This window comes from Chiloscyllium punctatum, chromosome 36 (genome assembly GCF_047496795.1).
Source record: "Chiloscyllium punctatum isolate Juve2018m chromosome 36, sChiPun1.3, whole genome shotgun sequence".
Lineage (NCBI taxonomy): Eukaryota > Metazoa > Chordata > Chondrichthyes > Orectolobiformes > Hemiscylliidae > Chiloscyllium > Chiloscyllium punctatum.
Genome location: NC_092774.1, coordinates 22,366,774 through 22,438,862, shown reverse-complemented (window position 1 = coordinate 22,438,862; position 72,089 = coordinate 22,366,774). Strand labels below are relative to the sequence as shown.

The 72,089-nt window shown below is 44.7% G+C and overlaps 1 protein-coding gene across 2 annotated transcripts; it reads left to right on the top strand.

Moving 5' to 3' along the window:
- Positions 1-25,516: 25,516 nt before the first annotated feature.
- LOC140460237 (uncharacterized) lies at positions 25,517-45,471 on the top strand. Of its 2 annotated transcripts, XM_072554671.1 has the most exons (3): positions 25,547-25,595; positions 36,666-36,851; positions 38,255-45,471. In XM_072554671.1, exon 3 carries the CDS (start codon positions 38,578-38,580, stop codon positions 39,433-39,435), a length of 858 nt encoding a protein of 285 aa, XP_072410772.1. In that variant the 5' UTR covers positions 25,547-25,595; positions 36,666-36,851; positions 38,255-38,577; the 3' UTR covers positions 39,436-45,471. The 2 variants fall into 2 exon arrangements, with proteins under 2 accessions (XP_072410771.1, XP_072410772.1); XM_072554670.1 differs by lacking the exon at positions 36,666-36,851 and having other exon boundaries at positions 25,517-25,595.
- The last annotated feature ends 26,618 nt before the right edge of the window (positions 45,472-72,089 follow it).

Here is a 72,089-nt window from a genome sequence, read left to right as displayed (position 1 = left end):
CTGCAGTCCTCACTTTTTCCCTGTAACTGTTCTGCAAGTCATTTTCTTGCCTTCCCCCATAACTATCCACTTCATTGTTGTTCAAAAATCAGATGAATATATTCAAGGCTGAGTTCAATGACACCCTAACTGCAGGGAGACATCCCCATTTCTGAACTCAATTCCTCTTGCTAATAAGGTAAAAACAATAACTGCTGATGCTGCAAACCAAATTCTGGATTAGTGGTGCTGGAAGAGCACAGCTGTTCAGGCAGCATCCAACGAGCAGCGAAATCGACGTTTCGGGCAAAAGCCCTCCACCTTTTGCACCACTGATCCTCTTGCTAATATACCATTGATTTGCTGAACCTGTCTGACAACTGGCATTGACTGGTGTAGAAGGACGCTGAGGGCCCTTTGTACATCGACACATCATTCCAAATAAAGGGCTTGTACCCAAAACGTCGACTCTCCTCCTCGGATGCTGCCTGACCTGCTGTGCTTTTCGAGCACCACACTTACGGACTCTGATCGCCAACATCTGCAGTCCTCACTTTCTCCATATCTCAATGTATCACCATTTAAACTATGCACCTCCTTCCTGTGTTTTTTTTGTGGTACTGCATTTGCCATGTCTTTGCCAACTGAGACACAGAGACGAACTAACTTTTCCAGAGTCTGTGGCCTCCCTAGAGATTCATTCCCTTTCCCTTCAGTTGTTGCAAGTCAACAATTGAACTCCAGAATGAAAAAAAAGAGTGAGAAAGGGGTTTTAAAAAAGTGTTGTACTCACAGATGTTTGGACAGAGGAGGGAAGTAACAGTCTGGGGTGAAGCTCAATGTTTATTCAGAGAGAGATACACAGCAGCAACTTCTAACGCAACTTCCGCATTCAGACAATGGGGGCTCAGATTGATACGATGACCAGTCTCCTACCGGTCCTCCAGGGCTTCTCATTGGTTCATGAAAGGAAGGTCAGCGAGGAGCATGCGCAATGTTTGCTGACAATGCCACGTCGTGTCGTGCGTGCTGACACTGCGAAGCTTGATCTCTGGAGATGCTAATGTTACTGATATATTTGAAAAGTCCAAGAGAAAAAAAGGCTGGAGCCACAAGTTTTTTTCCCCCTCCGACTCGACATTTTATTCCTCTAGTGTTTTGTCTGGCTGCTCAACTTTTCTATGTCTTTTCCCCAGGTTAGAGGAAATCCAAAACTAAAGGGCAAACGTTTAGGGTGAGAGTGGAAAGATTAAAAGTGACCTGAGGGGTAACATTTTCAGGCAGAGAGTGCTCTGGTATAGAATGAGCTGCTAGAGGAAGTGATTGAGGTTGATACAATGACAACATTTAAAAAGCATCTAGATGGGTTTTTGAATAAGAAGGGTTGGGAGAGATACGGACAAATATGTCAACAGATTAATTTAGGATATCTGGTTAGCACGGATCAAAAGGTTTGTTTTCTTGCCCTACAACTCTATGAACTCAGTTCTAACTAGTCAGAACCAATTTCACAGGACTAGGAATAAGCCATTCACTCCTTATGGCCTGTTCTGAGATGTGGTCTAACAATGCATATTTCAATGCAAGTTTCAGAAACATGGCTGCAGCCTTTTTAAAAAAAAATTGAACAGGATTTCAAACATTAATGATGTTTCTGAATATATCATTTTAGCTATTCTCAATTTTAAACATCAGCCATTTCTCGCACACATCTGTCTCCCAGGTAGAGTCATTCTCTCTCTCTTCTAAGAAGGCTTTGATACAGCGATTAAAGAGGAATTGACGCACAAGAAAGACTGTGGAGAGGAGTGGGGTGAAGAAGGGAGACAGATTGGACAGTGGGCAGAGGGTGGATGGGAGGAGAGAAAATGCACAGGGGGACAGAGGGTGGGGAGGGGGACAGAGGGTGGGGAGGGGGGCGGGGAAAGAAGAGAAAGAGTTGTGGGACAGAGAGAGAATGGGCAGGGACAGTGGGTGGACAGAAAATGGATGGGGGGGGGGGGGCGCAAAGACAGCACAAATCCCACCTTTCCCAGGACTAAGTCAGGTGTTCGACGAACTGGAATCCACTCCTGCCATAATAGATTTGGGCAATCATTTTTCAATAGACACGTGGCTAAGGTATTGTAATCTATAATCCCCACAGGCTATTCAGCCCATTGTATCTGCTGAACAGCATCCCACCCAGACCCATCCACTTACCCTACTGCCCTGCAGTTCTCCATGGCTCATCCATCTGAACCTGCACATCCATGGACACTTTAGCACAGCCAATCCACCCTAACCTGCAGATCCTTGAGCTGTGGAAGAAACTGGATCATCCAGAATTAACCCACACAGACACAAGGGTGAGAACATGATAAAGTTCACACAGACAGTCGCCTCAGGGTGGAATTGAACCCAGGTCCCAGGCACTGAGGCAGCGGTGCTAACCACTGAGCCACTGTGCTGTCCAGAGCTTTGAGTTTCACCTTAATCTTTGTAGCTTCTAACTTCTCACGTGTCCTCAGCAGAGGCTGTCTCCTTCTGACATTGTTAGATGGCACCTGCTGAAACCTGCCCTTCTCACTTCTCCAGCTCTGAGCACATTGGTTCCTGAATACTGGCACTAGACAGGCACCGATACCATCTGGCCACCTGGTGTCAACTGCAGAGAACAGGCACAATCCCTGTCACTATTCTGTCCCCTCCCCAGCATTCTTCATAGTCCCATCAACAAGCCAGTTAACTCCTCTGCCTTGCAGCTCTCTCAGATCCAGTTTATCTACCTGACTTACGTTCACACCCTTCTGACCCTGTCCATTGACCCAATCAGAAAGCTCTGTCCACAGGGTAATGACCATCTCCCAGAATAAAGCATCCAGCTAACTTTTCCTCTTTCCCTCCCCCCCCCCTCCAACATGTCTGCAGCCTGGTTTCCAGCTCCATCTCTCTGAGCTGAAGGTCCTCCAGCACGTCCTTGCCCTGGATCACATTATCCCATTATGCACTGTTAACCCTATCCATACCCCTCAGGATTTTATAATCTGAGGTCACCTCTCAATCTCCTACACTCCAGGATAAATTCCAGCCCAGCTTGCCTCTCCATATAGCTCAAACCTTCCATAACCAGCAAATTCTTGGTAAATCTCTTTGGAACTCTCTCCAGCTTAATAATGTCCTTTCTATTACATTGGTGACCAGAACAGGCCTAAGCAATGTCCCATGTAACCTCAACTCCTATACTCAAAGGACTGAGCAATGAAGGCAAGTGTGCTGAACATCTTTGTAACCACCCTGTCTGTACAGGATGCAAACTTCAAACAATTATGTACCTAAATGCATAGGGCAAGAGGGTGAGCGTGGAAGAGAAGGAGAAAGAGAAAAAGATGAGTGAGGAAAGGTTTGGAGGGGGGGGGGGGGGGGAAAGGGGAGAAGAGAGACAGAAACAGACTGAAGTTAAGACATGGAGAGACTGAGGAAGAGATACCATTCCAGTGGGTCCTAGCTTTCCCTATGGTTTCACACACTCCCTCTCACCCATGAGGGACAGACCCTGCTCCTGGAGTCTGTTTCACTCTAGATGGTTCAGGGAGGGTGCAAAGGTGATGGAGAGTAGTTAATTGATCAAAACTGGCACTGAGATCCCAACAGTACCCACACTCATTCACACACACAAACCTGCCGATACTAGCCTCCTGCTCCATCCACCTGGCAGAAGGAACTATGGCTGTCAGGACCTAATTTAAATACCTTCAGGTCTATCACTTAAAGACCCCTCTGTGCCAAAACCTCAGCACATCCAGTCAGCTCCTTCTACCCTAGGGCATAGCTTCTCCAGGGATGGAGGCATCCTCATGAGCTGAGAGGAGGCAGGGAGGTAGTGAGAGAGAAAGCAGTAGCTCAATTGTTTAGCCCACACTCTCTGTGTTTCTGTCCTCCCTCACCCACCCACCTCTTCACCTCTCACACTAGCTTCAGACTTAAAATCCTTACAGGTACAAAGCTACAGTTTCAAACCAGCAGCAGCCACAACACATTCATTTAGACAACAGATCACAGGCTTCTGCATCCAATGCAGACATTATTTCACAAGGAAACAATATTTTCACATAGATCAACACAAGTGAATTGCACTGAAATGAACAAGTTAGCAAGTTTACTTTGATTCATTTGAGAATTCTGCAAACTCATTAAATCTAGTTTACAAGTGGTGATTACACAGACGTATTGTACAAAGTAATGTGTTTATTAAACAGAGAAACCCTGATCATATACAGAGTGACATTGTCTGTGTATATCTCTGTGGACATGTTTGTAAAAGTCAGTGATTCTCTCTCACTGTCTGTATTGTGCTGTCTGTGTTACTGTCTTTTTTCCTATGTTGGTATGAGCAGCTCTGTCTGTGTATGAATGACAAACTCTGGCTGCAATAGCACACAGTCCCAAAAGCATGTCTGAAGGTCTCTTATGGCTGTCTGTGAATCTGATTTTGTGCCTGTGTCCTTGTGTTTGTGTGTGCCCAGCTCTGCCCGCAATGGGACACACTTTGAAAGAATGAATTAAAACGTGATTAATCAAAATCAGATTTTCTCTCTCTGAAAAGTAACACGATGCCATCTTCTGCTGGCTGACCCACAAGTGCCACATTTCCCTGTTCCACTGAATTTGTTTCCTGGTCCTCCTTTGTGGTGGTGGTGGTAGGGTGGGGGTGGGGGGGGAGGTAAGATTGATCCATCAGAATTTCATTGAGAATAGCAGCAACATGCAGCTGCTTGCAGTCAAGTATGAACTTTCTGAAGTCTCAGAGGGTGTGATGACTGAGTAAATCCTTTCCTACAGAGGGAGCAGGTAACAGCTTCTCACCACTGTGTATTCGCTGGTGTTTCAGAAGGTTTTTTGAATGGACAAATCGTTTCCCACACAGAGAGCAGGAAAACGGCCTTTCCCCAGTGTGAACGTGTTCATGTGTCAGCATTTCACGTCTGCGTTTAAAGCTTTTCTCACAATGTGAGCATTTGAAAGGTCTCTTATCAGTGTGAACCAGTTGGTGTGCCCGGAGGTTGGCTAACTGAGCGAATGCCTTGTCACACTCGGAGCAGGGGAATGGCCTCTCCCCAGTGTGAACTCGCTGGTGTGTCAGCAGGTAGGATGAATCACTGAATCTCTTCCCACACTCAGGGCAGATGAATGGCCTCTCCCGAGTGTGAACTTGCTTGTGTCTCAGCAGGTGGGCTGACCGTTTGAATCCCTTTCCACACTCAGGACAGATGAATGGCCTCTCGCCAGTGTGAGCTTGCTGGTGTCTTGACAGGGTGGAGGAGTCACTGAATCCCTTCCCACACTTGGGGCAGATGTATGGCCTCTCGCCAGTGTGAGTGCGTTCATGTTTCTCAAGGTCAGGTGACTGAGTGAATCCCTTCTCACAAACAGAGCAGATGAAAGGCTTCTCCCCAGTGTGGCTGCGTCGATGAGTTTCCAGTATGGATGGGCATTTGAATCCTTTTCCACAGTCTGCACATTTCCATGGTTTCTCCGTGGTGCAGGTGCCCTCATGTCTCTCCATGTTGGAGGATTGGCTGACTCCTCACCCAGACAGGACAGGGATATGGTTTCTCCTCACTGAATGGTGGAATGTTTTTCAGGCTGTGGAACTGGCGCAGGACCTGTCCACGGTCAGTTCACTGGGCAGACTGATGGTTTGCAAACTTTTCCCACAGACAAACATTGACAATTCATTGGTTTTCAACTCCTGGTGAGTTGATTCTAAGATCTTGATAGGATTATTGTTTGGAATTCTTGCTGGTAAACGTGCTTCTGTGATTTACTGTAAAACAATTTAAAATCAGGAAAAAAAAGGAGTGTTTAAGATAATAAGATATGTTGAGAATCATAGAAACCCTATAGTGGGGAGGCAGGTCCTAAGTCTGAATAGCATCCCACACAGACCCACCGCCTAACCCTGCATTCCCCATGGCTAATCCATTTAGCCTGCACATCCCTGCACATAATGGGCAATTTAGCGCAGCCAATCCGCTTAACCTACATATCTTTGTATTGTGGAAGGAAACCGGTGCACATAGCAAGAACATGGAAACTCCCTGTAGACAGTCACCCAAGGCTGGAATCGAACATGTGTCCCTTGAGCTGAGAAGCAGCAATGCTAACCACTGAGCCACCATGGAATTCATTAAATATGGTAATTTGTGTGAAAGACACTCAAATAGCGACCATGAAAAGTTACTGGATTGCTATTAAAAAGTCAACTAATTCACAAATGTCCTTGAGGGAAGGCGACCCACTGCCTGTCCTGGGCCTCCACAAGACTCAGCTCTCAATGACAGCAGAGAGGGTGGGAGCAGAGGGATACTTTAGGACATAATTTCCTCCATCTCCATCACAAGACTAACTGTGACAGATCCACCCCACTGTTGGAACCGTGTGCGCAATTCTGGTCTCCTTCATATCAGAAAGATGTTGCGAAACTTTCAGAAAAGATTTACAAGGATGTTGCCAGGGTTGGAGGATCTGAGCTACAGGGAGAGGCTGAACAGACTGGGGCTGTTTTCCCTGGAGCGTCAGAGGCTGAGGGGTGACCTTATAGAGGTTTACAAAATTATGAGGGGCATAGATAGAGTAAATAAGCAAAATCTTTTTCCTGGGGTAGGGGAGTCCAGAACTAGAGGTTTAGGGTGAGAGGGGAAAGATATAAAAGAGACCTAAGGACCAACATTTTCACGCAGAGGGTGGTACGTGTACAGAATGAGCTGCCAGAGGTGGTGGAGGCTGGTACAATTGCAACATTTAAGAGGCATTTGGATGGGTATATGAATAGGAAGGGTTTGGAGGGATATGAGCCAGGTGCTGGCAGGTGGGACTAGATTGGGTTGGGATGTCTGGTCGGCATGGACGGGTTGGACTAAAGGGTCTGTTTCCGTGCCGAAGATGTATGAAGAACTATCACCTGTAAACTCCACTCCCAGAGACAGACAGACAGACACACACAGTCCTCTTGTATATACATGTCACTGTCTCTTTATTGCTGCCACCTGAGAATCCTGGAACCCCTCACTGAACATCACTGTTGGAGAAATGTCACATCCGCACAGCAGTGAATGTTGACCTCTTTAGCCTTGCTCATGTCCCAATAATAACATTAGATGTAAATTAAATTATAACTATTCTTCTCGAATACTTCTTCCAAAAACATATTCCCGAGCTTTGAACAGACACCTTCAGTTTAGCAACTAACCCTGGCAAGATTTGCCGCGACAGTCTCACATTGGAAGTTACTGGAGTCGATCAGTCTTAGCAAGTGCTGGGGGTTAAACCCAGCAGTTACTCCTCATTCCAACAGAGGAAAGTTGGCGCAACAGGGGGGAGATCTGCAAGAAAGTCAAAGTTCTGGAAACTATCAGCAGCTCAGGCGGTATCTCTTGAGTGAGAGTGAGAATTGCAGCTTACTAACCTTCGGTCTTCAAGAGCCAACCGTTCCAAAGCCTCTCCTTCTCGATGCAGGAGAGACAAACGTTTCTTTTGGTTTGAGTTGGCTGCAAGTAAATCCTTTGACTCCCACCCCGTGTAAAAGAAACTTCCCGGGGCTCAGTCCTAACTCTAGTACAGATTAACTTCCACCAGATTGTTCCTGAACCCATCCAATCCCTCCCTTCAATTCTGACTCGAGCTCCACCACCTACACTGCGCATACTCTGTAAACAGCATTCATTCACCCTGATCAGTTCGAGGACCAGCCAATCACAAAATGTCATCCAGCGCTGCCCCTCTTTCTATTGGCCAGAACATGCCGTCAATCACCCAGGAACCTCAGTATGAGCAGTGCAGGAATGACGTTCGGATCATAAGACGCATTTCCAATTGTACACATGTATTAAAAGGAAAGAAATGGAGTTCATTTCTATTTCTTCCCAGGGAGAAGGGAGAGTTAAAAAATATATATATCTGAGCTGGTGTGGGTTTATTGTCTGGAGGGCGATGAAGAGTCAACCACGATGTTGTAGGTTAGACCAGTGAAAGGTGAGCTCACTGGTATTTTACAATAACTGATAGAGTCCAGCTTTTTAATGACTTAACGGTTCACCCTTATGTGGCCTGGCAGGATTTGAACGTCTCTCCCAAGGCTCATGGATGACAAGCTGAAAATGTGTTGCTGGAAAAGCACAGCAGGTCAGGCAGCATCCAAGGAGCAGGAGAATCGACGTTTCGGTCATGAGCCTTTCTTCAGGAAAGATGACGAGACTAGTTATAGTGAGACAAAGCCACTGTCGCCTGGGAGAGGAATTTCCAGCTTTAGTCAACAAGAGTACACAGTGTCCCAGGAAACCAGAATTATCTGTTCAGAACTTCCATCCTGAACTGACAGGGATAACTTCTGTAAAACTTCTCTCACAGCATTTTAAAGGAGAAGATTTACAAATGAAAAGAATCATAATTCCTAAGTCTGTGTTGACTAATACTTACGTCATGTAGACTAAAACCCAACTGTTCATTAAACCAAACGCCCAGAAAAGCTCACCTTACCTCATAGTCTGTTAAAATGTGTGACACTATTCCACTATTTAAAGAAAAATAACTTTTTAAACTGTAACAGTGAACATTAAACAAAAACTATTCACATTCTAATAGCATTTATTAAACCTTACATTAACTCAAGGCTACACAGTCTCCTCTTCGATGTTTTTACTCACTCCGATATCAAACCATTTTAACAGATTACGAGGCAAGATGAGCTTTTCTACACAATTGGTTTAATTAACAAAGGGGTTTGATCTTCATGACATAAGAGTAAGTATTATTCATACTGAGACTTATGGATAATGATTCTTTTCAACTTCCATTGGCTTCTGGGGTCCTGGGCATGATTTTAACTAATTTAGTTAAATTCAAATTGTTATCAAAACATCAAACAGAACTCAGTTATCCATTTAACAACCAATTGAACCAACATTTGAACAGCCTGACGTTTTGCTGGCTGCCGTGGCTGTACTTTAAAATTCAGAAAAACACTCTCTCTCTTAAAGTGAACATGTTTTCGACTTCGTAACATTCGTCCTGGACAAACACGAGGACACCAACGAGGTCACATGTGATTAAACTATGGAAATGTGGGAAGAGATTGAGCTACCCTTTCCAGCTGGAAATTAATTGATGCAGTCACACTAGAAAGAGGTTTTTTACTGCTCAACCCGTGGGAAGGGATTCCGTGTTATCCAGCCTCCAGAAACACCTGCTTATTCACGCTGAGGAGATACTGTTCAGCTGTCCTTCCTGTGGAAAGCGTTTGGGTACCACCAAGCTCACTCAGGTACTGACTTGATTCTAGCCTTGGTTAAAACATGGACAAAAGAGCTGAATCCGAGAGGTGAAATGTGAGTGACAGCTCTTGACCTCAAGGCTGTATTTGACCCAGTGTGGCATCAAGGAGCTTTGATTAGATTCCAGTCTGTACTTACTACTGTGTATGTTTCTCTGTGTATAAATCATCCCGATCTCCTTGATTAGATTTCAGTCTGTAAAAATCACTCCTGATTAGATTATAACCTGTACTTCGACCCCAGTTTTCTGTTACAATGGATGTAATCAGGCCGATCCCCTCGATCAAATTTCCGTCTGTCACTCACTCCTGATTGTGATTTTCTGCCTGTTAACAACCCCATTCCTCGATTAGATTCCAGTCTATAAAACCCTCCCACGAGTCTAGCTACCCTTTGGCAACTTTGTTTGTATTCATTTTTAACTTTTAGTACTGATCAATCAAAAATCCCTCCGTCTGAAGTTATAACATGATCTGTCATGGCTTATGGCTTATGTCTTACCCAGCATGCCATGCGAATGTGACAGTGCCCCATTTTCAATGCAGGCGGCCTACGAGTAAACGCAATGCGCGTGGACAAGCGCATGGGGTGGAGTGGGGATCATGTGTACTGATGGTCCGGAGGCAGGAAGAGAGAATGATGTTAATTGCTGTCCTACATTGACCGTGATGGTTCCTGGAAACTCCTTTCACAGGGGGAAGAGAGGGAGCATTTCCAGACTTTTCCTCGAGTCATGTTTGACTGGAGTCGTGTGGTGAGTCTTTCTAATCTCTGTCTCACTCACTTGATAATTTTGGTGGTTTGTAGTTCACTGCGAATGTTAGGCTGCACTCCTCAATCTTCTGCTTTTATTTTACTCGTACATGGGACCTGAACGTCATTAGCATCAATTTGCCCTCCGATGTCAGCTTGAATGAGAATGTTGGGCATTTACTGAGCTCTTTGAATTAAGAGGCACAGAGAAGATGATAGAGAGAGCGAGGGACAAGACTATGAGCAAAGATTGGCATTTTATAATGGAACTTCTGCATTACCAGGAGCCTGTGTAGACCAGCAGGCACAGTAATCCGATTAAATGAGCTGGCTGTGAGGAAGGCGAGAACCAGCAGTGGAATGAAACTAGGTCACTGGACCGGAAACGTTGACTGTACTGACTGTACTGTCTGTCCATAGATGCTGCCAGACCGACTGAGGTTCTCCAGCAATTTTTGTTTCTGTTTCACACTTCCAACATCTGCAGTTATTTATTTCTTGTTTATTGATCTGGATGATCTGTTGTTTGGGGGGAATACAATGTTGCAGCCCTTGGAGTGTGACAGAAGAATCAAACTCAGAGGTGACAAATGCATAGATGTAATTTTCAGAAGCAGGTGAGCTGATATGGGCAGAGTCAAATATTATTCCTGAGGTTTAAAGAGGTGGTCATAATTCAAGTGTGGATATGTTGTTGGAAGTTCATCAGGGAGGAGAGTCATAGAGATATACAGCATGGAAACAGACCCTTCGGTCCAACTCATACATGCCGACCAGATATCCCAAACCAATCTAGTCCCACCTGCCAGCACCCAGCCCATATCCCTCCAAACCCTTCCTATTCAATTACCCATCCAAATGCCTCTTTTAATTGTTGGAATTGTAATAGCTTCCACCATTTCCTCTGGCAGCTCATTCCATACACATACCACCCTCTGTGTGAAAAAGTTGCTTCTTAGGTCTCTTTTATATCTTTCCCCTCTCACCCTAAACCTATGCTTTCTAGTTCTGGACTCCCTGACCCCAGGGAAAAGGCTTTGCCTATTTATCCTATCCATGCCCCTCATAATTTTGTAAACCCCTAAAAGGACACCCCTCAGCCTCCGATGCTCCAGGGAAAACAGCCCCAGCCTGTTCAGCCTCTCCCTGTAGCAAGATCCTCCAATCCTGGCAACACCCTTGTAAATCTTTTCTGAACCCTTTCAAGTTTCACAACATATTTCCAATAGGAAGGAGACCAGAATTGTGTGGAATATTCCAACAGTGGCCTAACTAATGTCCTGTACAGCTGCAACATGACCTCCCAACTCCTGTACTCAATACTCTGACCAATAAAGGAAAGCATACCAAACACCTTCTTCACTATCCTATCTACCTGCAACTCCACTTTCAAGGAGCTATGAACCTGCACTCCAAGGTCTCTTTGTTCAGCAACACTCCCTAGGACCTTACCATTAAGTGTACAAGTCCTGCTAAGATTTGCTTTTCCAAAAATGCAGCACCTCGCATTTATCTGAATCAAATCCATTTCTCAGCCCATTGGCCCATCTGGTCAAGATCCTGTTGTAATCTGAGGTAACCCTCTTCGCTGTCCAGTAAAGGCAGGAGGCCAGAGAGATTGGGGTTTTCTCACATCCCCCTACATGCAAGATTCTATCATCTCCTCCTGCGGTTATCTGACTTACAAACAGACCGCTTGTTTGTTCGAGCTGATCTTTCTCTGCAGGTGTAACGAAACATTCTGCATTCTTAGAATCCCTACAGGGTGGAAGCAGGCCCTTCAGCCCAACAACACCACACTGACCCTCTGAAGAGTAACCCACCCAGACCCATTCTATTACTCTACATTTCTCCTTGACTAATCCACCCTAACTTGCACATCCCTGAGCACTAGAAGACAATTTACCACAGCCAATCCACCCTAACCTGCACATCTTTGGGCACTATGGGACGATTTAGCATGGCCAATCCACCCGGACCTGCACGTTATTTTGGATTGTGGGAGGATATCGGAGCACCCAGAGGAATCCCATGCAGACACTAGGAGAATGTGCAAACTCCACACAGACAGTCGCCTGAGACTGGTATCGAACCCAGATCTCTGGTGCTGTGAGGCAGCGGCACTAACCACTGAGCCACCGTGCCAGCACCTGTTGAGTTCGATGACCCTGATGTCCTTATGTAAGGTATGTGTTGCCTGGATAGCATGAGACAATACTTGGCAGTGTCTCTCAACAATAATAAATCAAATGTCGCCCAGGTGCAAAGTAGATCCTCACTGCTCACTTCCCATTGCTTGCCAGACTAATGGATAGCATGTACAGTCATCCAGCACAGCAACAGACCCTATGGTCCAACCAGTCCAGCTGAACATAACCCCAAACTAAACTAGTCCCACCTGGCTCCAATTCATGTCCCCCTCCAAACATTTTTTTGGAACATTACAGGTGCCCACACCCATTACTTCATCAGGACATTCATTCCAGACATGACCCACCCGACATGTCAAACAATTTGCCCTTTGTCTTTTTTTTAAACCTCTCTTCTGTCACATTAAAAACATGCTTCTCCTCATTTTGAAACCCACTCGTGAAAAGACACCCACCGTGAACTCTTGTCCCGACCCCTCTTGATTTCAGGAAACCTCTGTCATCTCCAAAGTCCCAGCCTCTTTCCCCCGTAAACTCAAACCCTCTATTCTGGGCAACCTCCTGAGAAATCCCTTCGGAGCCCTCTCCAGCTTTATAAAAGTCCTTCCTGCCAGGAATGCTCTGCAAGAAGCCTGAACCCATGCACCGGCCAGTTTCAGAACCGTTTCTACCCTCCTGTTGTTAGAATACTGAATGGACTCACCAACTCTTAACATTTGCCTGTCCCTGTGTTTTTATTTTTGTTTCTGCCACTGCATACCTATTATTTACTATCTATGCTACTTAACTCTGTGATCTGCCTGTATTTCTCACAAGACAGAGCTTTTCACTGTGCCTTGGTACACGTGACAATAAATTCAAGTGCTGCCCAGGCACAAAATTGGAATGAAACACAGATGTTTCCTTTTGAATTTTGGTAAGCATGGACTGTGGCAGTGTGGTCTAGTGATGGGTAATAAATGCGGATTGAACCAAAGCACCCTGGAGTGACTGAAGGCTGGAATGCCACATCCTTGCTGTTTTATTTTGGGAAGCCCCTCCTGCCATCTCTCTGTGGGCACTGCTGGTGTTTCGCACCCATCTGCAAACAGTGCCTTGCAAAGGTTTCACCAGGCCAGTTTAGCCTCACACATTCGACATGAAGATGGAAGTGGTAGCTGGAGAGTGATATTTACAATGTGGTTTGGACACAATGGATTTGAACTTCTCATTCAATTGTGCAAGACTGACAAGTGTCTAGAATTGGGTGTTGGGCAGGTCAAGGCAATGCAAAATGTAGGGAGAAACTTGAGGACAATGATTTTCACATATATCTGCTTGTCTGGTTGAGATTTGGCAAGTTGTGTCAAATGTCTTATTGTATTACCTAAAATGTTCCCTATCTCTCCCACTTCTCACTCTCTGTCTCTGTCACTCTCACTGTCTTTCCACCTTCAGGGATTGGAGTCATGTGGAAGTTCAGACCAAGAAGTAGAGTTTCTTCACTGAAGAACATAGTTAAATCAGTGACGATCCATCAACATTATGATTACTATTTCCTAGATTTGACCTCACAAATGATCAAACCAATTCTGTGATTTTCTGATTTCTCAATCACTCCATGTTTCGGTTCAGATCACTTATAAAAAGTAGTGGACAGTAATTATTTACAGGTGAGGGAATAAAACCATACATCCCATCAGGGTTTGACTGAGAAATCCAATTTCTCACATCCTGAACACCTGTTTCTGTTGGATTAATTGAATCTTGCCCAGTCACAGATGCTGATATTTTGGATGAACATCAAATAAATTCACTCTGTTTTGAAGCAGATGAGCAATAAGTCTTTTTATTTAATTTCTCTAACACAAGGCCTCACTTTTTCAAGAGTTGGATCCCTCCTGTGTCTCCCCTGCCCCTCCCCACCCTATCCAACAGTGAACGAACTGACACCAACCATAGTACAGGGAGGGTAAAAACTGGGGATGGAGAAAAGAAATGTTAGCATTAAGTTTGGAAATTCAGCCCAGGGAGAAGTTATGGGTCAGGGATTTATAGCTCCGGCAGAACAAGAGATCGAAAAAAATGTTGTGTAGTAACTGGAGTTGCTTTTCCTGAAATTATTTTGTGTTCCTTTTCCAGGGTAAGAGGAGGATTCATCAAAAGCAAATTCAAGCTAAACTTCATGTCAAGGTCTGAATGATTCACTTGATTCAGTAAGATGTGAACATTATTAGCCTTTGAATCTATCAAGAGAAACTGTGTCTGTAGGGGACAATTTCAAATATCCATATGACTGGAAATGGACTGAGAACAACATCCACACATGCCCAAATGGGATGTCTCCTGACTTTTAAAAGAACTGTAACCAGTGATTCAGCCTGAAGAAAAGCCATACCATTGCCAGTGCAGGGAAACCACACACATGATCTGTGTGAGGTCCCAGCTTCAGTTGATCTTCCAACCTGGAGAAACATAAGGAATAGTAAGTTTTGAAAAGATTTGCAGCTAAGGTTGAGGTTCTGGATATAAGTTTGCTCACTGAGCTGGAAGGTTCATTTTCACACGTTTCGTCCCCATACTAAGGAACATCATCAGTGAGTCTCCGGTGAAACACTGTTATGTCCCACTTTCTATTTGTGTTTAGGTTTCTTTGGGTTGATGTCATTGTTTTTTTTTCTCAGAGGATGGTAGATGGGGTCCAAATTGATGTGTTTGTTGATAGAATGCCGGTTGGAATGCCATACTTCTCGGAATTCTTACACATGTCTCTGTTTGGCTTGTCCTAGGATGGATGTGTTGTCCCAGTCAAAATGGTGTCATTCCTCATCTGTATGTAAAAATATTAGTGATAGTGGGTCATGTCTTTTTGTGGCTAATTGATGTTCATGTGCTGGCTAGTTTTCTGCCTGTTTGTCTAATGTAGTGTTTGTTACAGTTCTTGAGGTATTTTGTAAATACTGTTCTGTGTAAGGTATTTGAAGTTCATTAGTTGCTGATCCACCAGCGGGTCCACACTGGGGAGAAGCCATTCACCTGCTCCATCTGCAGGAAGTGGTTCACTCAGGTGGGCGACCTGTGGCCCCACCAGAGGGTCCACACCGAAAGAGGCCATTCACCTGCTCCAAGTGTGAGAAGGGGATCACGTGCTCAGCTAAGCTGCTGACCCACCAACAGGTCCACACCGGGAAGAGGCTGTTCACCTGCTCTGTGTGGGAAGGGATTCACCTGCTCCTCTCACTTGCCATTGCAGGGGGATTAAAGGAGCGACAGCTGAGTGCCACTATCGACTGGACTATCAACCCAATTCTGGTAACTGCTGGGTTCAAATCCTGCCATGGCAGATGGCAGAATTGGAATTCGGCCAGAAATCTGGAGTTCAGAATCTAATGATGAACCCATTTTCAGGGGAAAAACTCCATCTGATTCACTCATGTCCTTTTTTAGGGAGGGAAACTGCAGTTGTGTGAAAGGATTCACTCCGTCAAACCCAGCTGTGTCCTTTACCTGGTCTGGCCTCCAGTGACTCCAGACCTACATCAGTGTGGTTGACTCTTTACACCTGACCACCCTCCTGGCAAATGAGTGAGGAGAAACTAACTTGGATACAGTGTATGATTGAAATTGCTGAGTGAGGCAATATTTTTGATGCGTTTAGCTGTTTTATTATGTTCAAAGGGACAAGTCAGCTGACCAATAGTAAAGGATGTGGGGTGGGTGGTAGGGTGAGTGCGTGTGCTTTGATCTTGAACTGTTGAAAAAGCAAATAAGTAACTTTTTGGACACCATTTTGCTGGCGGATCTGAAGCTGTAACAAAGTTGGGTCACAATAAAGTTACCTGAACTTACTGCTGGACTCAGACTCTCCTTGAAAGCTGTTTTAAAGTGGCTGAATTCTTTAGTTTACAATGTATCAGAAAGAGCAGTGAATGAATAGCTAGTATCGTTGGAAATTGTAAATTTTTCAGGAGTGCAGGTGCTGCATTGTTTCATCTGCATTGGAAAGTTTACTGTTAGCACTGCTAAGATTGGGCTGTGTTCACTAGAAATGATATGGTAGGGCCGGTGTTGGGCTGGGGTGGACGAAGTTAAAAATCAGACAACACTAGGTTATATTTCCAGACATTTATTTTGAAGCACTAGCTTTTTCAGCGCTGCTCCTTCACTGGGTGGCTGAGGAGTGACTTTATAAAGGGCATTGATATGGTGAATAGCTAAGATCTTTCCCCCAGGATAGTGGAGTACAAAACTAGAGGGCTTAGGGTGGAAGTGAGAGGGGAAAGACTTAAAAGGAACCTGAGGGACAACATTTTTCACTTGGTGTGTATAGAACAAGATGCCAAAGGAAGTGGTGGAGGCTGGTATAATTACAGCATTTAAAAAACAACATCTGGATGGATATATGAATAGGAAGGGTTCAGAAGGTTATGGGCCAAATTAATTTCCAATATCTGGTCAGCACGAATGAGTTGGACCAAAGGTGCTGTTTCTGTGCTGTATGACTCTCTAATAGTCATTGGTGAAAGCAGAAATGTCATTGTGAAGACTGGACTTTCAGAGCAACTTTCAAAGATGTTTTGCCCTTACTGGGAGCAGAACAACCTACAATGAAATCTTCCATTTGTGAGACAACAACTGAGTGAAGGAGTTCATCTGGTATTTTGGTTGAAAATGGGAATTCATTGCAGTGTGGGGATGAAGTGCTTTAAGGTTTACCAGCAGGAAGTAAAGTGTGCTGAACAGGGAGCCTAGTGAGGGGTTAGGTGGGTTTTTGTTTTAAACTGCTCACTTCTTTCAGCATCCAACATTGTGTTTGTAATGCTGCGCATCTGATGGAGCGGTGAATCAGTGACTGGTATTGTTAGAAGCCTTACAAATTTCAGCACTGCAGGTATTGCATTGTTTCATCAGCATTGTAAAGGTTACTGGTAACAGTGGGAGGTGTGGGCTGTATTCACTAGAAACGATTAAGCAGTTTGACACCAATAAGAGAGCAGGATGGAACTTGTCTTTTGATTTGCAGAAGATGGGAGCTTCTGAGTGCCCCGGGGCAAACACAACTGCAGGAAATTATAGAAGCCCTACAGTGTGGAAGCAAGCCTTAGGCCCATCAAATCCACACCGACCCCTCCAAAGAGCACGCCACCAGCCCACATCCCCCACCATACCAAGTCGGTTCTGCTTGTGGGTGAGACTAGGATAAGGGGATCTCCAGATTAGGGGGAATAGATTTAGGACAGATTTTTCTCAGAATAATGAATCTATGGAATTCTCTACCCTGTCCTCAAGGGTAGTAATATCTGGATTACTCCCAGTGCTATGAGCTAGTGAGGGCAGGAATAGGAGGATAGAGCAGATGAATGCATGGCTGGTGTATGGGAGAAGGATTCACGTTTTTAGATCATTGGAATCTCTTTTTGGGTAGAACTAACCTGTACAAGAAGGACGGATTGCACCTAAATTGGAAGGGGACTAATATACTGGCAGGGAAATTTGCTAGAACTGCTCAGGAGGATTTAAACTAGTAAGGTGGGGGGGAACCCAGGGAGATAGTGAGGAAAGAGATCAATCTGAGACTGGTACAGTTGAGAACAGAAGTGAATCAAACAGTCAGGGCAGGAAGGGACAAGTTAGGACTAATAAATTAAGCTGCATTTATTTCAATGCAAGGGGCCTAACAGGGAAGGCAGATGAAATTAGGGCGTGGTTAGGAACATGGGACTGGGATATCGTAGCAATTACAGAAACATGGCTCAGGGATCGGCAGGACTGGCAGCTTAATGTTCCAGGATACAAATGCTCCAGCAAGGATAGAAAGGGAGGAGGGGGAGTGGTATTTTTGATCAGGGATAGCATTACAGCTGTGTAGAAGGATATTCCCAGAAATACATCCAGGGAAGTTATTTGGGTGGAACTGAGAAATAAGAAAGTGATGATCACCTTGGGACTGCATTATAGATCCCCTAATAGTCAGAGGGAAATTGAGAAACAAACTTGTAAGGAGATCTCAGCTATCTGTAAGAATAATAGGGTGATAATGGTAGGGGATTTTAACTTTCCAAACATTAGACTGGGACTGCCATAGTGTTAAGCGTGTACAAGACAATTTTCTGATTCGGTATGTGGATGTACCTACTAGAGTGCAAAACTTGACCTACTCTTAGGAAATAAGGCAGGGCAGGTGACTGAGTGGGGGCGGACTTTGAGGCCAGCGACCATAATTGTATTCGTTTTAAAATAGTGATGGAAAAGGATAGACCAGATCTAAAAGTTGAAGTTCTAAATTGGAGAAAGGCCAATTTTGATGGTATTAGGCAAGAACATTTGAAAGCTGATTGGAGGCAGATGTTTGCAGGTAAAGGGACAGCTGGAAAATGGGAAACCTTCAGAAATTAGATAGCAAGAATCCAGAGAAAGTATATTTCTGTCAGGGTGAAGGGAAAGGCTGGTAGGTATAGGGAATGCTGGATGACTAAAGAAATTGAGGGTTTGGTTAAGAAAAAGAAGGAAGCATATGTAAGGTATAGAGCTGAAAATGTGTTGCTGGAAAAGCGCAGCAGGTCAGGCAGCATCCAGGAGCAGGGTGGGTTTTTGCCTGGTAGGGGAATTAAGGGTAGTTGGGATAATGCAGGTAGGAAGAGCTGAGATGATGGATAGATCAGCCATGATATTGATGAATGGCAGAACAGGCTCGATGGGCCAAATGGCCTTTTGCTTCAATTACGATTAATATATAACCCTGTATTTCCCATTGGCTAACCCACCTAACCTGCACATCCCTGGACACTCTGGGCAATTTAGCATATCTGATCCAAATCCGGGCTGGTGAGCACTGTAGTGATGTGGAAAATGAATGTCAGAGAGTGGGATAAGGAGAAGCAATCAATGCTGGATTTAAAAGATCACAAAAATTGAAACTAAAACCTGTGACTGAATGTGTGTGGCATTGTAACAAAATTGAATGAATTGACTGCACATGTTGAACAGAATAATTATGATCTGACACTCCTTACAGAGGCATGGCTTCAGGCTGACAAGAATTCGATCCTGAATATCGAGGGGGTATGTGGCATTCAAGTCGAATGGGAAGCTAGGTAAAGGTAGAAGGTTGGCACTGCTAATCAAAGCACTGATAACATGGTAGTCTGGTGTCAGCTCAGATTTCAGGTCCTGATTTCTCTGTCCTCTGATCTCCCTGTTCCCACAGGGTAAGATGTTTTCTTTCCTCAGCTCTGCAGGATTTCTGCTGAAGCTTTGACCCACCTTTTACACCTTCCAGAACAATAAAACATTCAGTCAATGAAGGCCCAACCCACAATTTCCCAACCTGTCAACCATACAAATACAGATTGTCATTGTAGCAGGGAATAAAACAAGAAAAATGAAACACAATTTGAAATAAATACATAGTTGGTGGTTGTGCTCAATATTTTTTCATTAGGAAGTAAACTCAAAATAGGGGTCTCCCAGGATTCTTATACTGCCCTTCTTGAGGAATTTTCTCTCCTTTTTATATCTAACTATGAGTACTCAGCTATGTTGATTTATAACAATATTTACATCAACAGAAATAAAGCATCTGTTATCGAATGGACTTATAGATATCTAGGAAGGAAATAGACTTTTCGATCCAACACATCCAAGCTGACAAGAAATCCTGTATAAATCTAGTTCTATTTGCCAGCATTTTGGCCCATATCCCTCCAAACCCTTCCCATTCCTGTACCCATCCAGATGTTTTTCAAATGTAACTGTACCAGCCACTTTCTCTAGCAGCTCATTCCACAGCACCCCCCCCCCCCCCGCCCCCACAATTCCACTCTGTGTGGAATTGTTGCCCTTGAGATCCCATTTAAATCTTTCCCCTTACCTGTGCCCTCTGGCTTTTGGACACCTCATCCTGGAGAAAAGACATTTCCTATTTACTCTATTCATGCCCCTCATGAATTTATAAACTTCCATTAAAGTCACCCATCAGCCTCCGATGCTCCGGGGAAGACATCCACGTTCTATTCAACCTCTTCTTATACCTGAAACCCCAGATGCCCGGCCACATCCTTATCAATCTTTTCTGCATCCTCTCAAGTTTCACAACATCCGATCTATCCCATAGCAGGGAGGCCAAAATCGAATACAATACTCCAAAAGTGACCTATCTAATGTCCTGTGAATTTTACCAAACATGTTCACTGTCCTGTCTATCTGTGACCCCACTTTCAAGGAACTATGAACCTGCCATAGAGTTATACAGAATGGAAACAGACCTTCAGTCCAACCAGTCTGTGCTAACCATAGACCCAAATTAAAGCGGTCTCTCCTACCTGCTCCTGATCTGTATCCTTCCAAATCTTTCTAATTCATGTACTTATCCAAATCTCTCTTAATTGTACTTGCATCCACCACTTCCTTGGGAAGTTCATTCCAACTATGAATCACCCTCTGTGTAAAATTAGTATTTGAATAGCAAGGATGAGGTTGAATTGAAATGGTTCATAAAGTAAACAGTTTCTACCCAGCCCTCTGCAGCAGGTATGGTAGCAACTCCAACTCTGGAGTCTCTTAAATCGCTATTTCAATGGAGTGGAGGGGGGAGTAAAGTGTTGGATTCACAGAAGAGGAAGTTTTCTGTGTGTGAAGCTAAAATGAAACCCCCATGCCTTGCTTGAACTCAAACTGCATAAACTTGGTGAGTGAAGGGAGTTTGCAAAGTATCCTTCAGTGCAAGCTCACTGTCTGCCCAGCCCCCTCGACCCTTTGTGGACATCACAACGTGGAAGTCCTGCCAGTTTCAGAGTGAAACTCGCTCCCTCTGGGCAAAATCTGGGAGCAAAGAAATGTTTCCCTCTTTCCATTCCTCATCCTGGGAGGGAGAGAGAAAGTTGGCAGAGGGAGGAACACTGTTCACTTGTAGCAATTGGAGTGAATATGGGGAGGGAGCAGATTCTGCAAAGGTGCTCAGATCTCCTCCTATCCCTTGTGTATTCTCTCAGTTTGGTATATTGCATCTTTGAAAAGGATTGTTTCTTTCCTCATGTTCACAATTAAAAGGGTATTTTCTCATGGAACTGAGCAGTATTTAAGGGATTGGCAGATTGATATAAAATTATTCTTCACCTTCTAATGTAGTATCGGAGATATGTCCTGTATTTCTTGTCATCTTTTTTTATTTAATAAGACAGCAGGAAGTCAGTCATTAACTTTTTTACTGGTTTTGTTTTCTCAAGTAGCCTTGACATTTCATTTTCATATTCTCAGTTCAGCTCCATTTCCAGTGCCTTTGTCGGCAGCTTGTTCCAGGTTATTGTCACCGAAATGAAGATTCCCTCCATACACACTTAAGGCTATCTGGCTGCATGAGGGTTTTCAGGTTTCTGTGTCTTGGATAATATGTGATCAGCAGGCATCTAGCAATCTTTAGGAATTGCCACCAGTTATTTTTATTTAATTGTACTGACAGTGAACACTTTTGTGAATTCTTGGAGGGAAAAAAAATTTGAAAGCAATTGATACATCAATTTCTGATGGAGCCACTTGATTCATTGGAACTTGAATATCAGTAGCCAATAAAATCAAAAAGAAATGTTTTGCTTTTGTCTGCTTGAGAGATTTTGGGCATTGATGTGGCAAGAAGAATACTGAGACACCTGAATGAGGGAGATTCGATGCGCTGACTGTGAAAAGTGCTTCAAACCATTTGCTCAGCTTGGGGATCAAAATCTTGCCCCGTGCGGTGGGAAGAGACTGTGTGTATCCATTCTGTTTGTAATTTCAAACCCAGAGTGACACAAGGAAAGCTCTCCCCACGGAGAAGCCGAGGAAATGTGGGAAAGGATTCCCTTCCCCATTGGCTCTGAAAAACCATGGATACGGGTGTAGGTTTGCTCTCTGATATCCAGGTTTGATATCCAGACGTTTCATTACCTGTCTAGGTAACATCATCAGTAGCGACCTTCAAATGAGGTGAAGCTGTTGTCTCCTGCTTTCTATTTGTATGTTTGTCCTGGATGGGTTTCTGGGGTTTGTGGTGATGGCATTTCCTGTTTGTTTTCTGAGGGGTTGATTAGACGGTATCTAGATCTATGTGTTTGTTTATGGTGTTGTGGTTGGAGTGCCAGGCCTCGAGGAATTCTCTGGCATGTCTTTTGCTTAGCCTGTCCCAGAATAGATATGTTGTCCCAGTTGAATTGGTGGTTTCTTTCATCTGTGTGTAGGGCTACGAGGAGACTAACTTTGGAAAACAGGAGTACCACCTATACAACGTATTCAAGAAGAACAGATACTCAAAAAAATACAGTCCGCAGATTCCTCAAGAACAAACCACGACAAGCAGACCAAACACAGCCAGAAACCCTAACCACCTTACCATACATCAAAGAAGTTTCAGAAATGACAGCCAGCCTAAGACCCCTCGGAATCCTAGTAGCACACAAACCTACCAACACTCTCAAACAAAAACTAACAAACTTAAAAGACCCAGTACCACCCATGGACAAAACCAACGTCATCTACAAAATTCCATGCAAGGACTGCCACAAACATGTCGTAGGACAAACAGGAAGAAAGTTAGCCACCAGGATACACAAATACCAGCGAGCCACAAAAAGACATGACCCTCTCTCCCTCGTAGCCCTACACACTGATGAAAGAAACCACCAATTTGACTGGGACAACACATCTATCTTTGGACAGGCTAAGTAAAGACATGCCAGATAATTCCTCGAGGCCTGGCACTCCAACCACAATGCCATAAACAAACACATAGATCTAAATACCATCTATCAACCCCTCAGAAAATGAACAGGAAAGGACATCACCACAAACCCCAGGAACCCCATCCAGGACAAACATAGAAAGCAGGAGACAACAGCTTACCTTCGCTTCTCTTGGAGGTTGCCACTTATGACGTTACCTAGCCAGGTAATGAAACGTCTGGATATCAAACCTACATCCTAAACCTCAACCTGAGCTACAAACCTTGCAACAACCATGGATACGTTCACAAAGGGGAGAGGCCATTCACCTGCTCTGTGGGCAGAGATTCACTGAAGCATCCCACCTCGTGAGACAGCAGTGCTCCATGTGCAGGAAGGGATTCAGTCAGATAGGCAACATGCAGATGTACCCGTGGTTCCAAACAGAAGAGAAGCCATTCACGTGCCCAGTGTGTGGGAAGGGGTTTACTCAGTCACTTAGACTGTCAATCTATAAGCGGGTACACACTGGGCCATAGGCTTGCTCTCAATGTGGGAAGGGATTCACCTGCTCCTCCCACCTGTGGAGGTCCATTGCAGGGGAATTCCAGGAGCAACAGCCGAATGCCATTATTGACTGGATTATCAACCTAGCTCTTGGACTCCCAAGTTTGAATTCTGCCATCTGCCATGGCAGGATTGCAATTCGGTCAGAAATCTGGAGTTCAGAATCTAATGAGACAGTTTTCAGGGATTCGCTCATGTCCTTTTTTTAAGGAAGGAATCTGCCATTACAAGAAAGGATTCACTCAGTCATCCCAACTGAGTGGGTTAGTCATGGGGACTTGCAGGGCTGTAGGGTAAGCGAGTGGGTCTGGGTAGGATGCTGTTTGGAAGGTCATTGTGAATTTGATGAGCCAAATGGCCTGTAGGGATTATATGGTTCTATTGCCTTAGCCATGTGTATATTGAGAAACGATTGCCCCAAGCCTGCTGTGGGAGGAGCAGGTTCCAGTTCGTGGGACACTGAGGAAGGTGGGTTTTATGCTGTCTTTCCCCCATTCTTTCCTCATCCACTGCCCCCCATTATTCTCGTCTGTCTGTCTGTCTGTCTCTCTCTCTCTCTCTCTCTGTCTCTGACTCTCTCCCCTCACACTCTACATCCCTCCATTCTCTCTCCTCACTCTGTCCACCCAGTCTTTCTGTACTCTACACCCCTTGTCCATCTTCTCTCCCTTCTCCACCTCCCCTGACTCCTATCTTGTCCCTCGAGCCCTCTTTTGATCACTGTATCAAGCCCTTCTCAGAAGAGAGATGGTGATGTCACTACCTGGGAGATGGGAGTGCATAAAGAAATGGCTGAGTTTTAAAACTGAAAATAGGTAGAATATACTCAGAAACATCATTAAAGTCTGAAAGCATGTTAATCTTTTCTAAAAAAGAAGCTGCCAAAATCTTTCTGAAACTTGCATGGAAGTATGGGCGATAGCTGTACTGGGTGAATGGCCTTTTCCTAGTCTTGTGAAATTGGTTCTGATCATGTATAAATAGTCATATAGTTTCAGAGCATGGAAAGTCCGTGTGACCAGATATCCTAAATTAATGTAGTGATACAGTTGATTAGATTAGATTCCCTATAGTGCGGGAACAGACCCAACAAGTCTACACCAACCCGCCAAACAGTAACACACCCTTTTCCTCTGACTAATGCACCTAACACTATTTAGCATGGCCAATTCACCTGGCCTGCACATCTTTGGATTGTAGGAGGAAATCCACACAGACATGGGGAAAATGCACAAAATCCACACAGTCACCTAAGGCTGGAATCAAACCTGGGTCCCTGGCCCTGTGAGACAGCAGTCCTAACCACTGAGCCACTATTTTTCGCCAGCACTTGGCCCATATCCCTCTCAACACATACAGATGCCTGTTAAATGTTGTAATTGTACCAGCCTTCACAACATCCTTTGGTAGATTAGATTACATTACAGTGTGGGAACAGGCTAACAAGTCTACACCAACCTACTGAAACGCAACCCCCCCCCCATACCCCTAACCTAATACTACGGGCAATTTAGCATGGCCAATTCACCTGACCTGCACATCTTTGGACTGTGGGAGGAAACCGGAGCACCCGGAGGAAACCCACGCAGACACGGGGAGAACATGCAAACTCCACACAGTCAGTCGCCTGTGCAGGAATTGAACCCAGGTCTCTGGCGCTGTGAGGCAGCAGTGCTAACCACTGTGCCACCGTGCCGCCCATGTAGTTAGTTCAATACACGCGCCACCCTCTGCACGAAAAAGTGGCCCCTTTTAAATCTTTCCCCTCTTACAGTAAACCTATGCCCCTCTAGTTTGGAACTCCTTGGGAAAAGACATATAAAGGTTGAGCAGCCAAACAACGTGCAAAAGGAGTAAAATGTTGGGGTGGTGGGAATTGTGGCTTCGGCATTTTTTCTCTCCAAGTGGCATCTGGACGCTTAAAATTGGTCAATAAAACCAGCATCTTAACAGAGCATACTCCTCGGTGTCAGCAAAGCATTGCGAAAGCTCCTTGGTGTCCGCGGAACCGGCGTGTGACTGACTTCCCCGGACCAATGGGGAGCTGTGGAGGACCGGAAGCAGCCTTGTCCTCCTGCGAATCAGAGGCTCCTATTGTCTAAATGCGGAAGTGGGACCTTGATCTTGTGAAGTTGCTGCCAACTTTCTTCCTCCGTCCAACCTCAGTGAGTACAATACTCCTTTTTTTTCTCTCTCCCTTCTCATTTTCCATTTCACTTTGTTTTCATTCTGGGGTTCAATTGTTGACTTGCAGCAACTGAAAGGAAAAGGAGTGAATCCAGGGAAGGGACAGATTCTGGAAAAGTTGGTTCGTGTCTGTGTATCAATTGGCACAGATGCAGTAAATGTTCGGGAGGGTTGAAACTAATTTGGCAAGGGGGTGGGAACCAGAGCTATGTATCTGAGAAGGGGGTAAGTTGTAGATGGGACAGTGACAGGATGTAGTGAATCTATCGGGAAGGTTTTTCACATGATGAAACAAAGGGGTCGGTTAAAGTGTGTTTGCTTTAACACAAGGAGTGTCAGAAATAAGAGTGACGAACTTAGAGCATGGATCAGTTCTTGGGACTATGATGTTGTGGCCATAATGGAGACGTGGGTTTCACAGGGGCAGGAATGGTTGCTAGATGTTCCAGGGTTTAGAATGTTTAAAAAGAACAGGGAGGGTGGAAAAAGAGGGCGTATAGCATTGCTAATCAGAGAGTGCATCACAGCTACAGAAACGAAGGTTATCAAGGAAGGTTTGTCAACTGAGTCAGTATGGGTGGAAGTTAGGAACAGCCACCGCATTGGGGGTTTTCCACAGACACTCTAATAGCAGTAGGGAGATTAAAGAGCTCGTAGGCTGGCAGATTTTGAAAAAATGTAGATGTAGCAGGGTTGTTGTTATGTGTGACTTCAACTTCCCAATATTGACTGGAACCTCCTTTAGTGCAGATGGTTTGGATGGAGTTGTTTTTGTCAGGTGTGTTCAGGAGGGTTTCCTTACTCCGTATGTAGGCAGGCTGATGAAGGGAGAGGCCATTTCGGGTTTGGTGCTCGGCAATGAGCCAGGACAGGTGTCAGATCTCGTGGTGGGAGAACACTTTTTTTGACAGTGACCACAACTGCCTCACATTTACCATAGCCTTGGAGAGGGAACGGAGCAGTTACTAAGGGAAGATGTTTAATTGGAGAAAAGGGAATTATGATGGTAACAGACAGGAGTTGGGAAGTACAGATTGGGAGCAATTGTTCCACAGAAAGGGCACAATGGACATGTGGAGACTGTTTACGGAGAACTTGTTGCGAGTGATGCAGAAATTTGTTTCTCTGAGACAGGCAAAAAGGGGTAAGATGAGGGAGCCTTGGATGACAAGAACAGAGGAGCTTCATGTCAAAAGGAAGAAGGCATCTTAAGTAAGGTGGAGGAAGCAAGGATCTGGCACTGCTTTAGAGATTACAGGCTTACTAGAAAGGAGCTCAGAAATTGACATAAGGAGAGCCAGGACGTGGCACAAAAAAGACTTGGCTGGAAGGATTAAGGAGAACCCAAAGGCATTTTACTTGTATGTGAGGAATAAGAGAATGATCAGGGAGAAGATAGGGCTGGTCAGGGATAGCATAGGGAACTTGTGCATGGAGTCTCAGCAGATAGGGGAAGCCCTAAATGAGATTTTTGCTTCAGCTTTCACTAAGGAAAAGGACTTTGTTGTGAATGAGAACTTTGAGGAGCTGGGAAACAGGCTTGAACAGATCAAGATTAATGAAGTTGATGTGCTGGAAATTTTGGCAAACATTAAGATTGATAAGCCCCCAGGGCCAGACCGGATTTATCCTAGGCCGCTCCGGGAAGTGAGAAAGAAGATTGCTAAGCTGCTGGTGAAGGTCTTTGCTTCCTCACTCCCCACCGGAGTCGTACCAGAGGATTGGAGGGAGGCGAATGTTGTTCCCCTTTTCAAGAAGGGGAATAGGGAAATCCCTGGCAATTACAGACCAGTCAGTCTTATGTCTGTAGTCAGAAAGGTTTTGGAAAGAATTCTGAGGGATAGGATTTAAGACTATTTGGAAAAGCATAGCATGATTAAAGGCAGTCAGCATGGCTTTATGAGGGGCAGGTCATGCCTAACAAATCTTATTGAGTTCTTTGAGGTGGTGACGAGATAGGTCAACCAAGGTCGAGCAGTGAATGTGGTATATATATTCTTCAGCAAGGCATTAGATAAGATTCCCCATGGCTCATTCATAAAATCAGGAGGTATGGGATACAGGGAGATTTAGCTGTCTGGATTCAGAATTGGTTGGTTGACAGAAGGCAGAGAGTGGTTGTAAATGGAAAGTATTCTGCCTGGAGGTCAGTGGTGAGTGGTGTACCGCAGGGCTGTGTTCTTGGGCCTCTGCTCTTTGTAGTTTTTATAAATGCCTTGGATGAGGAAGTTGAGGGGTGGGTTAGTAAATTTGCCAATGATGCAAAGATTGGAAGTACTGTTGATAGTATGGAGGGCTATTGCAGGCTGCAGCGCAGTATAGACGGGATGCAGAGCTGGGTGGAGAAATGGCAGATGGAGTTTAACCTGGATAAATGTGAAGTGATGCATTTTGGAAGGTCAAACTTGAATGCTGAATATAAGATTCTTGGCAGTGTAGAGGAACAGAGGGATCTGGGTGTGCAAGCGCATAGATCCCTCAAAGTTGCCACCCAAGTGGATAGGTTAATTAAGAAAGCATATGATATTTTGGCTTTCATTTACAGGGGGATTGAGTTTCAGAGCTGCAAGGTTTTGCTGCAGCTCTACAAGACCCTGATGAGACCACACTTGGAATATTGTGTCCAGTTCTGGTCGCCCTATTATATGGAAGCTTTGGAGAGGGTGCAAAGATGGTTTACCAGGCTGCTGCCTGGACTGGAGGGCTTGTCTTACGAAGAAAGGTTGAATAAGCTCGGACTTTCTTCTGCAGAGAAGGAGAAAAAGAGGTGACATGATCAAGGTATACGTGGTAATGAGAGGCATGGATAGAGTCAATAGTCAGAGACTTTTCCCCAGGCAGGATTGACTGGCATGAGGGATCATGGTTTTAAGATATTAGGAGAAAGGTATAGAGGAGATGTCAGAGGTAGGTTCTTTACGCAGAGAGTTGTGAATGGGTTGCCAGCGGTGGTGGTGGAAGCAAAGTCATTAGGGACATTAAAGTGACTGCTGGAGGTGCACATGGACAGCAGTGAATTGAGGGGTGTGTAGGTTTGTTTATCTTAGATAGGGAATAATCCTTGGCACAACATTGTGGGCCAAAGGGCCTGTTCTGCGTTGTACTTGGGATGTGTGTGTGGGATGGAGCTTTTCAGCTTTTAGGGAATGAGAGAGGAAAGACACTGATATAAATTAGAATTGATCAGATGGGCTGAATGGCCAAGGAGTGGCAGATGCAGTTTAATTTAGATAAATGCAAGGTGTTGCAGTTTGGAAAGGCAAATCAGGGCAGGGCATATACACAATGGGAAGGTCCTGGGGAGTGTTCCTGAACAAAGAGACCTTGGAGTGCAGGTTCATAATTCCTGGAAAGTGGTGTTGGAAGTAGATAGGAGAATAAAGACGACATTTGGTCTGCTTTCCTTTATGGGTCAGAACATTGAGTACAGGAATTGGGAAGTCCTGTTGCAGCTGTGCAGGACATTGAATAGGCCACTTTTGGAATATTGCACTCTGTTCTGGTCTCCCTGCTATAGGAAAGATTTTGTGAAACTTAAAAGGGTTTGGAAATGATTTACGAGGCTGATACCAGAGTTGGAAGAGTTGAGCTACAGGGAGACGCTCTCTCTGGAGTGTCAGAGGCTGAGCGGTAACCTTGTAGAAGTTCATAAGGAGCACGGACAGGGTGAATAGCCAAGATCTTTTCCCAGGATATGGGAGCCCCAAAGTAGAGGGCATAACTTTGAGGTGAGAGGACAAGATTTAAAATGGACCTGAGGGGCAACTTTTTCAGGCAGAGGGTGGTGTGTGTATGGAACGAGCTGCCAGAGGAAATGGTGGAGCCTGGAACAATTACAACGGTTAAGGGGCATCTGGATGGGTATATGAAGGGTTTAGAGAGAGATGGGCCAAATGCTGGCAAATGGGACTAAATTAGTTTCTGATATCTGGTCAGCACGGATGAGTCTGTTTCGGTGCTGTATGTGTTTGGTGAAAGCTGAAATGTCGTTGTGAAGACTGGACTTTCAGAGCAGCTTACCCTTACTGGGAGCAGAAGTTACAGTGAAATCTTTCATTTGTGAGACAGCAACTGAATGAGTGAGGGAGCACATCTGGGATTTTGGTGGAAAGTCGGAATTCATTGCACTGTGGGGGTGAAGTGCTTCAAGGTTTACTAGCAGTAAGTAAAGTGTACTGAGTGGGGAGTCCAGTGAAGGGTTAGGTGGATTTTGTTTAAAGCTGTTTATTTCTTTCAGCCTCCAACATTGATGCACAGCATTGGAAATACTGGAGTGGGGGATTAGTAACTGGTATTGTTAGAAGCCTTAAAATTTTCACGACTGCAGATATTGCATTGTTTTTTGAGCATGTAACTTTGAAGATGGACGAGGGAGATGCAGTAGATGTAGTGTACCTGGACTTTCCGAAAGCTTTTGATAAAGTCCCACATAGGAGGTTAGTGAGTAAAATTAGGGCGCACGGTATTGGGTGCAAAGTACTAACTTGGATTGAAAGTTGGTTGGCTGACAGGAAACAAAGAGTAGTGATAAACGGCTCCATTTTGGAATGGCAGGCAGTGACCAGTGGGGTATCGTAAGGATCAGTGCTGGGGCCGCAGCTTTTTACAATATATATTAATGATAAAGAAGATGGTATTAGTAATAATATTAGCAAATTTGCTGATAATACTAAGCTGGGTGGCAGGGTGAAATGTGAGGAGGATGTTAGGAGATTACAGGGTGACCTGGACAGGTAAGGTGAGTGGTCAGATGCATGGCAGATGCAGTTTAATGTGGATAAATGTATGGTTATCCACTTTGGTGGCAAGAACAGGAAGGCAGATTACTACCTAAATGGAGTCAGTTTAAGTAAAAGGGCAGTACAAAGAGATCTGGGTGTTCTTGTACACCAGTGAATGAAGGTAAGCATGCAGGTACAGCAGGTAGTGAAGAAAGCAAATAGCATGCTGGCCTTCATAACAAGAGGGATTGAGTATAGAAGCAAAGAGGTGCTTCTGCAGCTGTACAGGGCCCTGGTGAGACCACACCTGGAGAATTGTGTGCAGTTCTGGTCTCCAACTTTGAGAAAAGACATTCTGGCTATTGAGGGAGTACAGCGTTGGTTCACTAGGTCAATTCCTGGAATGGCGGGACTACCTTGCGCTGATAGACTGGAGCGACTGGGCTTGTGTACCCTTGAGTTTAGAAGACTGAGAGGGGATCTGATTGAGACATATAAGATTATTAAAGGATTGGACACTCTGGAGGCAGGAAACATGTTTCCGCTGATGGTGAGTGCTGAACCAGAGGACACAGCTTAAAAATACGGGGTAGACCATTTAGGACAGAGATGAGGCGAAACTTCTTCACCCAGAGAGTGGTGGCTGTGTGGATTGCTCTGCCCCAGAGGGCAGTGGAGGCCCAGTCTCTGGATTCATTTAAGAAAGAGTTGGATAGAGCTCTCAAGGATAGTGGAATCAAGGGTTATGGAGATAAGGCAGGAACAGGATACTGATTAAGGATGATCAACCATGATCATATTGAATGGTGGTGCAGGCTCGAAGGGCAGAATGGCCTACTCCTGCACCTATTGTCTGTTGTTTCATCAGCATTGTAAAGGTTACTGGCAGGTGTGGGCTGTATTCACTGGAAATGATTAAGCAGTTAGATAACTCATAAGAGAGGGCAGGGTGGGATTTGTCTTTCGATTTGCAGAAGGTAGAAGGTTCTGTGTGCTGTGATCCAGGGCAAACACAACTGTGGGAAGTCAAAGAAGCCCTACAGTGTGACGCAGGCCATTCAGCCCATCAAGTCCACATCGACCCCTCTGAAGATCATGCCATCCAGACCCACCTCACCCCACTGCCCCCTGCAATGAGGTTGTTTCTGCTGATGGGTGAGACTAGACCTCAAGATTAGGGGGAGTAGACTTAGGGCTGAAAATGTGTTGCTGGAAAAGCGCAGCAGGTCAGGCAGCATCCAAGGAACAGGAGAATCGACGTTTTGGGCATAAGCCCTTCTTCCCTTGCTTTTCCAGCAACACGTTTTCAGCTCTGATACTCCAGCATCTGCAGTCCTCACTTTCTCCTCGGAGTAGATTTAGGGCAGAGATAAGGAGGAACTGCTTTTTTGGAGAGTAGTGAACCTATGGAATTTTCTGTCCAGTGAAGCTGGAGTATCAGAGCTTCGTTAAGTATATTCAAGACACAGTTGGACGGGTTTTTGCACGACAGGGGAATTAAGGGTAGCTGGGATAATGCAGGTCGGAGGAGCTGAGATGATGGATAGATCAGCAATCGTCTTAAAGAATGGCAGAGCAGGCTCAATGGACCAAATGGCCGCCTCCTGCTTCTATTACTATTGTTAGAAACAAAATCAATAAAATTTAGACGAGACCACAAAAACTGGAAACATGAAAATTTATTATGAACTTGCAAGCACGGGCCTCAATTGCATAAGCAAATTAGAACTTAGGTTAGTGTCCAGTTATACCCTTTGAGCTGAGTGAGATCATCTCTCCAGACCCCTAATTACCCAATCTCTCTCACTATTTCCCCTCTACCCATCTATGATCCACGCCCATAGCCCCTTTCTTTCCAAGTTGGCAATTTCCCCCTTGCATGTGCTGTCAAAAGGCTAAACATGGATAGAAGAGGGACAGGAATGGCTGTTGGAGGTTCCTGGTTACAGATGTTTCAGTAAGATTAGGGAGGGTGGTAAAAAAGGAGGGGGGGTGGCATTGCTAATTAGAAATGGTATAACGGCTGCAGAAAGGAAGTTTGAGGGGGATCTGCCTCTGGAGGTAGTATGGGCTGAAGTCAGAAATAGGAAAGGTGCAGTCACCTTGTTGGGTGTTTATTATAGGCCCCCTAATAGCAGCAGAGATGTGGAGAAACAGATTGGGAAACAGATTTTGGAAAGGTGCAGAAGCCACAGGGTCGTAGTCATGGGCGACTTCAACTTCCCAAATATTGATTGGAAGCTCTTTAGATCAAGTAGATTGGATGGGGCGGTGTTTGTGCAGTGTGTCCAGGAAGCTTTTCTAACGCAGTATGTAGATTGTCCAACCAGAGGGGAGGCCATATTGGATCTGGGACTCAGTAATGAACCGGGACAAGTGGTGGGCTTGTTAGTGGGTGAACATTTTGGTGATGGCGACCACAATTCTGTGACTTTCACCTTGGTTATGGAGAGGGATAGGTGCGCACAACAAGGAAGTTTTTACAATTGGGGGAAGGGAAATTATGATGCTGTAAGACAGGATTTGAGGAGCATACGTTGGGAGCATAGGATGTCGTGGAAATGTGGAACTTTTTCAAGGAGCAGATACGACGTGTCCTTGATATGTATGTACCGGTCAGGCAGGAAAGAAATGGTCGTGTGAGGGAGCCTTGGTTGACGAGGGAGGTTGAATGTCTAGTAAAGAGGAAGAAGGAGGCTTACATAAGGTTGAGGAAACAAGGTTCAGACAGAGCAGTGGAGGGATACAGGATAGCCAGAAGGGACCTGAAGAAAGGGATTAGGAGAGCTAAGAGAGGGCATGAAAAATCCCTGGCGGATAGGATCAAGGATAACCCCAAGGCATTCTATGCGTATGTGAGAAACCTGAGAATGACGAGAACGAGGGTAGGTCCGATCAAGGACAGTGGTGGGAGACTGTGTATTGAGTCGGAAGAGATAGGAGAGGTCTTGAACAAGTACTTCTCTTCAGTATTTACGAACGAGAGGGACCGTATTGTTGAAGAGGAGAGTGTGAAACGGACTGGTAAGCTAGAAGAGATACCTGTTAGGAAGGAAGATGTGTTGGACATTTTGAACAACTTAGGGATAGACAAGTCCCCCGGGCCTGACGGGATATATCCTAGGATTATGTGGGAAGCAAGAGAGGAAATTGCAGTACCGTTGGCAATGATCTTCTCGTCTTCACTGGCAACTGGGGTGGTACCAGGGGACTGGAGAGTAGCGAATGTTGTGCCCCTGTTCAAAAAAGGGAATAGGGATAACCCCGGGAATTACAGGCCAGTTAGTCTTACTTCTGTGGTAGGCAAAGTAATGGAAAGGGTACTGAGGGATAGGATTTACGAGTATCTGGAAAGACACTGCTTGATTAGGGACAGCCAGCACGGATTTGTGAAGGGTAGGTCTTGCCTTACAAGTCTTATTGAATTCTTCGAGGAGGTGACCAAGCATGTGGATGAGGGTAGAGCAGTGGATGTAGTGTACATGGATTTTAGTAAGTCAGGAGGCATGGGATAGAGGGAAATTTGGCCAATTGGATAGAAAACTGGCTAACCGGTCGAAGTCAGAGAGTGGTGGTAGATGGTAAATATTCAGCATGGAGTCCAGTTACAAGTGGAGTTCCGCAGGGATCAGTTCTGGGTCCTCTGCTGTTTGTAATTTTTATTAATGACTTAGATGAGGGAGTCGAAGGGTGAGTCAGTAAATTTGCAGATGATACAAAGATAGGTGGAGTTGTGGACAGTGAGGAGGGCTGTTGTCGGCTGCAGAGGGACTTAGATATGATGCAGAGCTGGGCTGAGGAGTGGCAGATGGAGTTCAACCCTGTCAAGTGTGAGGTTGTCCATTTTGGAAGAACAAATAAGAATGCGGAATACAGGGTTAATGGTAGGGTTCTTGGTCAGGTGGAGGAACAGAGGGATCTTGGGGTCTATGTACATAGATCTTTGAAGGTTGCCACTCAGGTGGATAGAGTTTGTAAGAAGGCCTATGGAGTATTATCGTTCATTAGCAGAGGGATTGAATTCAAGAGTCGTGAGGTGATGTTGCAGCTGTACAGGACTTTGGTTAGGCCACATTTGGAGTACTGTGTGCAGTTCTGGTCGCCTCACTTTAGGAAAGATGTGGAAGCTTTGGAGAGGGTGCAGAGAAGATTTACCAGGATGTTGCCTGGAATGGAGAGTAGGTCGTACGAGGATAGGTTGAGAGTTCTCGGCCTTTTCTCGTTGGAACGGCGAAGGATGAGGGGTGACTTGATAGAGGTTTATAAGATGATCAGAGGAATAGATAGAGTAGACAGTCAGAAACTTTTTCCCCGGGTACAACAGAGTGTTACAAGGGGACATAAATTTAAGGTGAAGGGTGGAAGGTATAGGGGAGATGTCAGGGGTGGGTTCTTTACCCAGAGAGTGGTGGGGGCATGGAATGCGCTGCCCGTGGGAGTGGTAGAGTCAGAATCATTGGCGACCTTTAAGCGGCATTTGGATAGGTACATGGATGGGTGCTTAATCTAGGATAGAAGTTCGGCACAACATCGTGGGCCGAAGGGCCTGTTCTGTGCTGTATTGTTCTATGTTCTATGTTCTATGTTCTATAAACTCTTATCTCGATGTTCCCCTTTGTAACTTCTTTCATTGTCCATAGGTACATTCAATTCTTGTACATACCTCTTAACAATGTATCTTTTTCGTGCTTCGCTTATATGTTTCAGTAATCTTAGCTTTTTCCTGAAAATGTTGTTTTAAACATTATGGTAAAAGGAATTATTTTCTTTAATTAAGTATTAACTTTAATGTAGATTTATTATCCATAATTATACACTGAAAAGTAGAGATACTCTTCCCTAAATACCTGCAGGGTTAATAGTTCTCTTGCTTGTACCCCTTTTCTGTATGCTTTTTCTATATCTGCAAAAACAACACTTTTACCCCATTTCTAACAATATGAAACTATAACCCTGCATTTCCCATGGCTAATGCACCTAAACTGCACCTCCCTGAACACTGGGCAATTTATCATGGCCAAACCACATCAAGACCAGTCAGCAATGTAGTGATGTGGAAAATAAACATCAACGAACGATACAAAGGGACAAGGAAGTAAATGTACCAGCAATCAAATCTGGATTCTGTAGATGACAATAATTGAAACTAAAGGCTGTGTCTGAATGTGTGCTGCATTGTAACAAAAGTGAATGAATTGCTGCACACATTGAAGAGAATAATTATGAGCTGAGATTCCTTCCAAAGACACTACTTCAGGATGATAAGGATTGCATCCCGAATATAAGGGGGTATTTTGCATTCAAGTTGAATAGGAAGCTAGGTAAAGGTAGAGGGTTGGCACTTCCAATCAAAGCACTGATCACAGGGTAGCCTGGTGTCAGCTCGGATTTCAGGTCCTGATTTCCCTGTCCTCTGTTGATCTCCCTATTCCTACAGAGTGACATGTCATCTGTTCTCAGCTCTGCTGGAATTCTGATGAAACTTTGACCCCCCCCCCCCTTTTACACCTTCAATAAAACATTCAGTCAGTCAAGACCCAGCCCACAATCTCCAAGTCTATCAACCATTCAACAGAGAGAGTCATCATAGCGGTGAATAAAACAAGAAGAGGGAACCAAATGAGAAATAAATACATAGTTGGTGCTCGTGGTTAATGTTTGTTCATTAGCAAGTTAATCAGAAATATGATTCTCTCAGGATTCTTATCATGCCCCTGCTTTAGGAATTCTCTGCCCCTTACATCTATTAGTACTCAGCTATGATTTATAACAATATTTTCATCAACAGAAATAAAGCATTTGTTATCAAATAGACATAGAGGTACACACCATGGAAATACACTTCTTTCTTTTATGCGCGCACACAAACGTATTTGCAAATTCATTCTATTTTGCTCAAAAAATGCACAATCTTCAGGCAATCAATGCATGTAATATTTTGTAAATTCCACTTCAGAAATAGAACCAGTCTGCCTCTAAATTGGGATACAGACCAACTTTGAACTCTCACCTTTAATGCATTGTCTGAGCTGACAAGTTACCTTTTGTTATAAAATCTTGTTATCTCAGAAAGGAGACTTGTATGAAGTTCTGGGATTTACCTATTTAATGATACCTGCAACCCAGTCTAAAAGACTTTACAATTCGAGGATGTTCAATATACCATTTCAGTGGCATGATACTGTAATGCTTTGCTATAAATGCTGTCTTATGATCTTATAATCCACAACCACCTGATGAAGGAGCAGCGCTCCAAAAGCTAGTGCTTCCAAATAAATTTGTTGGCTATAAACTGATGTTGTGATTTTTTTTTTAAACTTTGCCCAGATTAGGGTGGATTGGCCATGCTAAATTACCCATAGTGCCCAGGGCTGTGCAGGTTAGGTGCATTATTCCAAGTGAAATACCCTCCTTCTGGGCAACTCTTCATCTTGGGAGGGAGAGAGAGGAGAGATCTGTTCACTTGTAGCAACTGGAGTGAATCCAGGGAGGGAGCAGACTCTACAAACTCAGGTATGTGTCTTAATTACCCGGGTGAGGAGGGACGGAAGGATTGAGATTGGGAAGGGGGGGGGGGGTTTCTGTTTTTATTTTTTAAATGCACCTGATTCTCACAAATAAATGCAACAGATACAAGTACAGCCCATTAATATTCTTCATTTGGAGTTTGAAAGTGGCTGCAACGGTTTTGCATCCTCTGTTCTTCCTCAGCCTTGGCTCCAGCACATTTGGCTTCCATCCCCCATCCCCACTCCCGCCCCGAAGTTGATACTTCCAAGCTGACCCTCGAATGTTCTGTTTGTCCCTCCACTCTTTCCCGCTTGTCTGTTGTGGGTTTCGAAAATTTTCCCAATTCTCTGATTAAGTATAGGATTTTGAAATTTATGTTGTGGCTGTACAGCACATTGGTTTACGCCTCTTTTGGAAGATTGTGTGCAATTCTGGCCTCTAACCTATCAGAAGGATGTTGTGAAACTTGAAAGGGTTCAGAAAAGATTGACAAGGATGTTTCCAGGGTTTGAGATGAATAAGCTGGGACTCTTTTCCCAAACGTGCTGGAGGCGGAGGGCTGACCTGAGAGATGTTTATAAACTCATGGAAGTCATGGATAGGGTAAATAGCCAAGGTCTTTTCCCTGGGATGGGGGAGTCCAGAGCTAAAGGGCAATAAGTTTAGGGTGAAGGGCAAAGAGATTTAAAAGGGACTGAAAGGGCAACCTTTTCATTCAGAGGGTGGTGTGTGTAAGGAATGAGCTGCCAGAGGAAGTGGTGGACGCTGGTACAATTATGACATTTAAAAGACATCTATACGAGTAGGAAGGGTTCAGAGAGATATAGGCCAAGTGCTGGCAAATGGGAATAGATTAGGGTAGGATGTCTGGTCGGCATTGGACCGAAGGGTCTGTTTCTGCGCTGGATATCTCTATGATCCTGGTTTGCCACTAGCTTTTGCTACGGCTGTATGTTCGGTTTCTCTCTGGTGTCAATGTCAATGCCTTGATGTCTTATATCCTCCCTGAGGTCACATTTACCATTTTGTGATTTCTCAAGAAACTGCACTGCAGGTTCATCTTGAATTAACTCACTTTGTTTTTTTGCTTCCCAAAATCAGACCTGCTCACTCTCCGCAGTATCCCAATGTCATGAAAGATATTAATTTTCAAGTGGAGTTATTCAAAATTCAGAGATGTCAGTCTTGACGTTTTTGTTTTTTGCCCCTATAATATCCTGAAGCAGCACCTTCAGGAGAATTAGTTTGAGCGGAGTGAGAACAGAAGGGGAGAGAGTGGGATGGTGCTTTCAATTTTATGGAATAACAAGAAAAGAATGATCTGCAGAAAGTAGAATTTGTTCTGAAGCTTGTTCTGAATTTCTACCCTGGACCAACAGTGATGATTATTGTAATCTTTTTTCCAGAGTTATTGAAGATCTGAAGACGGAAGTTTCAAAATCAACAGGTGAAGGGCTTATGCCTAAAACATCGACTCTCCTGCTCCTCGGATGCTGCCTGACCTATGTTTTTCCAGTGCTGCAGTTTTCAATTCTGACTCTCCATCCTCTGCAGTCCTCAATTTCACATCAATGAAAGCAGCAAAGCTTCTTGATTCCTATTTCAATACGTTTTCAGCATCAGTGGACTGGGTGAGAAACCCGACTGTTGCAGTGTGTGGAGTCTGAAACAGTTACGCGGCCTGGAAAGAGGAATTCACGCCAGGCAGTGCCTGTATACACATTAGTGTATGGCTGAAGCTTTAGCCATGGAGAAACCCGAGGAATCTAATCCCGTGGAGAAACCGTGGAAGTGTGGCGACTGCGGGAAAGGCTTCCGTGTCCCGTCTGCCCTGGAGACACATCGGCGCAGTCACACCGGGGAGAGGCCGTTCTCCTGCCCCGAGTGCGGGAAGGCCTTCAGCGATTTCTCTGCCTTGCTGATGCACCGATGGGTCCACGCGGGGGAGAGGCCCTTCAGCTGCCCAGAGTGCGGGAAGGCCTTCGGCAAATCCTACTCCCTGCTGAGGCACCAGTGGGTCCACACCGGGGAGAGGCCCTTCAGCTGTCCCACGTGTGGGAAGGCCTTCAGTGATTCCTCTGCCCTGCTGAACCACCGGAGAGTCCACACGGGGGAGAGGCCCTTCAGCTGCCTCGAGTGCAGGAAGGGTTTCACTCGCTACTCCCACCTTGTATCCCACCAGCGGGTGCATAGTGGCGAGAAGCCCTTCCACTGCCCCGAGTGCGGGAAGGCTTTCAGTAATTCCTCCAACCTGCTGACCCACCGGCGGGTCCACACTGGCGAGAGACCCTTCGGATGCCCTGAGTGTGGGAAAGGCTTTACGTGCTCCTCTGACCTGTTGAAGCACCGGCGGGTCCACACGGGGGAGAGGCCCTTCAGCTGCCCTGAGTGTGGGAAGGGCTTTACCCAGTCCTCTGACCTTATGGCCCACCTGCGAGTCCACACCGGGGAGAGGCCATTTGCCTGCTCCGAGTGCGGGCGGAGGTTCACGTTGTCCAGCAACTTGCGGAAGCACCAGCGCAGGCACCAGCGTTCTCAACAATCTGATTCCCCCGGTGACACTGCTGTGGGTCACCCCCAGGACTGAACCTCCTGCCCGTTCTGACAGTGTGCGCGGTGGGAGAGTTGGTGGGCTCTTTTTGTTTTCTGCTGGAAATCCCCCACTGCAAACCCCAACCCTATGGTGGTACCAGGACCTGGGTTCGATTCCACCCTCAGCCACTCTCTGTGTGGAGTTTGCATGTTCTTCATCCATGCCTGTGTGAGTTTCCTCCAGGTGCTCCGGTTTCCTCCAGGTGCTCCGGTTTCCTCTCATGATCCAAAGCTGTGCAGGTTAGGGTTGGTGGGCCAAGCTGAATTGTCCCACAGTGTTGACGAATGTGTAGGTGTGGTGAATTAGTCAGGGGTAAATGTAGGGTAGATGAATGGGTCTGGGTGGGTTACTCTTCAGAAGTTCGGTATGGACTTGTTGGACTGAAGGGCCTGTTTCCACATTATAGGGATTATACAAACTTTGCTGCTGCTTATTAAGCCTGGAACTTTACGTTGTGGGCAGCACGGTGGCACAGTGGTTAGCACTGTTGCCTCACAGCGCCAGAGACCCGGGTTCAATTCCCGCCTCAGGTGACTGACTGTGGAGTTTGCATGTTTGTGGAGTGTCTGCGTGGGTTTCCTCTGGGTGCTCCGTTTTCCTCCCACTGTCCAAAAATGTGCAGGTTAGGTGAATTGGCCATGCTAAATTGCCCGTAGTGTTACGTTAAGGGGAATGGGTCTGGGTGGGTTGCGCTTCGGCGGGTCGGTGTGGACTTGTTGGGCCAAAGGGCCTGTTTCCACACTGTAAGTAATCTAATCTAATCTAATCATGTTCCCACTGAAACAATCCACATTAACCTAAGACCGCAAGACTATCAGAGCAGAAGTTAGGCCATTCGGCCCATCAAGTCTGCTCTGCCATTCGTTAGAAACAAAAAAAACTGCGGATGCTGGGAGAACACAGTAAGCCAGGCAGCACCAGCCGGGGGAGAAGTCAGCGATTTGGGAATTGCCTGAAACGTTGACTTCTCCATCAGAAACTATTACCAGGATGTTGCCAGAACAAGAGGGCATAGGTTTAGGGTGAAAGGGGAAGGATTTAAAAGGGACCTAAGAGGCAACTTGTTCACAGAGGGCGGTGCATGTATGGAATGAGCTGCCAGAGGAAGTGGTGGAGGCTGGTATAATTATAACATTTAAAAGACATCTGGATGGGGACAGGAATGGGAAGGGTTCAGAGGGATCTCGGCCAAGTGCTGGCAAATGGGTCTCGATTAATTTAGGATGGTCAGCATGGATGAGTTGGACCGAAGGGTCTGTTTCCGTGCTGTACATCTCTGACTACTGATCCTGATGTCAGTTTAAAATTGAGTCCACGTAACTTTAAATAGTTCAACCTTGTTGAGCTCACTTCCTGAAAGGTTTCAAATTAATCCCTCTGAGCAATACTGTTTAAATTTGCTATGTTGGACATTCTATCCCATCAAGTTTGACACAAACCCAAAGGTGACGAAGTCCGAAGTCACACGACCCCAGGTTACAGTCCAACAGGTTTATTTGAAATTCCAAGCTTTAGGAACATTGCTCCTTCATCACTTCATCTGACAAAGGACCAGTGCTCCGAAAGCTCGTGAGTTCAAGTAAACCTGCTGGACTCTATCCTAGTGCCATGTGACTTCTGACCTTGTCTACCCTGATCCAACACCGGCACCTCTGTATCAGAGTAGACAAATGAGATTGGTTTTATTCAGCGTGATTTAGTGAGATGCTCTGAAGGAAACTCCAAACTGTCAGAGTGACAAAAAGACGTGAGTCATAGAGTCCTACAGCATGGAGAACAGGCCCTTTGGCCCAAACTAATCCATGTCTACCAAAACGTTCATCAAAACTAACCCCATTTCTCTGCACTTGACCCATATCCTTCTAAACCTTTCCCATCCATGTATTTGTCCAAATGCCTTTTTAAATGTTGTTCATGTACTTGCCTCAACCACTTCCACTGGCAGCTCATTCCATATGAATACCAGCCTCTGTGCAAACGAAGTTATCCCTCAGGTTCCCTTTTAATCTTTCCCCTTTAGCCTTAAGCCCTCTAGTCCTCGATTCCCCAACCGGAGAAAAAGACTGAGTGCATTCACCCAATCCATGACTATCATGATCTTATAAACTTCCATATGCTCTGCCCTCCTTCTCCCCCCCCCCCCCCACCACCTCCCAGTCTCCTGTGCTCTGAAGAAATGTATCTGAGCTTGTTCAGCCTCTCCTTATAACTCACTCTTGAGTCATAGAGTTAGCCAAAATTCAGAGATGTCAGTCTTGATGTTTGGACTAGAAGCCTCTTCCTTTCTCGAGTCAACTCTCCTGGAGAGAACTTGCTGACTGTCTGATCTACTGACCCTCACAGTGCCCCACTGCCCTCAGTTATCTGGAGGGGGTCCACACACACGTGCCTAAGGTGATGCTTGAAACCTTTTATCATCTCTTTGGGATGGATCCCCATTCATTCCTTGCTACGGAGTTATACAGCCCGGAAACAGACCCTTCAGTCCAACCAGTCTATGATCCCCCAACTACACTAGTGCCACTTGCCTGCCACAGGTGGCATCTGATAGTCACAGCATGGAAACAGAAACTTCGGTCCAACTAGTCCGTGCCGACTAGTTTTCCTAATTTAATCTAGTGCCATTTGCCAGCACTTTGCCCACATCCCTCTAAACTCTTCCTATTTCTACACCCGTCCAGATGTCGTTTACATGTTGTCATTGTACCAGTCTCCACTGCTTCCTCTGGCAGCTCATTCCATACACACATCATTCTCTCTGTGAAAAAGGTCCCTTTTAAATCTTTCCCCACCTACTTTAAACATATTCCCTCTAGTTGTAGACTCCCTCTCTCCATAGATCCCAAGGAATGCTAACCTTGCTAACCGGTCTCATAGAACATAGAACAATACAGCACAGAACAGGACCTTCGGCCCACGATGTTGTGCCGAACATTTGTCCTAGCTTAAGCACCTATCCATGTACCTATCCAATTCCCGCTTAAAGGTCACCAATGATTCTGACTCTGCCACTCCCACAGGCAGCGCATTCCATGCCCCCACCACTCTCTGGGTAAAGAACCTACCCCTGACATCTCCCCTATACCTTCCACCCTTCACCTTAAATTTATGTCCTCTTGTAACACTCTGTTGTACCCGGGGAAAAAGTCTCTGACTGTCTACTCTATCTATTCCCCTGATCATCTTATAAACCTCTATCAAGTCACCCCTCATCCTTCGCCGTTCCAATGAGAAAAGGCCTAGCACTCTCAACCTATCCTCGTACGACCTACTTTCCATTCCAGGCAACATCCTGGTAAATCTTCTCTGCACCCTCTCCAAAGCTTCCACATCTTTCCTAAAGTGAGGCGACCAGAACTGCACACAGTACTCCAACTGTGGCCTAACCAAAGTCCTGTACAGCTGCAACATCACTTCACGACTCTTGAATTCGATCCCTCTGCTAATGAACGATAATACTCCATAGGCCTTCTTACAAACTCTATCCACATGAGTGGCAACTTTCAAAGATCTATGAACATAGACCCCAAGATCCCTCTGCTCCTCCACCTTACTAAGAACCCTACCGTTAACCCTGTATTCCGCATTCTTATTTGTTCTTCCAAAATGAACAACCTCACACTTGACAGGGTTGAACTCTATCTGCCACTCCTCAGCCCAGCTCTGCATCATATCTAAGTCCCTTTGCAGCCGACAACAGCCCTCCTCACTGTCCACAACTCCACCTATCTTCGTATCGTCTGCAAATTTACTGACCCACCCTTCGACTCCCTCTTCCAAGTCATTAATAAAAATTACAAACAGCAGAGGACCCAGAACTGATCCCTGCGGAACTCCACTTGTAACTGGGCTCCAGGCTGAATATTTACCATCTCCCACCACTCTCTGACTTCGACCGGTTAGCCAGTTTTCTATCCAACTGGCCAAACTTCCCACTATCGCATGTCTCCTGACTTTCCGCATAAACCTACCATGGGGAACCTTATCAAATGCCTTACTAAAATCCATGTACACTACATCCCCTGCTCTATCCTCATCCACATGCTTGGTCACCTCCTCAAAGAATTCAATAAGACTTGTAAGGCAAGTACTACCCTTCACAAATCCGTGCTGGCTGTCCCTAATCAAGCAGTGTCTTTCCAGATACTCGTAAATCCTATCCCTCAGTACCCTTTCCATTACTTTGCCTTCCACCGAAGAAAGACTAACTGGCCTGAAATTCCCAGGGTTATCCCTATTCCCTTTTTTGTACGGGGCACAACATTCGCCACTCTCCAGTCCCCTGGCACCAGCCCCATTGACAGTGAAGACGAAAAGATCATTGCCAACGGTACTGCAATTTCCTCTCTTGCTTCCCACATAATCCTAGGATATATCCCATCAGGCCTGGGGGACTTGACTATCCTCAAGTTTTTCAAAATGCCCAACACATCTTCCATCCTAACAAGTATCTCCTCTAGCTTACCAGTCCGTTTCATACTCTCCTCTTCAACAATACGGTCCCTCTCATTTGTAAATACTGAAGAAAAGTACTCATTCAAGACCTCTCCTATCTCTTCCGACTCAATACACAGTCTCCCACTACTGTCCTTGATCGGACCTACCCTCGTTCTCGTCATTCTCATGTTTCTCACATACACATAAAAGGCCTTGGGGTTATCCTTGATCCTACCCACCAAAGATTTTTCATGCCTTCTCTTAGCTCTCCTAATCCCTTTCTTCAGCTCCCTCCTGGCTATCCTGTATCCCTCCAACGCTCTGTTGAGGGAACCCTGTTTCCTCAACCTTATGTAGGCCTCCTTCTTTCTCCTTACAAGACATTCAACCTCCCTCGTCAGCCAAGGTTCCCTCACACGACCATCTCTTTCCTGCCTGACAGGTACGTACATATCAAGGACACGTCGTATCTGTTCCTTAAAAAAGTTCCACATTTCAACATCATCCTTCCCTGACAGCCTATGCTCCCAATTTATGCTCCTCAGATACTGTCTTGCAGCATTGTATTTATCCTTCCCCCAATTGTAAAACCTGCCCTGTTGCACACACCTATCTCTCTCCATAACCAAGGTGAAAGTCACAGAATTATGATCACCATCACCAAAATGTTCACCCACTAACAAGCCCATCACTTGTCCCGGTTCGTTACCAAGTACCAAATCCAATATGGCCTCCCCTCTGGCCAGACAATCTACATACTGCGTTAGAAAAGCTTCCTGGACACACTGCACAAACACCGCCCCGTCCAATCTACTTGATCTAAAGAGCTTCCAGTCAATATTTGGGAAGTTGAAATCGCCCATGACTACTACCCTGTGGCTTCTGCACCTTTCCAAAATCTGTTTCCCAATCTGTTTCTCCACATCTCTACTGCTATTGGGCCTATAGTAAACACCCAACAAGGTGACTGCACCTTTCCTATTTCTGACTTCAGCCTCGGACCCTGCTGGCACCCAGGAGGCAACAAACCATCCGAGAGTCTCGCCCATGTCCACAGAACCACCTGTCTGTCCCTCTAACTATAGAGTCTCCTATAACTCTCACTCTCCTCCTCTTCCCCCTTTCCCTTCTGGGCCTCAGAGCCGGACCTCATACCAGAGACCCAGTCACTGCAGCTTACCCCTGCTAGGCCGTTCCCCCCCCAACAGTATCCAAAGCGGTATACTTATTGAGGGGAACAACCACAGGGGATCCCTGCACTGCCTGCTTCCTCCCCTTCCCACCTCTAACAGTTATCCAGCTACCTCTGTTCTCTGGCGTAACTATGTCCCTGTAGCTTCTATCTATCACCCTCTCAGCCTCTCGAATAATCCTCAGTTCATCCAACTCCACAAAAGTCCTTGACTATTTTCCCTAAACATACCACTCATGGTTTTATAAACCTCCATAAGGGCAACCCCTCAGCCTCTGATGCTCCAGGGAAAACAACCACAGACTATTCAGCCTTTCCCTTTCCCGCCAAACCTTTCCTATTCACGTACTTATTCAAATCTCTTAAGTATTGTGGAGGGGGGCAGGAGGAGGAGGAGGCAGAGGCAGTGGGAGGGAGGGTGGGGAGGCAGGTGGGAATCTGCCCCACATTTCTTTTCAATCTCTCCTCTCTCTGTAAATTGTGCCCCCTGGTCTTGAAGTCCCCCATGTTAGAAAGAGACAACTACCATTAACCCTATCTATACCCCTCATGGTTTTATAAATTTCACCTCTGAGCGTCCTCTGTTCCAGAGGAAAAACATCCCAGCCTATCCAGCCTTAATTCCAATTTGCAGTAATGATTTCAGCCGTTTCTGTGTGTCAATACAGTGCCTCTTAAGTTCACCGGTTTTTAAAACAAACGGCACCCCATTCATTTAAAATGTCTATTTTCCGCACAACGTCAGCCCTGGTTGGGAAATAACCCAGTGGCATCTTCTGTTCCCATAGGCTGATTGTGACTAGGTTCGTAAGATCTGTTTTAAGATGTATGAGCAAAACTTCACAATAAAGGATTAATGCAGCCTTTACTCGTGACTCATTATTAAACACACTTGCACATTTACAGATTTAACTGTGAGGCTTCTCTAAATGAATAATTTGACTGATAACTGAGTTTGTCAGGATTTTGAAAGTCACTGGTTCTGTCACAGCAAAGGGGAGGGCTCTTTCAGACACAACACATCGTGCAGAAAATTCTCTCATGTCAGATGAGCAAAGTTGACGTGTTTGTAACAAGTTGTGAAACTTGAAAGGGCTCAGAAAAGGTTTACAAGGATTTTTCCAGGGTTGGAGCTTTTAGGAACTATTTTCCCTGGAGTTTCAGAGGCTGAGGGGTGACCTTATGGGGGTTTATAAAATCATGAGCAGCATGGATAGGGTAAATAGAAAAGTTTTTTTCACCGGGGAGGGGAGTCCAGAACTAGTCGGCATAGATTTAAGGTAAGAGGGGAAAAGTTTAAAAGGGACAACTTTTTCAAACAGAAGTTGGTGTGTGTATGGAATGAGCTGGAGGAAGTGATGGAGGCTGGTACAATTACAGCATTTAAAAGGCACCTAGATGCGTATATGAGCCAATAGACAATAGATGCAGGAGTAGGCCATTCAGCCCTTCGAGCCTGCACCGCCATTCAATATGATCATGGCTGATCATTCCCAATCAGTATCCTGTTCCAGCCTTATCTCCATAACCCTTGACTCCACTATCTTTCAGAGCTCTATCCAATTCTTTCTTAAATGAATCCAGAGACTGGGCCTCCACTGCCCTCTGGGGCAGAGCATTCCACACAGCCACCACTCTCTGGGTGAAGTAGTTTCTCCTCATCTCTGTCCTAAATGGTCTACCCCGTATTTTTAAGTTGTGTCCTCTGGTTCGGCACTCCCCCATCAGCGGAAATATGTTTCCTCCTGCCAGAGTGTCCAATCCTTTCATAATCCTATAAATTTCAATCAGATCCCCTCTCAGGCTTCTAAACTCAAGGGTATACAAGCCCAGTCGCTTCAGTCTTTCCGTGTAAGGCAATCCTGCCATTCCAGGAATTGACCTCATGAACCTACGCTGCACTCCCTCAATAGCCAGAATGTCTTTCCTCAAATTTGGAGACCAGAACTGTACACAGTACTCCAGGTGTGGTCTCACCAGGGCCCTGTACAGCTGCAGAAGCACCTCTTTGCTTCTATACTCAATCCCTCTTGTTATGAAGGTCAGCATGCTATTAGCCTTCTCCACGACCTGCTGTACCTGCATGCTTGCCTTCATTGACTGGTGGACAAGAACACCCAGATCTCTCTGAACAGCCCCTTTACCTAATTTGATACCATTGAGGTAGTAATCTGCCTTCCTGTTCTTGCCACCAAAGTGGATAACCAGACATTTATCCACATTAAACTGCATCTGCCATGCATCTGCCCACTCACCTAACCTGTCCAGGTCACCCTGTAATCTCCTAACATCCTCATCACATTTCACCCTACCACCCAGCTTTGTATCATCAGCAAATTTGCTAATGTTATTGCTGATACCATCTTCTATATCATTTACATATATTGTAAAAAGCTGCGGTCCCAGCACGGATCCCTGCGGTACCCCACTGGTCACTGCCTGCCATTCCGAAATGGAGCTGTTAATCACTACCCTTTGTTTCCTATTAGCCAACCAATTCTCTATCCAATCTAGTACTTTGCCCCCAATCCCGTGCGCCCTAATTTTACTCACTAACCTCTTGTGTGGGACTTTATCAAAAGCTTTCTGAAAGTCCAGGTACACTACATCTACTGGATCTCCCTCGTCCATCTTCCGAGTTACATCCTCAAAAAATTCAAGAAGATTAGTCAAGCATGATTTCCCCTTCATAAATCCATGCTGACTCTGTCCTATCCTGTTACTATTATCCAGATGTGCCGTAATTTCATCCTTTATAATAGACTCCAGCATCTTTCCCACCACTGAGGTCAGACTAACTGGTCTATAATTTCCTGCTTTCTCCCGCCCACCCTTCTTAAAAAGTGGCACAACATTAGCCGCCCTCCAATCCTCAGGAACCGACCCCGATTCTATTGAACTCTGGAAAATAATCACCAGCGCATCCACGATTTCCCGAGCCACCTCCTTCAGTACCCTGGGATGCAGGCCATCAGGTCCCAGAGACTTATCAACCTTCAGACCTAACAGTCTCTCCAACACCAACTCCTGGCAAATATAAATTCCCTTAAGTTCAGGTCCTTCAGCCACTGTTACCTCAGGGAGATTGCTTGTGTCTTCCCCAGTGAACACAGATCTGAAGTACCCATTTAATTCCTCTGCCATTTCTTTGTTCCCAGTAATATATTCCCCTGTTTCTGTCTTCAAGGGCCCAATTTTTGTCCTAACCATTTTTTTGCCTTGGACATACCTAAAAAAGCTTTTACTATCCTCCTTTATATTCTTGGCCAGTTTACCTTCGTACCTCATTTTTTCTCTGCGTATTTCCTTCTTACTAATCCTCTGTTGTTCTTTAAAAGCTTCCCAGTCCTCAGTTTTCCCACTTATCTTCGCTAAGTTATACTTTTTCTCTTTTAACCTTATATGTTTCTTTACTTCCCTCATCAGCCACGGCCGCCCATGTCTCCTCCTGGGATCTTTCTTCCTTTTAGGAATGAACTGATCCTGCAACTTCTGCATTATACACAGAAATATCCGCCATTGTTCCTCCACGGTCTTCCCTGTTAAGGTATTGCACCATTGAACTTTGGCCAGTTGCTCCCTCATAGCTCCATATTTCCCTTTATTCAACTGAAATATTGTCACTTCAGATTGTACCCACTCCCTCTCAAATTGCAGATTGAAGCTTATTGTATTATGGTCACTACTTCCCAATAGCTCCTTCACTTCGAGGTCACTGACCAATTCCGGTTCGTTGCACAATACCAGATCCAGAATCGCCTTATCCCTGGTCGGCTCCAGCACCAGCTGCTCTAAAAGTCCATCTCTTAGGCACTCCACAAAGTCTCTTTCTTGAGGCCCGATACCATCCTGATTCTCCCAGTCTACCTGCATGTTAAAATCCCCCATAACAACTGTAGTAACATCTTTGCGACAAGCCAATTTCAGCTCCTGATTCAACTTACATCCGACATCCAGACTACTGTTTGGGGGCCTGTAGATGACTCCCATGAGGGTCTTTTTACCCTTAGTGTTTCGAAGCTCTATCCACACTGACTCTATATCCCCTGATTCTAGGTCCCCCCGCGCAAGGGACTGAATATCCTCCCTTACCAACAAGGCCACCCCATCCCCTCTGCCCGTCAGTCTGTCCTTACGATAGCACGTGTAGCCTTGAATATTCATTTCCCAGGCCCTGTCCCCATGAAGCCACGTCTCAGTTATCCCCACAATATCGTATCTGCCAATTTCCAAAAGAGCCTCAAGCTCATCCACCTTGTGTCTAATGCTTCGTGCATTCATATATAGAATTTTTAATTTGTTACTGCTCTCACCCTTCCCCTCAACCCTTATTTCACTCAACTTTACAGCATGATGCCTTTTCCAGTTTTCTGCCTCCTTGATACAGTTGTCTTTCTTGACTTCTCTTGTTCTAACTACCCCTTCAATTTCCTTTTTAAACATCCAGCTTGTCCCCTCCCCCCCGCTACTTAGTTTAAATGTAGCGGTGTTGCAGCAGAAAACCTGCCTGCCAGAATGCTGATCCCTGATCTATTAAGGTGCAAGCCGTCTCTCTTGTAGAATTTATGGTTACCATAAAATATACCCCAGTGATCCAAGAACTTGAAACCTTGCTTCCTGCACCAGTTCCCCAACCACACGTTCAAGTCCATTATCTCCCTGTTTCTGGCCACACTAGCCCGAGGAACTGGAAGCAAACTGGAGATAACCACCTTGGACGTCCTGCTTTTTAGCCTTCTTCCTGGTTCTCCGAAGTCTCGCTGTAGTATGTTCCTCCTCTTCTTCCTGACATCATTTGTGCCAAATTAGATTAGATTCCCTACAGTGTGGAAACAGGCCCTTTGGCCCAACAAGTCTACGAAGAGCAACCCACCCAGACCCATTTCTCTACATTTACCCCAAACTAATGCACTTAACACTATGGGCACATAGCCAATTCCCCTGACCTGCACATCTTTGGACGGTGAGAGAAAATCAGAGCATCTGGAGGAAACCCACGCAGACACTGGGAGAACGTGCAAACTCCACACAGACAGTTGCCCGAGATGGGAATTGAACGCAGTTCCCTGGTGCTGTGAGGCAGCAGTGCTAACCACTGAGCCACTGTACTGCCCGTGCAAATGGAATGAGATTAATTTAGGATATCTGGTCAGCATAGACAAGTTGGACCAAAGGGTCTGTTTTCGGTGCTCTACATGCCTACGATGCTATAACAGGACAGATAAGACCCTCGATTCACACACAAAGAAACTGTCAGTAACTTTGGGTTTCAGTGTTCAGTTAAGGCAATGTGCTATTTTTAAAGACTTAGAGTCATAAGTGGCGGAAGCTGGTACAATTACATTTAAAAGGCATCTGGATGGATACATGAAGGGTTTGGAGCGATATGGGCCGAATGCTGGCAAATGGGACAAGATTATTTTAGGATATTCTGATTGGCATGGATGAGTTGGACCGAAAGATCTGTTTCCGTGCTGTGCTGTAAGACTTTTAAGTACACTCCACTCCTCACTCCTATGCCTGCTGATGTACTTTAGCTCCTGATCTGGCAAGCCTCAATTATAAAATTTATACTTTGTTTAAATATGGCCATCCTCTCTAACTCTGAGTGCAGTCTGCCTCACAACCCCTTGGGCATTTCTGATTTCCTTCACTCATCAATCTATGGATTCCTCTCTCCTCTCCCCCACCATTAACACCATAACCCCCCCCACTAAAAGTTCTCCACATTTACGTCCCTCCTGTGTTTAAACTACCCTGCACTTTGACCAAGTTTTTGGCCCCACACTTTTGAACATCTTTGGCTTTACCATTGACCAAAAACTGACCCAATACACTAGCAATAAGAGCAGATCGGAGGCTAGAAATCCTGCCTCCTGAATGAAGAGAAGGGACAACTCAGCTGACCAATAGTAAAGCACGTGGGGCAGGCTGAGTGTGTGCGCTTTGAGCTTGAGCTGTTTCTTTACAAAACAGCTACTTTTTTGTATGCCTTGTTGCAGGGGTGATCTGAAGCTGTAACAAAGTTACGTCGCAATATAGGTTACCCGAACTTACCCCTGGGCTCAGACTCTCATTAAAATCTATGAGATCCCACAGGTTTTTGTTTTAAAGCTGCTCGTTTCTTTCAGCCTCCAGCACTAAGTTTCTAATATCATGTGTCAGAAGAAGCAGTGAACGAGTAGTTAGTATCGTTAGGAATTGTAAATTTTTCAGGAGTGCAAGTACTACATAATTTCATCGGCATTATAAAGTTCACTGGCAGCAGCAGGAGATGTGGGCTGTATTCATTAGGAACGATGTCGAGGAGCCAGTGTTGGACTGGGGTGGACAAAGTTAAAAATCACACAATACTCTGTTATAGTCCCACAGGTTTATTTGGAACCATTAGCTTTCGGAGCGCTGCTCCTTCATCGGGTAGCAGTGGAGCAGGATCATCAGACAGAATTTGTAGCAAAAGACCACAGTGTCATGTAACAGAAATGATATGTTGACCAAACCTAGATTGCTGTTAGGTCTTTTATCTTTTAGAATGGGTTGCACGTTTTCGGTTCATTAATATGTACATCCCAGAACTACTTTCAGGTCATATTCTCGAGATAATTTAACATATTATTTAAAAAGAAAACAACTTCTCAGCTCAGGCAATGTATGAAAGATGTGAGGTTAGAGTCGGTCTGTATGCTAATCTTGAGTCAGACTGGTTCTATTTCTGCAGTAGGAATTTATAAAATTTTAAATGGATTTGGCGTGGACAAGTTGCACTGAAGGATCTGTTTCCATGCTAAGCATCTCTATGACTTTATGACTTTATGACTGCCTGCAGCTTGTGTGCTTTTTAAGTAAAATATCTCCAAATGCAAATTCACCCCATAGACTTGTGTGTGTGTGTGCATGAATGAGAGTGTGTGCATGCGCGTGAATGTGTGTTTCCATATGTGCATGCTTGGTAAAGTGTGTGCTTGATGGAGTATAAGCCTGTGAGAGGGTGTGGGTGTGAGTGTGGGGGTTTTGTGTATGTGTGTCTGAGAGAGCATGTGTGGATAGCAGAGGGTCTAAGTGAGTGTGAGAGTATGTAAGAATGTACATGTGAGAGGGAGTGTACAGTGTAGTGGGGTTCCATGTTGTGTGACATGAACCCAAGGTCCTGGTTGAGGCCATCCTCATAGGTTCTGAACTTGGCTATCAGCCTCTGCTTGGCCACAAGAAATGAATAAGCAGTTACACGACACACATTGGAGAGGGCAGGAAATGACTTGTCTTTCAAAATACAGAAGGTGGGAAGCTGTGGACACGTGCTGGAGGACCTTCATTCAGAGAGATGGAGCTGGAAGCCAAGCTGCAGACATGTTGGGGGGAAAGGGGGAAAAGTTAACCAGACACTTTATTCCGGGAGATGGTATTCCCCTCTGGACCGACCCTTCTGATTGGGTCAGTGGACAGGGTCAGGAGGATGTGAGCCTGGTCAGGCAGGTAAACAGGATATGAGAGAGGGCTGCAGCAGGGAGGAACTGCCTCACAGCACCCAGATTCGATTACACCCTTGGACGACGTCTTTGGCACCTACTCCTCCTTGTGTCTGCATGGGTTACCTCTGGGTGCTCCGGTTTCCTCCCACAATCCAAAGATCTGCAGTTTAGGATTGATCGACCATTCTAAACTGTCCAGGGATGTGCAGGTTAGAGTGGGTTAGCCATGGCGAACTGCAGGGCTGCAGGGTAAGTGGGTGGGTACTGTGAAATTTAAAAGAGAATGCTTTTCTTCAGTTCAATGCTGTACTGAGCTTTGTAAACGATACTTTAATGAAGATTTGCCGTTAGCTTATCTCTGTTTGAATTCCGTAAACATTCGACTCGACCTTGCGATAGTCGAACTCAGCGAAAGCTGAAGAACTGTTATGTCTAAGACCAGGAGATGAGAGGATAACAACTTGAGCTCTCCCAGTCTCTGCCCTTGAGAGCATGATAAGAAACCGTATAAGGCAAGCATTTGAATGATGTTCTGGCCTCCTTACATTGAGGCATCTGGCTTAGCGTAACGAGTCAATCCTGCTGGATTAAGAATAAAACTCCTTTCTTTGCTCTTGCTAATAATTGAGTCAAGTTGATTTAATTTCCGCGACTGGGTGAGATTCTGAAGATTCCCAGGAGGCGCAGGCACCAGTGCCTTGAAGGTCTTTCACTTCATCTCGAGCGCTGAATTAGCCCTTTTGCGTGAGAGGACTGAGAATCTGTGGATCGCCCCAGTGCTGGGGGTTCGAATCGAATAGGCTTGGGGTAAGAGTTGTGGCTTAAGTAATCCTACATAGAGCCTCATCCTAAGAAAATAAATACAGCAGGAAAAGGGTTCAGTGAACTCTCGCGTGGTATTAGAGCCCCAGGGAAAGGGATTGCCGTCTCAAGAGTGTTTAGGAGACAGCAAGTTTAAGGGTGGTTTTAGACTTGGAACCACCACTGGCTGAGTTGGACTTGCCAAAGATGTACCGGGTATATGGTTTACGAAAACCAAGGCATTGAGGCGGATGCGCCCAATGCGAGAGGGATCCTCCAGAGGTAAAAAGCAAGTCAAAGGGAAAAGATAACTGTACACACACACAGAGAGAGAGAGAGAGAGAGAGAGAAAAAAGGTAGAGAGATGGACACTTTTGCAGTTACACTAAAAGTGGGCTCCTGCAAGATCAAACAAAAGGAGAGTCCACACTGGACTTGGAATGGCCAACCAAAAATACGATACATGCTAAATAATCACGGCCCAGAGTCTGTAAAGCAGTTAGAATTGAAGATCAAGGAATGTGGTTTTCTAGAGGGAGCAAATTTTAGTAAAAGACAGCTGGAAATATTGAGATCAAGGTTGGAGGAGAGAGAGGAGAAAAGGAAGGGAATAATATAACCCGTGAATTGGAGTACTTATAACATGTGGAAAGCTGAGGCTGATACCAGAGAAAGGAAATCTCAAGTAAAGGATAGATCAAATACCAAACACCAGCACACATGCAGATGCGCGTGGAAAACAACCTAACAAAGCTGTACAGTGTCTTAAGTCTGTTTCAGATCCTGACCTTGATGACTGCCCTCTGAGACCTACAGCCCCCCCTATGAGATCCGCCTGGCGAAAGTTCCATGTCAGCGGCCATTGCCTCAGGATCTGCTGGATCACTGATAGCACAGCATACCCGCAACCAATTGAAGCAAGAACCCAAAAGAAGGACAACCACTCCAAGACGGAAAGGCATCCAAGGCCTGTTTGCAATCACCCCCTGATGGATGATGAGTCCGACAGTGAGGGTACTGGCGCATGATCATCTAACCAGGTAGTTCTGCAAGCCCCAATGGTTGCAGTTGCAGGTCCAGAAGGGTATCCAGTGTTGGTCCAACGGCCATGGACCATGAAGGATCTGGAAAGCACCTATGGGCAGTTGCCTGACACACGTGAGGTTGGAGGTAATAAGGTTGCCGAAGAAGTGACAAAGTTCTGTACTGAGTTCCGTCCCACGTCACATGAGATGATACGTCTCCTGGGATGAAAACTAGGTGCTGACGTCACCAAAATCAAGTATACCTGGCCAGCTGCAAACAAAGATGCCAGAGTAGCCGACCCACAAGCGGAGCAGAACAGAGACTTTAATGCTTTTGTTGCAGCGCTGGCAACCGCCTGTAGGGAGGCATTCCCAGTGCAAATGGACATGACCAAAATAGCAATGTATAAACAACGGGAAGGTGAGACCGTGTCCTGGTACTTTACACGCCTCACTGAAGTCCACAATGCCCATAGTGGACTGAGACCACCTGACGAAATAACGGCGGCCGAGATCACGGTGTATTAGGCTCACCTGAGGAACAGATTCATCAATGGAATGAAGGACGAAATAGCGAAAAAGGTAAAAGACACATGTATTATCTGGGACACGGGAAAGCTGAATTTGATAGAACAACATGCGATACATGCTGAAAAATTGCTTACTCAAGAGAAGGATAAGTGGAAACTAAGGATAGAACAGCAAGCACATAAGGCTCAGCTTACTATGATGCAAATGGTCACCCAGCCATTGGAGGGAGGTGCTGCCGGAAGAGAGAGAGGCAGAGGTGGAGGTCACAGAAGAGGAAGAGGTCGTGGAAGAGGCATGGGCAGAGGTAGATCTGGCGGGTGCTTTGTTTGCGGAGGCTGAGTGACAGGGTGACTGATAGGGGAAGGCTGAGGAGGAGGTGGGCAGCCCACAAGGTACAGGCAATGCAAGGGCAGACTCAGCAGCAAGAACGGCAACCCAGCAGCTGCCAAGTGAGCAGATTGATATGTGTATGACAAAAAGTTGTACCCCAACAGTAGATGTACGAGAGTTACAGTCACAGGCCACACCAGAAGAAAAGCAATCAAGTGAAAGCAGCACTACCCCAACCAGCAGAAGGGAAGCTGCATGAGCTAGATCCTGGAGACTGGATAGTGGTGAAAGACTTCAGAAGGAAAAACTGGAAGGCGAAGAGGCGGCTGGGACCGTTTCAAGTGCTCCTTGCAACACAGACAGCAGTTAAGATCGCAGAAAGAGCCACATGGTCACACGCCAGCCATTGCAAGCGTGTAGCTGGGCCTGAGGAGACATCGGACAGCACCTGAACCAATTAAGTGCAAGTGGTGATTCGAAGCCTCATACAAATAATGGGGCTGCCCCAGCTCACACTTTTAGCATGTGCCCTGGCAGGGGCATCTGGGATGCAGCCGCAGATGGTAATCTTAACTGAGGGAACTAAGGCGACCCATGGCCGTTTACAAACCAGGATGACTAGATTACTGACAGTGTGGAAACATGCCCTTCGGCCCAACAAGTCCACACTGACCCACCGAAGCGCAACCCACCCAGACCCATTCCCCTACATTTTCCCCTTCACCTAACACTACAGGTAATTTAGCATAGCCAATTCGCCTAACCTGCACATTTTTGGACTGTGGGAGGAAACCGGAGCACCCGGAAGAAACCCATGCAGACACAGGGAGAATGTGCAAACTCCACACAGACAGTTGACTGAGATGGGAATTGAACCCGGGTCTCTGGCACTGTGAGGCAGCAGTGCTAACCACTGTGCCACCGTGCCGTCCACTATAAATGGGATAATAAATATTTATGCAAGGATCCTTGCAGTGCCGGTGACTGGCACTTAGTAGTAACCACCACAGTCAAAGGGACACCTGACACGGGAAATAGAATATCTATGATCAAGGTAGGAGGTGCCAGGGCATGGGTGGTAATATCCAAGACTCAGAAGAGCGATGAGGGAGTCTGGTAGTGTGGAATAGATAGACCCTTCTCAGAGATCTATAGACAGGTGAATATAGTGGTACAGTGCCTCCGCCCCACCCCCCAACTCCGAGATGCAGTGCAGAAGGTCCTACAGAAAACAGTAGCACCAGGGCATGTCAACCAACCAAACCAGATCATGGACCTAACCCCAAGAATGGCAGATGGCATTAATGTCATGCCCAAACCCAGAGGGAGTTGACTGGGGCATGATAGCAAGTCTAACTCAGTCGTAGAATTGGCCGTGCAGGAGATAAATGGCGTAAATGTGATGCCAGTAGGTTGGGAAGTGCAAAGGGCCATTGCTAGATGTGAAGGGAACAGAGCATGTGCTTTGGCCCTAATAAATACCGGAGATTAGACGGTGGCCACCCTTGTTGGATATGCTTGCACACAGCCCAACGGTGAACTGCTGAACCAATTACAGAGAGCCTGGCGAGAAATGCTCGCTGTCTCCTTCCGCGGGCAGCAACCACCCTGACCCTGACAGGGGGAGCAATAAGGGAAAATCTCACACCACCACCCGAACTCAAGGCTAACTGCAGTCCCAAGGCTGACACGCTCCCGACCACAGCTTTCCATATAGCGGAAGGCAGAGGAGAAAACGTGTATTTGCACCAATCAGGGAAGACTCCACTTGGGGATCTCCCAGTGCACGACAACACTGTACTTGAACAATGATTCTTGCTCAGCAACTTATGCAAATGGTACGACCATAAACATTGCTTGTCCCTTTATCAATAATTAGACCATGATGGCGGGTATAATATGGGCCTGTGGAGTGAAAGGGTACCACCACCTTCCCCTGGGATGGAAGGGGTGCTGCTACCCCGCGATACTGTCCACCGGCACAACAGTGTTCACCCCGAGAACCGGTAACAGATGCACCCAAAGGGACGTCCCACGGCATTGGAATGGGTACACACTCACAGACCCCTGTATTACACCAGGAGCGAACATTGGGCGGTCCATCCTTTTGGGAGCAGGGACAACAGTGGCAATAAACAAGATTGCATATAGTATATTACTGTTAGCAAATGAGACGGAGGAAGGCCTAGCACTCATTAACACTGAGTTAACGGCAGTTAGGGAAGCAGTGATACAAAATCGATTAATACTAGACATATTGACGGCTGAGAGAGGGGGCGTCTGCAAAATGTTAGGTACCTCATGCTGTTTTAATAGTCCTGATGAGTCCCAGAATATCACTAGTGTAATAAATCATATGAAGGTAGCGATACAACCACCTGCCCCAGCAGATGACTCTTGGTTCCGATGGTTCACCTCCCTTTGGGGAGGATGGGGGTATTGGACCTTACATGGGCTACTAGTTGAAGGACTGGTCCTGCTCATAGTGTTGTGTATAGGACCCTGCTTGTGTACTTGCCTATGCTGCTTCCTTATGAGTGCAGCAGGGTGCCAAATGGTAAAATTATCAGTGGCCCCACGGCAGGAAGATCCGATGGCGTGGACCCCACCCTATCATGGCATTGACAAGAGTGACATGTGAACATGGGCTGTGTACAGGGCACACCAGAACAAGTGATGATACTACCACAAAGCTGTGTTTCAGGTAGGTGGTCTCTGAGGAAAGGCCTGGCATTTCCTAAATATTTTCTGATGTACAGCTATTCTGGCTCTGTATTTTTTTGTTGTTGCTGCAGTTGTCCTTGTTGTCATAAAATGACAACAGGGAAATTGAATCCTTGTTACAGCCTTAACTCAGAGGAAGTATTTATTGCCTCACTTAGCAATTTCAACCCAATCGCTGTAAGTTTTTCCCCACTAATTTGATGGGGCGGAGGGGGGGGGGGAACGACGTGAGGGGAAATGCAGTCAAGTGTCAACTACACTGCTGTGGGTCTGGAATCATGTGTAGGCCAGACTCGGTAAAGGACGCAGCTGAGATGACTGAGTGAATTCTTTCCCACAATGGCAGTTTCCTTCCCTAAAAAGGACATGAGTGAATCACATGGGTTTTTCTCCCTACAAAAATGGTCTCATCATTAGATTCTGAACTCCAGATTCCTGACCGAATTCCAATTCTGCCATCTGTCACAGTGGGATTCGAAAGTGGAAGTCCCCAGAACTGGGTTGATAGTCCAGTCGATATTGGCACTTGGCCATTGCTCCTTCAATTCCCCCTGTGATGGCAAGGGAACTCACTGGTGCCTCTGTAGGTGGGAGGAGTGGGTGAATCCCTTCCCATACTGAGAGCAGGTGAACGGCCTCTCCCCAGTGTGGACCAGTTGGTGGGTTAGGAGTGCAGATGACATCTCACTCTGTGGGAACAGGGAGATCAGAGGACAGAGAAATCAGGACCTGTAATTCGAGTTGACACCATACTATCAGTGCTTGAAGTAGCAGTGCCAACCCTCTAGCTTTCCCTAGCTTCCCATTTGACTTGAATTCCATGTACCCCCTCCATATTCAGGATTCAATCTATGTCATCCTGAAGACCTGCCTCAGATCATAATTATTCTCTTCAATTGTTTGCAGTCACTTTTGTTGTAATGCAGCATCCAGTTTTTAGTTACAATTTTTGTGATCTTTTGAATCCAGCATTGATTGCTGGTTGATTTATTCTCCGTGTCCCTTTCTATCATTCTCTGATGTTCATTTTCCACATCACAACATTGCTCACCTGCCTTGATTTGGATCGGTCATGCTAAATTGCCCATTGTGTCCAGAGATGTGTAAGTCAGGTGGGTTAGCCAATGGGAAATACAGGGTTATATATTAGTAGTAATTGAAGAAGGAGAAGGCCAATTGGCCCATCGAGCCTGCTCCACCATTCATTTAAGATCGTGGCTAATCTAGCCATCGTTTCAGCTCCTCTTACCTGCATTATCCCAACTACCTTTAATTCCCCTACCATGCAAGTACCTACACAACTGTCTTGAATATTCTTAACGAAGCTGCCTCTCCTGCTTCCTTGGGCAGAGAACTCAACAGATTCACTACTTTCCAGGAAAAGCATCATTGTGCTAAATCTACTCATCCTAATCTTGAGGCCATGTCCCCTAGTCCTAGTCTCACCCACCAGCAGAAACAACTTGGCAGGTTGGGGGATGTGGGCTGGTGGCATGCTTATTCGAATGGTTGGCGTGAATGCGATGGGCCGAATAGCCTGCTTCAACACTCTAGGGCTTCTATGATTTTTCGCAATTGTGTTTGCCCAATCACAGCATCCAGAACCTCCCACCTTCTGCAAATCGAAAGACAGGTCCCACCCTTCCCTCTCATACATGCATTATCTAACTGCTTAACCGTTTCTAATGAATAGATCCCACACCTCCGGCTGCTGCCAGTAACCTTTACAATGCTGATAAAACAATGCAATACCTGCAGTGCTGAAAATCGTAAGACTTCTAACAATACCAGTTACTGATCCACCGCTTCTTCTGATTCACAACATTAGAGATACAATGTTGAAGGCTGAAAGAAATGAGCAGTTTACAACAAAAATCCACCTGACACTTCACTAGGCTCCCCACTCAGCACACTTTACTTACTGCCAGTAAACCTGAAACCACTTCATTCCTACATTGCAATGAACTTTATTTTCCACCAAAATACCAGACTCCTCAATCAGTTGCTGTCTCACAAATGAAAGATTTCATTGTTACTTTCTCTACTCCCAGTCAGGGCAAAACATCTTTGAAAGCTACACTAAGTCTAGTCTTCTCATTGACTTCTGCTTTCACCAAAGACTGTTAAGTCATACACTACAGAAAGACACCTTTCAGTCCAACTTGTTCGTGCTGACCAGATATCAGAATTAATTGAGCCCCACTTGCCAGCATTTGACCCATATCCCTCTGAACCCTTCCTATTCATGTATCCATTCAGATGCCTTTAAAATGCTGTAATTATACCAGCCTCCACCACTTCCTTTGGCAGCTTGTTCCATTCACGCCACACCCTTTGAGTGAAAAAGTTGTCCCTCAGGTTCCTTTTAAATCTTTCCCCTCTCACCTCAACCTTAAGCCACCTAGTTTTGTACTCCCTGATCCTGGGGAAAAGATGTTGGCTATTCACCATATCCATGCCCCTTATAAACTTTGAAAAGGTCAACCCTCAACCTCCGATGCTCCAGGGAAAACAGCCACCATCTATTCAGCCTTTCCCTGTAGTTCAACTCTCGAAATCTAGCAACAATCTTGTAAATAATTTCCAAACCCTTTCACAGTTTCACAACATCTTTCCTGTAGTGTACCAGGGAGACCAGAACTGAATGCAATATTCCAAAAGTGGCCAAACCAATGTCCTATACAGCTGCAACGTGACCTCTCAACTCCTATACTCAATGCACTGACCAATAAGGGCAAGCATACTAAACTCCTTCTTCACTACCATGTCTACCTGGTCTTCAAGGAAGTATGAACCTGCGACACAAGGTCTCTTATTTTTCAGAAACACTCCCCATCAACTGTGTAAGTCCTGTCCCGGATTGCTTCACCAAAATGCAACAGTGTACATTTATCTAAATTAAACTCCATCTGCCACTCCTCAGCCCATCAGCCCATCTAATCAATTCTAATTTATAGCGAAGTTTCTTTCCTCTCTCATTCACTGAAAGCTGAAAATCTCCATCCCACACGCTCTCCCTCCATTCTCACTTTGTTGAACCTAATCCCTGCTGTACCTCATCCTGAAGGGTCTGGTACATGCTGATTAACAGGCCCACACTCAGGGGGGGATCTAATTGAAACATACAGAATACTGAACGGCCTAGAGGATATTTCCATAGGTAGGAGAGACTAGGACCTGAGGGCACAGCCTCAGAGTAAAAGACAGACCTTTTGGAATGGAGATAAGAATAAATTTCTTGAACCAGAGAGTGATGAACCTGTGGAATTCACTGCCACAGAAGACTGTGGAGACCAGGTCACTGAGAAGATTTAAGACTAAGACAGAGAGGTTCTTGAGTATCAGGGGATTGAGAGTTATGTGGAGAAAGAGGGAAAAATCGGGGTTAAGTAACTTATCAGCCATGATTGAATGGTAGAACAGACCTGATGGGCTGAATGGCATAATTTCTCCTCCTATGTCTAATGGTCTCTTGCTGTCCTGAACACAGAGTGTGAGGACTGGGAGCAGGAGTAGGCCATTTGGTCTGTCGAGCCTGCAACAGCATTGAACAGATCATAAATGAATATGAATAAAATTACATCTAAGGGATAGGTTGGGACCTTTCTCACTGGAAAATTGATGTTTGAGAGGTGACCTTATCGAGGTTTATAAAATCATCAGAGGTATAGATGAGCTGGATGATAGGTATTCTTTCCCTAGGGTGGGGGCTTCAAGACTAGGGAGCAAATTTTGAAGGTGAGAAGAGGAAGATTTTAAAAAGACATGAGGGGCATCATTTGTTTTCTACAGAGAGTGGTTTGCATCTGGAATGAATGTACAAAGGAAGTGGTGGATGTGGGTACAGTTACAATATTTAAGTCATTTGGATAAGTACATGAATAGGCAAGGTTTGGAGGGTTTTGGGCCATAGACTGGCAGTTTAGTTTGAGAACATAGTCAGCATGGACTAGTTGGACTGAATCATCTGTTTCTGTGCTGTATGACTCTAACTGGTCTGAATGCTATTTTCTTGCCTATGCCCATAGGCATCTACTTCTTTCTTGTTCAAAAATCAGACGAACTCAGGCTTGGACATACTCAATGACTCCCTACATGCAGGAAGACATCCCCACTTCTTAACTTAATTCCTCTTGTTAATATACCACTTGCCTTGCTGATTGCTTGTTGCACCTGTCTAACAACTGGCATTGACTGGTGTAGAAGATTCTTTGTACATCCACACGTCATTCCTGATATAGGGCTCCCGCCTGAGACGTTGACTCTCCTGCTCCAGTTGTGTTTTTCCAGCGCCACACTTGCCAAATCTGATCTCCAGTATCGAGAGTGCTCACTTTCTCCACATCCCAATATATCACCTATGCAGTAGAATTAGAATTCCCACTGTGTGGAAACAGGCCCTTCAGCCCAACAAGTCCACCCAGACCCATTCCTATATTTACCAGTCTTATGCATCCATCCCTGAACACTGTGGGCAATTTAGCATGAACAATCCACCTTTGGATTGTGGGAGGAAACTGGAGCACCTGGAGGAAATCCACACAGACATGGGGTCTGTTGGTGTCAGTTCTTCAGCTGTTAGACAGGATGGGGGAGGAGACACTGTTGGGAGCCAATCTTTGAAAAGAAAAGAGAAACCTTGTGTGAGAGAAATTAAAAAGACTATTGTTTAATCTGCTTCAAAACAAGTGAATTTATTTCATGTTCATCCAAAATATCAGCATCTGTGACTGGGCAAGATTCAATTAATCCAACAGAAACAGGTGTTCAGGATACGAGAAATTGGGTTTCTCGGTCAGATCCTGACGGGATGTATGGTTTTATTTCCTGACCTGTAAATCGTTCCTATCCACTAATTCATACAAGTGATCTGAAACAAAAAAAAAGGTTGATTGAGAAATCAGAAAATCACAGAGACCTGAATTATTTTGATCATTTATGGGATCCAAACTAGGAAATAGTGATCATGAACATTGCTGGATTATCACTGATTCAATGATGTTTCTTCAGTGAAGAAACTCTACTTCCTGGTCTGGACTTACACATGACTCTAACCCCTGAAAGAGGAAAGACAGTGAGAGTGACAGAGGCAGAGAGAGTGAGAAGTGGGAGAGATAGGGAAGAAAGGGTGGACATTTCAGGTATCATTAATACAACAAGACGTTTGACAGAACTTGCGAAATTTTGACCTGAGAAGCAGGTAAATGTGAAAATTATTATCCTCAAGTTTCTCTCTGCATTTCTTACTGTCTTGACTTGTCCAACACCCAATTCTAGATACTTGCAAATCTTGCACAATTAAAGAATGAGAAGTTCAAGTTCATTATTTAGATTAGATTAGATTACTTACAGTGTGGAAACAGGCCCTTCGGCCCAATGAGTCCACACCGCCCCGCCAAAGCGCAACCCACCCATACCCCTACATTTACCCCTTACCTAACATATGGACAATTTAGCATGGCCAATTCACCTGACCTGCACATCTTTGGACTGTGGGAGGAAACCGGAGCACCCGGAGGAAACCCACGCAGACACGGGGAGAATGTGCAAACTCCACACAGTCAGTCGCCTGAGGCGGGAATTGAACCCAGGTCTCTGGCGCTGTGAGGCAGCAGTGCTAACCACTGTGCCACCGTCCAAACCATATTGCAAACACCACTCTCCAGCCACCACTTCCATCTATCTTCATGCCAAATGTGGGAGGCTAAACTTGCTGCTTGAAAGCTTGGTAAATGATTTACCTCCCAGATGAGCTTCCAACTGCATATCCACATTTGCATTATGACCACCTCTTTAAACCTTAGGAACAATATCTGACTCTGCCCTACCTCAGCTCATCTGCTTCTGAAAATTACATCTATGCATTTGTCACCTCTGAGTTTGATTCTCTCACATTCCTGAAGGTCTGCAGCATTGTATTCCCCCCCAAAAAACAGATCATCCAGATCAATAAACAAGAAATAAATAACTGCAGATGTTGGAAATCTGAAACAAAAACAAAAACTGCTGGAGAACCTCAGTAGATCTGGCAGTATCAATGGGCAGACAGTACAGTCAAAGTTTCAGGTCTAGTGACCTTGTTGCATTCCAGAGCTGGTTCTCGCCTTCCTCACACCAAGTTTATTCAATATATGATTCCCATGCCTGCTGACCCACACAGGCTTCTGGTAATGCATTATAAAATAATAACCTTTGCTCATAGTCTTGTCCCTCGCTTTCTCTATCATCTTCTCTGTGCCTCTGAATTCAAGGAGCTCAGCAAAGGCCCAACATTCTCATTCAAGCTGACATAGAGCCCCAGAGATCTGAAGTCTGGAACTCAGAATGGCACAATGAGGGATGGCAAATAGATGCTAACGACATTCAGGTCCCATGTACGAGTAAAATAAAAGCAGAAGATTGAGGAGTGCAGTCTAACATTCATAGCGAATTACAAACCACCAAAATTATCAAGTGAGTGAGACAGAGATTAGAAAGACTCACCACACGACTCCAGTCAAACATTACTCAAGGAAAAGTCTGGAAATGCTACTCGGGAAGGAATTACAGACTGGAATCTAATCAAGGGGATCAGGGTGATTCATAAACAGAGTAACATACGCTGTAGTAAGTTACAGAGTGGAATCTAAGCAAAGCTCCTTGATGCCACACTGGGTCGAATGCAGCCTTGAGGTCAAGGTCTGGCATTCTCACGTCAGCACATTCTCTGGCAATTTTCCACATTGTTGGGTATATGCCAATATTGTAACTGCACTGGAAGAGCTGAGCAGTTGGGAAAACTGAATGCTTTTCTTAACACACTCGGAGCAGTGAATGATCTCTCCCTAGTGTGAACTGATGTGCTGTCAGAAGAATAGACTGAGTGAATTCTTTTACACACTCTTTCCAGTATGCATGTGTTGATGTATCACCAGTTTTGGGACTATGCAAATCCCTTCGAAAACTCAGAGCAAGTAAATAATTCATTTCCAGTGTGAACTTGCAGGTGTTGCAACAAGTTTGATAGTCGTGCAAATCCCTTCCCACACACAGGACACATAAACAACCTGTCCCATGTGAACTTGTTGGTGCGCAGTGAGGTTGACTTTGTGAAACACTTTCCATCGCAAGTGCACCTAAATAGTATCTCCTCAGTGCGAATAAGCAGGTGTTTCTGTGCGAATAACACTGTGAATCCCTTCCTACATGGAGAGCAGGTAAACAGCCTCTCTCCAATGTGACTGCATCAATCAATCTCCAGTTGGAAAGGGTAACTAAATCTCTTCCCTCAGTCTCAACATTTCCATGGTTTCATCGTGGTGTTGGTGTCCTCGTGTTTGTCCAGGACGAATGATCAATGCAATGTTATTAAGTCAAAAGCATGTATGGTCACTTTAAGATACAGAGTGCTTTTCTGAGTTTAAAGCACAACCATAGCTGCCAGCAAAAAGTCGGACTGTTCCAAATGTAGCAGTTGGCTATTAAATGGATACCTGAGTTCTATTTGATGTTTTGACACTAATTCGAATTTAACTAGTCAAATTTAACCAGTTAGTTTAAATTATGCCCAGGATACCAGAAGACAATGGAATTTGAATTTTATTGTTTTGACCCCTAGAAACCAAATTATAAGAATTTACTGTATCATGGGGGGCATATAAACCCAATATTGTGAAAATTAGAAAGACATCAACTGCCATCGATCAGAGCCAGAGAGCAACTGCCCATCTAATACCTCTTCCTCAAAGAAATCAGGAAACACTCTCTGTCAAAGGTATCTTTCCATGTGAAACATACTCTAGTAAAAAAACAGACTCATGGAGATCAGGAAAAGTGAAAACACCAAAAACAATAGAGATTGTCTGACCTTAGATTAAGTTAGTGTAATGTTGAATAGATGTGTTATTGGAATATCAAATTATTTTATAGCGATGGGGTCAGATGTTTTTGGAGTTAAAAAGGGGTGCTTAGAAATGTGAATAGTTTTTGTTTAATATTCAATATTAGAGTTTAAAATATAAATTGTTATTTTTCTTTATATTGTGGAATTGAGGAGCTCTCCGTCACTTACTCACATTTTAACATATTACGAGATGAGGCAAGCTTTTCTGTGTGTTTGGTTTTAATTAACAGAGAGGTTTGACCTCTATGAAGTAGCGGATTGGGGGCTTGTTGTCGGGGATTTGAACAGGTTTATATAGATCCAGAGATTTGGACATATTTGAATAGATTTGGGTATGAAAGGTCCCAGCAGATTTAAACACTTGGCGATTAGTGTCCTTGATCTTTAAATAAAACTTAGGTGAGAAAATGTATTTAATGTTGTTTACTTGTGATTGGTTAAATTAAAAGTGAGAGAAATAGCTCCTAACATTGCTAAAGAGGTTCTGGAGTTGGTCAAGTACTTTGGTGTATCAGAGGAACGGACAAGTGCAATTGAGGCAACTGCAGTTAGAAGATAAAGAAAAGAAGGTAGGTTCTTTACAGAGAGTGGTGGGTTTGTGAAATGCACTGCACATTAGGGACATTTAAGTGATTCTTGGGGAGGCACATGGATGATAGTAAAATGAAGGGTATGTAGGTTAGTTTCATCTTAGAGTAGGATAAAAGGTCAGCACAACATCGAGGGCCTCTACTGTGCTGTACTGTTTGTGTTCTATGAAAGAAGAGCCATGTTAGAAGATGAAGAATTGGTGAGGAGGTTCTTGGTTAACCAAAGAGAAACAGAGAGAGAATTTGAACTACAGAAGTTATGAATTAGTCAGGAAAGTAAAGTTAACAGGATGGAGATGAAGGGAAAAGGTAGGGATGTATACAAGTATCTTAAAACATTGCCACATTTCGATGAGAAAGATGTCGAAGTCTCTTTTATTTCATTTGAAAATTTGGCTAGGCTAGGGGTGGCCAGAAAACTTGTGGGTAATACTAGTCCAAACTAAGCTGGTAGGCAGAGCCAGTGAGGCATTTGCAGTGCTGTCAAATGAGGGGTCAAGAGATTATACAGATGACAAAAAGGTATTTTTAGTGCTTGTGAATTGGTACCAGAAACGTATGGACAGTGGTTCAGAAACATAAAGAAGGAACCAGGTCAGACTTATGTTGAGTGCTAAAGCATTAAAGATAGCAATTTTGATGGATGGCGCGGGCCTTAAAAATAGATAAGACCTATGAGGCTCTAAGAGAGATTATTCTGCTGGAGGAGTTTAAAAACTCACTTACAGAGATGCTACAAACTTAAGTGGTTGAACAGAAACTTTTGAAAGTGAGAAGAGTGGCAGAGATGGCAGATGAATATGCATTCGTGCATAAGGCAAAATTTCACTTCTGACAGGAATTTCTGACAGAAATTGAGAGAAGTGAAGATCCTTCGCTACAAAACAGAGTGGATCACAATGGGAATAATTTATCACCGGTGAAAAAAGAAGCCTGGGGGGGTGAAAAGGAGGTGAAAGGCCTCAGGTGTTTTCTATAATGGAGTGGGACACACAAAGTTCCAGTGCCGATGGTTTAAGGAGGGCATTGGGAAGAGGTGTCTTCACTCCCAGAAAGTGGGACATGTAAAATCACAGTGCTGGTCCTTGAAGAAAGGCACTGTGGGAAAAGAAGTGGTGAAAGAGGCTAAACTATTCCCATTAGTGAAAATAATAAAGGAAACACAGGAAAAAGAAAGGAGCTGCAGGAGAGTGCACAGTTTAGGCAGGGGCAGAATACTGAGTTACTGCCTGATCTTTATAAAGACTTTATGTCTGTGGGTAAAGTTTACTCAGGAAGAACAGGTGGAGAAGGGAAAGAAGTTACAATTTTGAGAGATACGTGAGCTAATCAGTCTCTAATAGTAAGAGATAAAAGAATTTGCACTCTTTCTGAAATGTCACATGAGAGTGTGGCAATTTGTGGAATAGATGGACAGAAATGTAGCATTCCCCCTGTGTAAGATTAAGATAGACAGCCAAATCAAAATGGAGAGCCAAATCAAAATTAAGGTATTGACAGTAGGAGTGATGGACAGAGTGTCAGAAACAGGAATACAATTTGTTCTTGGGAACAACTTGGTAGGATCCAAAGTGAGAATGATGCCTATTGTGGTGGAGAACCAGGAAACCATGTAAATGAAAAATACCCAGAATTTTTCCAGACTGTGTAGTAACAAGGTCCACTATCATAAGTTACTTCAAGAGAAAGACGGAAGAGTTGAGATTCAGTTAGTTGATACCTTGTTTGATGTAATGGAACAGGAAAAGCCTGAACAGGTAGCGCAGTCAGGCAGAGTTGTTTTGTCCTGAAAGGCTAATAGGCTTACAACAGAAAGATGAGATAACGAAGCCTACTTAGAAAAGGGTTCGGAATGTATTCATGAGGATTATTGTCTAAGGATAGAGTCCTAAGACGAAAATGAAGACCACAGCAGGTTAATGCAGAGGAGAAATGGGTGGACGTGCACAGGATTGTGTTGCTGGTAGCAAACAGACAGGAAGCATTATGAGTAGCCAATGAATTACTAGTAGGAGATCACCTTGATGTGAGGAAGGACTCAGGCTAAGATATAAAAGACTTCACAAGGATGTGGTTGACTTTTGCCACACATGTTATATGTGCCAAATGGTAGGTAAATTACAGGCAATTATAAAACCAGCACCTTTGTTGCCAATTCCCGCATTCAAAGAACCTTTTACATAGGTTATTGTGTAGATCCCCTTCCTAAAACTAAAAGTGGGAACCAATATTTGCTAACCATAATGGATATGCCTACCAGATTTCCAGAAGCGATTCCATTATGGAGTGTTAAGGCAAAAAAGGGTGGTGGAGGAGTTTGTAGTTTTCTTTACCCAATATGGGCTACCAAAGGTTTAATTTTACTGCTAGGCTGTTTAAGGAAGACATGGATAGCTTAGGCATACAGCATTTGAATCAAGTGCATACCATCCTGAATCCCAGGGAACCTTGGAAAGGTGGCAGCAGACCCTAAAGACCATGTTAAGAGTCCTGTCAGATTGCCTGAATGGTTAAGCTAAAGATATCCCATTCATAATGTTTGCCATTAGAGATGCCCCAAATGAATCTACTCAGTTTACCCCCTTTGAGTTAATATTCAGACTTAAAGTGACAGGGCCTCTGACATTAATTACGAGGTAGTACTTGAGGAATGGGATAGGATAGTGAACTATCTGTCTCAACAGCAAAGAAAGGTTTGTTGCAGTAGTATGAGGATATATGTAGGGATAGATGTGGAGGACTAATACTATTGTGCATGAGGTGGAAGAAGGGAATGCTGTTCCAATAAAACAACACCCCTATAGGCTGAATCCTCTTGAAACTGTACAGATCCGGAAAAGTGGATGCCATGGTCAACAACGATATCATCAAACCAAGTCAGAGTGAGTTGAGTTCACTGATCGTGTTGGTTCCCAAACCTGATGGGACTCAACAATTTTCTGTAGACTATTGGAAGGTCAATGCCATAACAAACTCAGACCCACACCCAATCCCAAGATTGGAGGGCTGTATAGAGAAATTTGGACAAGCCCAATTACATCACAAAGTTGGACTTATTGCATGATTATTGGCAGGTAACTTTATCAGAGAAAGCAAAATAAGTTTCTGTGTTTGTAACTCCAATTCAAGTGGAATGAAGAATGAATCAACCACATTCCAAAGACTCATGAACAGTGTTGTGGCTGGATTAAGTAACTGTGTTGTATATCTTGATGATGTGGTGATCCTTAGTGAATCATGGAAAGATCAAATGGTACAGTTGGTAGAGCTCTTTGAATGATTATGAGAAGCAAAACTGATAAGAAACTTAAAGAAAACAGAATTGATGGAGGCATAATGTTGGACATGGAAGGTTGGCACCAAAGAATGCAAAGACAAAGGCCATCAGAGAACTTCCACAATCGTCCTTGAAGAAAGAGGTGCTTTGATTTTTGCGACAGAGCAGATTCTACCAGAAGTTTGTCCCAAACTTCAGCAGCATAGTGGCACCACTGACAGATTTACTAATGAAAAACACAAAATATTGGTGGACAGAACAATACCAGGATGCATTTGAGAATTTAAAAGCCATATTAACTACTGCACCAAATTTTTTGAAACCCTTCAAAGTTGCAATCTATACTAGCGAGATAGGGGTTGGAGCTGTATTGATGCAAGAAGATGATGATGGATTTGAATGGTCAATTGGCTACTTTTCAAAACAAAACTCAATATCCATCGGAGAAAATACTATTATTCGAAAAAGAATTATTGAGATTGGTTCTGGCGTTACAACATTTTAATGTTTATGTGATGAACAATGTGTCGGAGACAGTTGTGTACACAGACCAGAAGCTTCGTACATTTTTGGAAAGACTTAAAGACAAAAATACGAGACTATTTCATTATGTTACAGACATTTAATTTACAAATTGTATATGTTGAGCATTGTAAAAATGTAATATAAGATGCTTTATCACGGATTTAAAGGAAAAAGTGTAAATAAGATTTGACTGATTTCAATTTTATATATGTGTGCAGAATTAATGTGAAATCTAAGATTAATGGCATATAAATTTCATGGTATTATGAATTAGAGGAAAACAAGTTAAGCAACTTTTCATTACAATGGGTCATTGTTTTTCTTAAGTGGGGAGGTGTTACAAAGTCAAAAACATATGTGGTCACGAAGATAGAAAGTACAGCCACCACAGCTGCCAGCTCAAGTATATCAATTGCTGTTCAATGAATACTTGAGTTTTCATAGTTGTTTTGACAACAAGTCAAATTTAATCAATCAATTTAAATTATACCAGGATACTAGAAGCCAATGGAATTTGAATTTTATTGTTTTGACACCTAGAAACCAATCAAATTATAAGAATTTAATGTGTCTTGGGGGGGGGGGGGGGTATATAAACCTAGTATTTTGAAAATTAGACAGAGAGCAATTGCCCATCTAATACAGTACTCTCAGAGAAATTAGAAAATACTCTCTATCAAACGTACCTTTTCACGTGAAACATGTGCACAGTAAAAAAGAAAGCCCACCCAGGGAGATCAGCAGCTGGAAGAGTGAAAACATCGAAGAAGAGGAGACTGTGTGGCCTTGAGATTAAGTTAATGGAATATTTAATAAATATGGTATTAGAAGAGCATATTATTTTATACAGTCGGGGTCTGATAGTAAGTAAAGAAAAGGGGGGGGGGGGTGTTGAATTCGTGAATAGCTTTTGTTAATGTTTAAGAATTAGAAAAATAAATTGTTTTTTTTAAATAGTGGAATTAGAGGACTTCTGTCACACGTTTTAACAGGTTACGAGGCAAATTGAGCTTTTCTGTGCGTTTGGTTTAATTAACTGAAGGGTTTGATCTCCATGACGTAATATTAGGTATTATTCAACACAGATTTATGGATAACAATTCTTCTTTTCACATATAAGTCTTCTCCCTAAAATCCTGTGAAGGAGTTTTACAGACGTTATTCCTGTCAGTCCAAGATGGAAAGTCTGAATAGATAATTCTGGTTTCCCTGGAACATTGGTGAACAAGAGGACACAACGCTGGAAATTTCTGTCCCAGGAGACACTGGCTTTGTCTCAACATAACTGATCTAGTCATCTTTTAGCTCTAGGAGAGACGTTCAAATCCATCAGGCCACACAGTAGTGAAATGTTAATTATTGTAAAATACCATTAGGCTCACCTTTTCCCGATCTGACCAACATATGACTCTAAACATTGTGGTTGTCTCTTCACCGTCCTCCAGACAATGTAGGATGGACAATAAACACAGTTCAGGGATGGCTACATATCATAATTTTTCAAAAACTCTCCCTTCTTCCTAAGAGGAAATACAAATGAGTTTAATTCCTCTCTTACCAAATGTGTACAATTGGAAAAACACCTTGGGATCTGAACACCACGTCCGCTCTGCGCATTCTTCAGCTCTTAGATGATTGACGGCATGTTCTGGCCAAAAGAAAGTGGGGCAGTGCGGGATGACGTTCTGGAACTGGCTGACTCTCGAACCAATCCAAGTGAAAGAAGGGCAGCACCGAGCTGTTTATGGAGCAAGCGCTTTTTTGGGGGTAGGAGGGTGTCTAAGCTGCAAAGAGGCGACGCGGCTGAAAGTGAGTGACTGGAGGGAAGGACTGGGTGGGCTCCGGAGCTGGACTTAGTTCCGAGT

Excerpts from the sequence above, each read along its gene's own strand:
- LOC140460237 (XM_072554670.1), top strand. The coding sequence starts at position 38,578 with ATGGCTGAAGCTTTAGCCATGGAGAAACCCGAGGAATCTAATCCCGTG.